General features: G+C 35.3%; 3 protein-coding genes across 4 annotated transcripts; 2 read left to right on the plus strand and 1 right to left on the minus strand.

Moving 5' to 3' along the window:
• The first annotated feature begins 16,671 nt into the window (after nucleotides 1–16,671).
• Nucleotides 16,672–18,272, plus strand: LOC145131915 (Nucleic acid-binding, OB-fold-like protein). Of its 2 annotated transcripts, none has more exons than XM_079066557.1 (3): nucleotides 16,672–16,898; nucleotides 17,410–17,668; nucleotides 18,062–18,272. In XM_079066557.1, exons 2-3 carry the CDS (start codon nucleotides 17,413–17,415, stop codon nucleotides 18,124–18,126), a joined length of 321 nt encoding a protein of 106 aa, XP_078922683.1. In that variant the 5' UTR covers nucleotides 16,672–16,898; nucleotides 17,410–17,412; the 3' UTR covers nucleotides 18,127–18,272. The 2 variants fall into 2 exon arrangements, with proteins under 2 accessions (XP_078922683.1, XP_078922682.1); XM_079066556.1 differs by having other exon boundaries at nucleotides 16,680–16,898; nucleotides 17,401–17,668.
• A 46-nt stretch (nucleotides 18,273–18,318) lies between these two features.
• Nucleotides 18,319–20,518, minus strand: LOC145131914 (F-box/kelch-repeat protein At1g57790-like). The gene is made up of 3 exons (XM_079066555.1): nucleotides 20,355–20,518; nucleotides 18,600–19,709; nucleotides 18,319–18,527 (listed from the first exon to the last, which is right to left on the minus strand). The coding sequence occupies exons 1-2, from the start codon at nucleotides 20,384–20,386 to the stop codon at nucleotides 18,608–18,610; spliced, it is 1,134 nt and encodes a 377-aa protein (XP_078922681.1). The 5' UTR covers nucleotides 20,387–20,518; the 3' UTR covers nucleotides 18,319–18,527; nucleotides 18,600–18,607.
• A 2,479-nt stretch (nucleotides 20,519–22,997) lies between these two features.
• On the plus strand, nucleotides 22,998–23,399 carry LOC145130813 (uncharacterized). The gene has a single exon (XM_079065574.1). The coding sequence runs from the start codon at nucleotides 22,998–23,000 to the stop codon at nucleotides 23,397–23,399; it is 402 nt and encodes a 133-aa protein (XP_078921700.1).
• Nucleotides 23,400–72,089: the final 48,690 nt, after the last annotated feature.

Raw genomic sequence — 72,089 nt, forward strand, 5'->3', positions numbered from 1 at the left:
TATAAAAGGAACATCGTTGCTCGTGGTACAATTCACTTGTCATCAGAAAGACAATTCATTCATGGAGTTCCTCTACAAGATGATTGCTAAAGTTTCCATTGATGAAGTGGTAATAAAACAAGCATTTCTACCCCATAAAACTGGAGAATTCACATTAGTTGAGGATGCATATAAAAGTTTTGTTCCATGGCCAAAATACCTTGTGCAACCCGAGTCAAAGGTTTGTTTAATTATGTTCACTACTTTCTGCATTACACTTTATTTTCTTCATTAAGTAGTATACTAAGGTTTTGATGTACTCAATTTTTTTTGTTTCAATGTTGTTGTTATAGGTACCAGAAATTATATCACATCAAGAACATCAACATCAAAACTCAAAGAAAAGGAAACCAACTTACATCTCATCGGATGCCCTTCTCAAGAAGACAAGGAGCAATACAAATATTAAGAATGCCTAGTTATGTTTAGGTTTTGGTTTATGATGTGTTTGATTTTTTTACCATTATTTAAATTCTTGAAATTAGAACAAATTTTTTTTTGGTATTTTAATTAGGAATTTAATGTATGGATTTGGATTTTAATTATTAGTAATATCAAATTATGAAATTTACTTTTGTTTCATATTGTTGGGTTTGGTTACTTTAATTTAACTTTTTTTGATGTGTCTAAAATTGTATAAAAAGTAACAATAAATATTAAATTAAAGAGGCTTTAATATAAATTTGGCCATGTTTTATTGGTTTTCAATGTCTCTATAATTATACAATGGTTACTTTACATCATTTTTTAACGTGTGGCTAAATGGTTAACAATAGATACCATAATTGATTGTTGTTGTGACGAAATACTAGCAAATCGTCACTTATAAATTTAATTATATGTGTCCATTTACCTAACATGGTAATGTTCACCGTAATATATGTATCTAAAATATACCCAATAGTCTTATTACGATACCGAATAGTCCTTAATTTTAACAAAATGTGTGTCTTTATAATACTTATGATTGTATTTCACTTAATTGTATGTCTCTGTACGATAGGCTATAGTCACAAAAATTGATTGTATTTTGTGACTAATTATTAGCAATTCGCCACTTATGGAATTAATTATATGTGTCCATTTACCAAACATGGTCATGCTCACCGTAATTACATGTTTACAAAAGATACACAATAGTCTTAACAAAATTTAAACTGTGTGACAATATAAAAGAAAACAACTACACTAAAACATCATGAATGTCGCAAGTTGGTGATATACAGTCACCACAGTTACTAAATAAATGTGTCTATTGACGGTTTAACGCTACAATATTGGATATTTATGGAAAACATTTCCGTACAAATTTGCCACACTTTTATAATACGGCCACACGTTTTCATCTCATACGGACACTACATTTTAAAGTGACCATAAGACCCATACGATGACGTCACATTCCGTCACACTTTCAGTGAAAAAATAAAATGTCACTATATGCATACGGTCACACTTTTTTGGTGTGACTGTAAGTCATTTTTCTTGTAGTGCTCCTATAAATAGGATGCGAGTCCAACCGATTTGGTTGCTCATTTCTTTCCTTTCACTCCATTATTCTTCCTTTTTCTTGACAAGTTGTACCCCCGAAGCCCCAGTATCAATCCCGACACCCGAAGTAAGTCCCGAAGCCCCGAAGATCCTGAGAAGTAAAGTTTCTGAGCCGAAACTCTGCCCGCGAGAGGCCCAGTTTTCAAGGAAGCATCCCGGTTTCACCGAAGATTACTACATTTAGAGCCGTACTGATGTCCGATCATCGTTTTATCAAGTGAGTGCATAGTCCCTTTTCATGAACACAATTTTAATACACGTATGGTTTGAATGTGTTAAAATATATGTTTTGTGTGAGTGTGTAGTTACTTTCTTCTAACACATATATATGAAGTGTTTGCCATGAAAAACGTGCTATGTGTTATATATTGTTTGTCTATTTGAGATGGGTGTGGAATTGATGTTTTATACAGGTTTTAAATGATTTAAACTGTATATGTATTTATATCTACGAAAAGGTTGGGTAGAACAGGGGTAGATGAAATAGTTGGTGTGTGATGAAAGAGGATATGAGTAAACCCTGGCGACGATGTGACTTCGTGCCTATTGTATAAACTCTGGCGACTATGAGACGTAGTGCCTATTGAGTAAACCCTGGAGACTATGAGACGTAGTGCCTATTGTATAAACCCTGGCGACTATGAGACGTAGTGCCTGTCGTGTGAACTTTGGTAGCAATGGACCTTGGATAAATTCCTTAGGTCAATCCTTAGGAATGAATGGATGAAGGATAGTTGATTCTTAGGGTAAATCCTTAAGAAATAAAGGAGATATGGGGATGGGTAATTGGATTGATTGTTTGATGATTGAATATAATAATTGTATTATTGTGGGTTGAAAACCCTATGTGCTCACCAGGCTACCAAGCCTAACCCACTCAGTTTTCTTTGTATCACAGGTATCAATACGAAGACGTATTTCACTGAGAGATTAAAGGAGATGTAAATCATTAGTGTAATTGAATATAAGTTCTGTTTATGCTTATGTGTCTGTATTGACCATGACATCCCAAATGTTTTAAAACGAATAAAATGCATTTCTTTGGAAATGCTTTGATAAAGTACTTATCATGTTTTCTGGGAACAAATTCCGCAACACTTTTAATCAAAGGATTACTCTGATTTTATAAAACAAAGCATAAACAAATTGGTCTTTTCTGACCATGAATTTGGGGTTGTCACAGTTGGTATCAGATCATTAGTTTAAGCGAACTAGGAATTTGTAGGATTTCTAGACTTAAACTTAGAATGTTAAGCAATGATTGTGAGATGAGTGTCTACCATATTTTAGACACGTGCACTAGTATATTTTAGGAAAGATGTCTAAAATGATTTTATGTGCTAAATGCTATATGTTTGCTATATATGATATTGTTTGTTCGGATCTATGGTCTATTGCCGACCGGATCTGGAAACCTTATGTGTTTAGGATTCTAAGCGTACGACTACGATATTAGAACTAGCATGTAAACGTTTCAGAGTGATAAGGATGATTTGAATATCTACCGTGAATGAGGATCTAAAATCACCTTATTCGGTGTATAGATCAAAAATGGCAAGAACCAGGAGTGGAGTTGGAAACGTGAACGAAAACAGGAATCAACCACCTGTGATTGAGCAAGTAGTTGTTGCAGCAGCACCACCTGAGCCGATGAGAATGGTTGGAGTACAATTGATGATTCAAACGATGTTTGATCGTCAGATGGAAGAAACTAGACGTCTGCTTCGGCAGAATCGTGAAGAACTTTCAATACAAGATGAAGAGCCCGAAGTGAATGAAGGGCAGTCAGAAGGAGGAAACTTAAGTGGGATTATTGGTCAAGCCGACCCACCGTTAGTTCGACAGAACAACCAGGATGGAGGAAATGATGGGCGTGGGTTCAAGTACAAGGATTTTATGGCATCCAAGCCACCGTTTCTTTCTGGGAGCCCGACACCGGTGCAAGTTATGGACTGGATCTCCGAGATGGAGACAATGTTTGAAAGTTGTGAATGCAACAATAAACAGAAGACCGCGCTCGCGATCCCTCTGTTAAAATATGGTGTACTGAGCTGGTGGAAGTTGCTAGATGATTCGATGCCCAAGGGAGAAGCTAGCAAGATGTCTTGGGAAGACTTCGTGGTGCAACTGAAAATGCAATACTGCTCTGAGCAGGATCTTCTGGAAATCAATAATGAGTTTCAGAATTTGAAGAAGGGAAAAGTGAGCGTCACTGAATACGCTACTAGTTTCACGGAAAAGATGAAGCTTGTTCCTTATCAAATTCCAACTGAACTCTCCAAGGTTAACAAGTTTGCCCACGGATTACCAGCGGAATTTGGCCTGATAGTCAAGCAAGCAACCACTCTGAAAGACGCCATCTGGGCTGCTAAGAATGTCGAGACTCAGATAAGAGAGAAGGGCTTGGAGAGAGCTGAAGTTGGGGAGAAAAGGAAGCATGAGGGATCTTCAATGATCAACAAAGAAAGCAAATTCTCGAAATCTGGAGGAAGAGATGAAGCTAAGTGGTGCGAGAAGTGTAAGAAGAAACACTTCGGGAAGTGTAGCGAGGAGATGACTTGCTACAAATGTAGGAAGACAGGGCATTACGCCAACAAGTGCACATCTAACAAAAAGGTGTGCTATGGATGTAACGAAGAAGGGCATATTTCCAGAGACTGCCCAAAGAAATGACATCAAAAATTATTGTTGACTAATGGAGTACGTGTGGCTAACCGGTGCTTTAAAACGAGATGATAAATGACATCGAGAGTACCAAGCTAATTTGCATGGTTACTCACATCTCGTTTGTGATCCTCGGCATCCCAGTCACAAAAGTGAGAGCATAATCTGAGATTAAACATGCCATTGATTAGATTAAATGAATCTCAAAAGGTCTAGGAGTTTCACAAGATTGCAAGGGGTAAAAGCATTACCTACCTAAAATAGATTCGAATTTGATTACGACATCCCTCTTCAAATTTCGAGTCGGAAATATGGATCCTAGCCTTAATTTAAATTTATGGGTTAATAATTAAGGATTAAAATCAACTAACTTGAATTCTCTTATCTCCTTTTATATATGTCAAGTCAAGACAACAATGGTCTTTCTCATCCTTTTGGAAATGGTTTTCCTCTTCCTTCTGAAGATGATCTTCCACATTCTGATCAAGTTGATAGTATGTTCCCTTATTCGAGTAATGGTGGAAGTGGATATCATGCTTCTCCAACTCTTCCTCCTCCTCCTCCAGTGACTCTCCCCACGTCATGATTCTCTCGAGTTGAAAGATACGAAATTACTCAAGCCATATTGGCATGTAAACATCGAGATGGAAATTCTATATGTGCGCATGTTCTGGAAATGAAATCGTACATTGACAAATTGGATATAATGAGTGTCGTTTTACCAAGGGAGCAAGCCATTGATTGGGTTCTCCTTTCGCTTTATAAGTCATAAAGTTAGTTCATTAATAAATTTTATATGAGGAACATCAACGTGACCTTAATTGATATAACACATATGTTGATTGTTCATGAAGCATAAATGCTTAAGAGCACAAGTGAAGCAAAAGTGTTTAAAGGATCTAATTCCAAAGTTTCCATGGATATTGAAAATGGTGACAATGGTGGTCCTAAAAAGATTTCTCTTCCCAATGGAAAGGGATCGGCCAAGGTCAAACTGTTTGATCGGATGGTAAAGAGAAAGGCTAGTTCTGAGACAGTACCATGTGCTAACCCTAAAAATTCCATATGCTTCTATTGCCAATTGAAGGGACATTGGTTGCGAAGCTGCCCAGACTACCTGAAAGATCTTAGAGATGGTAAAGTCAAGTCGTATGACTCTACATCAGGTATATCCATTATCTAACTCCGTTATTGTAACAAGTTCCTATTCATAGATTCTTAATACATGATGCGATGATCACATTTTGATGTTATTGCATGATCTAAGAGAAAGAAGGAAGCTTAAGAAGAGTGAGCTAATTCTGATCGTGAGATATTGATTTCAATCACATGGTTCGATGATCAGAATTTGGAAGATACTACTTAGGAGTTATGATAATTTAATATATTTCTTAGGAGATGTCTAGAAACATATTTTTCATTTTTGCGTTGTAAGGAAAAGTCCTAATTTTCCGTTTATTATCAATAAAAGTGAGATTTTGGTTCATTTAGTTGGTTTACTTTATATTTTCTTACAATTGCAATTATGAAAGTGTTGGTTGCATTTCTATTATTGGCAATGTTAATTGTGGATTTAATTGGTGTTATATCACTTGTGGTATTGTCATTATTAACCAAGTGAAAAGGGATTTTCATCGCCCAAGTGTCAATTGGATAGACACTTGGAGTCATGCAATTTGAACTGCGTGATGTATAAGAATCTTGATCGTTGGAAGATTATGACTAAATCATTGATCACATGTTTATGTGAGTCAACATAAAGGACTAATGGATCTAGTACATGTTGATATGGACTATTCAGATCCACCACAAAGGATGATAACTCTATTTGTCATAATTTACTGATGTTTCAGTAAATATGGTTGTGTTTATGTGACATCCCCAAGTTCACGGTCATTTTAAAAATTTTATTTATGCTTATTTTAAAATCACAGTATCCTTTTTAAAGAACAATGTTGCGGAATTTTGTTCCCAGAAAACATGATAAAGGTTTTATCAAAGCATTTCCGAAGAAATGTATTTGTTTATATTAAAACATTGGGATGTCATCGTCAATACATAAACGTAAGCATAAACATACCTTACATTCTTTTACACTAGTGATTTACATCTCCTTTAATCTCTCAGTGTAATGTAGCTTCGTATCGACACATATAATACAAATAAGCTGAGTGGTTCAGGTTGGGAAATCTAATGAGTACATAGGGTTTTCAACCCACAATAATAAAGTACATAGCTTCGTATCATCAAACAATAAACCCAATTACCCATCCCTATTATCTTATTTATTCTTAAGTGTCTTCCCTAAGAATCATCTATTCCTCATTATTTATTCCTAAGGATTTTCCTAAGGAATAGGCACGAAGTCCATCGTTGTCAGGGTTTATATAACAGACACTAAGTCCATAGTTGCCAGGGTTCATCTAACAGACGCTAAGTCCATAGCTGTCAGGGTTTATCTCATTTATTGACAGTATTATTTTAGGGAGTCCACCCGCAATACATGTCAATGAGTTTTTAGAGTACACCGGGTGAACACATCGTTCACAACACCTACAGGTTGCGAGCCTGCTAGTGTTCCACTGGACTGTCTAGAATAGTCTGTGGTTGTCATCTATACTCTGCTAGATGACGGGGCCATCGTTTTTCACTATCTTTTACCACTCATATATCATCGCTCATCATTCATCTCATTTTTCATCGCTCATCATTCATCTCATCTTTAATCTACCTATCTTTTACCCATCATAATTTTAGGTATAAAATACATATACAGTTTAAAACAATTAAAACATGTATATTTTTGCTCATCCAACATAAATATTAAGTACACAGATAATATGCACACATAACACGTAATTTATATTAAATACTTCATATCTATGTGTAAGATGAAAGTAACTATGCACTCACTTAAAAAATTGATGATTCTAAATTTGGGCAGCGCTTCGCTTTTAACGATTCTATTTTCCTTCGATGAAACCTAGCATTATTATGGCTAAGTTTTAGTCTAATCTTTATTGCGACTAATTATTAGTCTAGATTCATCATTAACTCAAAGTCTACTTTCATGATCTATCAAGTAAGGAACAACTACGTAGGATCATATCGGAGGTAGGGTCCGTTTGGTATACGAAGTATACTGTTTGGAAATCCCACTTTTTAAACCTCACTAAATCACAACCTATACATCATCCCCGTAAGTAGATTAATCAGTATAATGACTTGGAATCACCGATAAATCTTGTTTATAGGTTCATAATAACGATAATGAACTTAAACATAAGTTATACTTAAAGTACGGTAAGCATAACTCATCTTACAGGGGGTTTAGCGAAGAACCGAGCTCTACGTGGGCAGAACTTCTGAGATGAAAAGCTCTTTTTCTCGGAGCCTTCGGGTGCTTCGGGGCTTTCCTCTAGCACCTTGAGGTTACTAGGGCTTTAAAGGGGTTTTGGGAGGTTTAGAGAGAAGTTAGAATGAGAGAGAAGTGGGTTTTGGTGTGAGAATTATGGAGACCTTCGCATGCTATTTATAGGCTGAAATACAACTCAACTCGTCGAGTTATGACCTCCAACTCGTCGAGTTGGTGCCACATGTCACCCTCCGGTGGCAAGGATTGGGGAGAAAGCAATGTCCCAGATTCAACCACGTCACCCTCTTCGCAGCAACACCCTGCCGACTTCTAAACCCCGTAACTTTCGCATATGAGCTCCGTTTTGATGTTCTTTATATCCACGTGTAGGTATTGACAAGATCTACAACTCTTCTTTTGACTCCATCGACTAATTCTCGACCAATTTTAAATTTAACAGTATGAGAAGATTACAATGTTAAATGACCGTGTAAAATTCATAACTTCTACATACGGACTCCGTTTTCGACTGTCTTTTTATCATTGAGCTCCTATTAATGAGATCTTCATTTCTCATTTAGGTTACGTCGGCCAAAAATCGATCGATCTAAAATTCGAATTCCGAGTTGTGCACTGCTATGCCAAATCTTAGAAAAATCATAACTTCCTCATACGAAGTCAGATTTGGGCGTTCTTTTTATGCACGCTCTTGGTTTAACGTATACTGTGACTTTCGTTTAGATTGCTAAGGCTAAAAAGTAATTTATAAAAAAATCACTTTTTATGTTACGCGGTGTCGTGCCGGTTTAGCTGTAAAACTTCGACAGGTCATAACGCCTTCGTTATAACTCGGATTTTAGTGTTCTTTATATGTACGGAACCCTTGTGACATATTCTATAACTTGGTTAAGATTATTTATTCTAAATAACCTTCTATCAAAAAGTCATTTTTGACGCTTATTGTCTCTAAATTGACTGGCCCGAATCTGCATGCGTTACAGTTTATAAGATTAAACATACTTATGATGATTTGAAAAGGTTTAAATAGTAGCAGAACGAAAAAAATAATCTATTAGGCAGAAAGATAAAAGTTTCTCCAATCTGAAAGGAAAGGAGAATACTTTAATATCGTGTTTTGTGAGCATCTTAATGATTATGGAACTATATCACAATTGATCCATGAAGAACATCTTAGTGCAATTGTTTTACTAAGGAAGAGGAATCGAATATTGTTGAAATGGTTAAATCGAGAGATGAGTCATACTTCGTTTCTAATCAAGTTTTAGAGCTATTCTCTAGTTACTACACATCGTATCTTGAAACTTATTTTATACTAAATAGGTTTATAACACCTCATGAAATGTAGAGTACTGATGTTTTCTTACTCTAGCACATTTGGAATTAGAAGTTGTGATGTTTTTGGTTAAAAAAAGGATAAACTAAGACCAATTCCATGAAGTGTTTTTCTTGTCGGGAATCCACACTAACTTTTGAATATTTGTTTTAGCTCGTCAAGGAATGTTCTTTGAGAAAGAGACTTATATGTCAAGAAGTCAGTAGGAGTCTTATTGATCTTGAGATTTTTAAGAGTCAATCAAGAATAAACCTTTTAGTTATCACTAGCACACGACCTGAGGTTGATAACCTATCTTGTTAAGTTGACACATTCTTGTTTCTGTACACCTTCCAGTTGGGTTCACAATGCTTATGAGTTATATGGTTCTCATTTAACTGCCAAATCATAGCACGTTGGTTAGTGAAAGTACATTGATCAACATGGGTAAGCTACTTAACAACATGGAAGCAATGGTAGGCCCTTGTGCTACCAGAGGGCAAGAAATTTAGAATAAGCAAAGTTCAGTCCATGAAAGCTAAATTTGAATTTGGTTTTGTCATAAACTCTGTCTTATGATTGTAGGTTGGAAAGGATAAATTCGCATGGATGGGAACATGTACACCATAAAAATCTAAGTGGAAAAAAGTTTCGCTCCAATTCATGAGAATGATTACGAGGAAACACTTTCACTAGTAGTTTTTAAAGATCTAATAAATATCGTTATGGTTAGTAGTTGTGATAATTGCATTCTCAAATTCGCAATATGATTACGAAATCCCTTTTCATAGTTCAAATTGTGAGAAATGGCAATGAATTGTTCGAACCTTCAGGACATATGGTTATAAGTTATGAAAGAGTTTGAACGAACATACACAAATGCTATCTAATGAATGTGTATAAGCTTGAGAAGTCTAGTTGAAGACTTATCGAAGCATCGCGTATCAGAAATTTGTACTTTAGTAAGAAAGTCAAGAGTATTGATTTCTAAAAGTCCAATTGATTTCTGGGTACATGTCAAAGCTAGTGGGAGCATAATTGTTACAGACTTATCCAAGTGGGAGACTGTTAGATTGGGTGTCTAAGCTCATAACTATAATTGGTATATACTTGAATTGATAGTAGCACAGTCTTTTGGGTTGCACTCAAAATAAATAGTTTGTTAATATATTATGAGAATAATATATTAATTAGAAATAGTGTTATCTAATTAATAATTAATCAGAAATTAATTGGAATTAATTTTGGGATTAATTGGATTAATTAAAATTAGGAGGACTAAAGGTGAAAATGTTCAATAGTTGAACATTGAGGAAGTCTCGAACCTCCCACAAGGAGGGGACGAAATCTAAAAGCCTCATAGGGTTTCCTTGGGCTTTGAGGGTTCCTTGGATGTCTTAGGGAGGAAGAAAAATGATTAGAGTTATCTTGGAGATACATGCCTTATCCAACATCTTTAAGACTCGTATATAAACCCCTAAGGGTTTGATATTTCGTTCATGCTCTTCCTAGAGGCATAAGGCCAAAATTTCCACCTCTACTCTCTCTCTCTCTCTTCAAGCCCCTTGGTTGCTAGGGTTTGGGTGTGAACCATTAGAAGCGCGACACTTGTGGCGCTTGCTTCCAAGAGTTTTTTCAAGGAGGAATTCAAGATTGTTTGCTATAACAATCTTTAAGGTTAGTTTTCTTATCTTATGAATAGATTTTTCATAGAAAAGTTTTTTAGGATAACCATTTATAGTATGTTGCTATATGTGAAAAACATAGATCTTTATTAGGTTGCATGTTCCCTAATCAATTGAGTTGTTTGATTGTTTTTCTGCTTAGAGCATTGTAGTTGTAACCCTAATAACCCATCAGTAGGCCTTACGAGGCGGTCGAGGCCGAAGTCCCCAAGAGCAGTCTAGATACGCTGTAGGCCCTACGAGGCGGTCCAGTCATGCTGAAGGCTCATGTATGCATATTGTTGTCTGTTTAGTTGTGTGTGGTACTTCGGGGTAACTTACTAAGCTTTGGCTTACAACTTGATATTATGGTTTCAGGTACTTCAAAGGATATCGGCAAGGTGAATGCGTGATCGTACACATCCTTTAGTGATATGTTTTAGAGATTTTATGATACTCTGATTCTGGGATAATTGTATATGATACTTAGTTTTATGACTTGGGTTTTGATTGAAATAATGATTTTACTTTAATTGAAAAATGAAAATTTTATCATGATTTTTGGGATGTTACGTTATTCCATTATTACTTGCACTTATTTGATGTTTGATCTCACTTCTAGCTAAAAAGGAACTCGTTGGAAATCTATTTTGATTTTGAAACCACAAATCATGTTTAATCTATGTTGTTATTTATAAATGTATATGTGACCATTGATAAGTTTAGTTATGTAAATTGTAACAAAGACCGCTTTGATCCTATATAAGTATAATTAATGGACGAGATTGTTTAAAGGTACAAATAATATGATCACATACATTAAAGCGCTAATATGGTTACATGTACATTTAGATATTCATGGTCTAGTGAGAGATTGTTAGATAATTTTGGGACCATTTCATTAATGTACATATATTGTTATCATTTAAATAAAAAACTATTATGGTAAGAATATGAAATTGTTGATGGACCAATTTTATAGGATATTTACTTACCTTTGTGGGTTGAGTTCCCGATTTGACTCAAAATTCTCTATATTCCTTCCATATCTTACATTATGGTATATCTCCATCTATATATACATGTGATGATGAGCATACCAAGAAATACGAAATACACACTGAAATTCATGGGTTTCTATGCTATGGATTTTAAAGAGAGTTTTTCAGATCAACTGGAAAACCAACCATAGTTATCAGATCCGAAAATCACAATAAAATAGGTATGTAATCGTTCTTGTTGTTTACGTTTTCTTTTAATAAGATTCGAGATAAAGATCTAATGTTTATGCATGTGTGTTTATGTTTTGGTTATATAAAAAATAACCAACAATACACTATAGGAATAAAGGACCATCTGCGAGGAAAGTCATACCTAGGGATGTCAAAAACTTCCGTAGGACCCCAATTCCATACAAGATTAATTTTTAAAAAATTTGGGGGCGAGGGTGGGGGCGGGAGTGAGATTAAACCCCGTTTTATTATCGGGACGGGGGCCGAGAGTGGGTATTTCCGTCCCATACTCCCACGGGGGCCCTGTTTGTATATTTATATAAAAATATATATATTTAATATAAATATATATAGACAATACATTATCTAATTTTAGATTTCTTGATTTTTTTCCACTTCACAACATACGACGATACGATAGTGAATTAGTCATATATTTTTGGACATGACATATTTTTTTTGTAATGTTGGATTTGTCATATTTTATATTTGTAAGTTTGTTGGATTTGCCGTTTTGTAATATTGGTTTTTTTAATTTTTTTTAGTTTCCTAAAAAACTTGATTTTAAGCTTTTAAAGTTATGAAAAATAGATTTTTTAGCCCAAAATATAGCAATCTTTTTTTAGCAAAAAATTCAATTTTAAGCCTATAAAACGAGGGAACGGAGGCGAAATCGAGGGCTATGTAAACGGGGGATTCGGGGGCGAGGCTGGGGCATCTATTTCCGCTCCCGTTGACATATGTAGTCTGTCACACCCCCAAACCAGAACGGCGGAAACGTTCGGGGGCGGAGGACGTCATGTTCAGTATCATAACCATAGTGAAGAAAGTAAACACAACCATCATAAATATAATTTAAAAGGTTACATTGCTGCAAAAATACATGTTTCCAAATAAATTACATATGATGTCAAAATATTGCAAAAATCTGCGCCTTAGCGCCTTGCCTTCAAAAATCTTGTAGTTACCTGTATTACTGAATACCTGAGAATACAAGTTGTTTTGAAAGAGTATCAGCATTAAAGCTGGTGAGTTCAGAAGCAATTTATGAATGAAAAATGGATGTTGCTCCTTAAAGCTTGTTACAAGTTTGTTTCTAGAAAATCCAATATTTTCTAAAAGGTTTGTTGTAGTCTTAACTGAACCAAGACTTAGTATATGTAAGTAAATCGTCATACTTATGTGTGGTTTTATATTTAAATAAAACTCCTTTTTGTGAAATCCTTAAATCCCCGTGAACTATGTGTTTTGTTAATTCCCCATGTGAGTTGTTATAACCATGCTAAAACTCGAATGCCTCGTATACGACGTTCTTCAGGTGTCGGAATGTTATGACATTTGTCACCCCAAACCTGCCGGTCTAGCTGTTGCAAGCAGCTTAGGTGCAGGTTTGTCAGACCCAATATAGATCTATACACAACTATCACGCTCTCCCTCCAGGAGATTCTGATTATAACTACATGACTTTTCTATGGTACTTAAGAGTACCCCGAAGGTGAATGTCTCACAAATTTATTCATTAACAAGTTCACGTAGTTTGTAATGACATACTCGTTTTGTAAATCGATTGTTTTACCGTTTCCTTGATAAACAAGGTGTTCAAACTATACCTATTATAGTTTATCAGTAGTGTGTTATGATTTGATGAAACCTTGATATGCATGACTTTGTATTTCAATAAAAATGACATTGAAAATACTAAGTGTAAATCTTACACACCTTGCTCAACATGTTACAAGGTGTGAATAACCCTTAAACTTGTTTTGACAGTTTTACCCTTAACTGTCGCTGTTTTAGAGTATTTATAGAAAAATCATCGTAAGTCGAAAACTAAATCCGTAAATTCAGAGAGTTTGGAAAAAGAGTCTACTGTATTCATAAATTTTCTTATAATTTTTGGTGGTCTCAAACCAGTGTGAAAATGTTCATCTTCACAACCTGGTCCGATTTTGTTGTTGCAGTGATAGGCAGTTTTGTAAAAATCACCATAAATTTTAGAAAAATCGTATGGAGATTTGCAAGTAGTCATTATAAAGGTATAAACCTTAACTATTTGCATGTTAAACAGTTTTGAAAAATATTAAGTTTTAAGTTGGGTAAAACAGTTCGTGAACAGGTCACAACTTTTCCGTTGTAAGCTGTCAAGTTAAGTTTCAAATATGTTTTGGTGTTTTAACTTGTATTCCCACCCCCCTGAAAACTAAAGAAAACTGGAAAATGTAGGGGTATGAACTCACCTTGAGTGATTTCTTGAAGAGTGGAAGGTCGAAGACGAGGAGTATCAAGTCAAGAACACTTGATGAACACGTGAAGTGTTGGATGATCCTAAAGACGATTTTTGATGTTAAAATGTGTGTAGATGATTCAAGGATGTTATGAAAACATGGAATAACACTTGAGTTTAGATGAAATACTTACCAAAAAGTGAAGTAATAGCTCAAGAACTCCTTCAAAAAGTGGTTGGAAGTAGAGAGAAAAAGAGGCTCTTTAGAGTAGGGGTGTCGAACGGGTAAAAATTTTGGGTTTCGGATAGAACGGGTATTTCCTTAAGAAAATAACACCCGATACCCGACCTATATTGTAATTTGTGTTTTCGGGTTTCGGGTATTCGGGTTTGAGGTCGGGTCGGGTAATTATCGGGTATACCCGAAAATTTCTTAAATAACACTTATTGATAATTTTTGTTTATTTTTATTTTTATTTTTACATGCTGGTTGGTTTAATAAATAATTTGGTAGGAAAATACTCCATACAATTAACAAGTACATATATAATAACAATACAAATCATTATAATATGTTATGTACTTTTTTAATTCCATTCCGTGTGATAGTGAGAAACTGAGAATTGTGATGACGGTTCAGGACTTCAGCTTCAGCGTCGTATTTCCTTTGCAAGTTTGCGTCGACTGTTGAGCCGTCATTCATAAGAAGGAAACGAATGGTTTTGTTTTATTTGAAGTGTGCATCGTGACTGCATTGTATATTTGGTATTATTTAAAAAACGAATTCGGGTATACCCGAAAATAAATATCCATACCTAAAACCCGACCTATATTATTATCGGGTTAACCTATTACCCGAATGTTCATACCCGTTACCCGTTCTACCCGACCGATTCTACCCGAATTCGGAATGGGTCGGGTGGGTAGAACGGGTTTCAGGTTTTTTCGACAGGCCTACTCTAGAGAGGTAAGAAAGTGTACAAGTTTTGGAAGTGATCAAAGTGAACCAAGAAATCCTCCAGGGATTTCTTTATATAGATGTTGTTGGAGCAATTTGCAAAGTTGAAATGATGTTTGCCTTGGTTTGTGTGATGTGGATAGGGTTGGACAAATGAGAAGATGACACATGGAGACAAGTGGGCACACTTGACCCACTTGTGGTGTAGAATACTCCTCTTAATGTAAAATAATGATTTATAATTAATAAATCCTTGAGATATGAATAAAATATGAGTTTAGGGAGTTTAAAATGATAAAAAATATGAATTTGGTGAAAAATCCCCGTCAAAAACGTCAAAAACGGGCTTAACAGGCGAAAGTTGTCGAAAACCGGACAATAGGAGCGAACCTGCGAGGGTTCGGTTCCTATAGTTGAGGACCGAGAGAGGGAACAAGGGAACCGAAGGAAGGGCTCGGGCCCGAAGGGAGGAGGGAAGCGAGGCTCGGATCCGAAAGGAGGAAAGAAGCGAAATGGACCGAGGGCTCGGTTCATTTCGGCTGCAAGAGGTTTCGGTTCTATAGTTGACTTCGGTTCGGAAGGGAGGTTCGGTCCTGAGTAGTTCGGTCCTGAAGGGGACCTTCGGTTCTGAGAAGCTTCGGTCCTCTTAAGGTGTTTCGCTTCTAAGAGGTTCGGTTCCATTAGGGTTTCGGTCCTAAAGGGTTATTTTTCAAGTAAACTTCCCGTTTTGAGTGATTTTTGGCCAAGTTAAGGGTCGGGATGACCTGGATGACTATAAAAAGTTGAGAGAGATTTGGGAGAGATTTATTTTTAGTCAATATTATCGTATTGTCTCGCAATGCAAGGTTCGTGAACCCCGTTATGCTTCGTTTATGATTATTTTAAGTCCCCAAAAGGCTCCAAAGTCGTGTTTTGATGCGTTTAACTCGATTCTTAGGGTTTTACATTGCTTAAACACATAAAATGTCTGAGACACTTGGATTCTTGACATACAAATGTACATTTTCTTAGAATAACTTTTAACATAAAATTACTAGTTAAGTTTGACCAGTTTGACTTGTTGACTTTGACTTGAATTTGACTTTGACGGTTGTCACATAGTCATACCTGAAGCTCCGCTGTTTTGTGGTACTTTTCCGACTAAGAACAATTACTTAAGAGTTGCAAATTACTTACCAAGTCACAATATCATAACTTATTTAAATTCACGCCGATAACAGATAGATGGAGAGCTCTTTGTGTGGTTCTCCCGACAACCATTTAGAGACAAGCATGGTGTGTATGTAAGAGAAAGAGAAAGAAGGTACATGTAGTGTGAATAGGCAATTTTCTGTTTGCCCTTTTATTTATTTGAAGGTGTTAAAAGAAGAGAAAAAAAAAATTCAAAAAAAAAATTAAAATGAAAAAACAAACTTTTCAAATCTTCCAAGATTAAAACTACAAGAATTACTTGATTTTGCATGCAAGTGGAATTTTTTTTTTTGGATACTATGTACAATTTTTTCTTTTCAAACATAAGGACCAATTTTGCATTTTTTTTTTTTAATTTTTTTAATGATAAAAAAACAAGGTTCTTGGTATGCACATCTACCCATAACTCCATAAGTCGTAACCTATATTTGGCTAGCCCCAAATATTTCTGTTTGAACTAAAAATCATTTCCATAAATTTTGTAATCTTATCAAAACATAAATCGGGTCCTGTTTATTCGGAAAGCCGACCCACACCAGTTACGGGTTGGCGGGAACTTTTACCGCCTCTTATGGCATTAGGGCTCCAAAAGTATCAGTCCAATTCAAAGAATTTTCAATCTGCGCTTCTGCATCACCGATCGTCTCCCCGAAAATCTTCTCTGATCGACTCAGCTCACGGCAACAGGTTGGTGATGAACTCTTCTATTTTTCTTTGTCCCATTGTGTGTTTGTGTTGTAAAATTCTTTGATTGTAACGTTGTTATGCGCTTTCATCAGTTAACAGTATATGTCTAGTTTTCTACAAATTGGCGATATGTCGATACTGGTAATGGAAACATACCGGTTTTGGCGTATAGGCCGCTTCATCGAGTGATTCACAAGAAAACACTTTAGAAATCCCCTTTCTTTTCTCTCTCTATGTACTTCACATTTTAGTAGGGTTCGGGATATGGATCACTGTTTTACTAATCGTGATTCTGTCGTTTAATAATCCTGAAAAATATACTACACCATGTATCAACTTAATTTGCATGAACACCACATGTTCGATAAAATGCATCTGGGGGTTTCTGCTGTTCTCTTTGAGGTCTCGACTCTATATACCTAGTCGTCTAGCTGCTCGAAAGTTATTTGGTTTCTAAGTTGAGTGAACGAATCAGATCTTGAAAACCTTTTGCTGTTTAAAGTGTTTGTAGGAGATGGATACATCGAACCCAGCTGTCCTTGTCAATGGTGATCTGCTTCGCAGCTATGTGGGCCGAAGAGTACGGACAGTGATTCAGGTAGTAAGACCTGATGGTGGTGGCCTCATTGGGAGATCGACAGATGAAAAGCAAATTTCTGTAAAGGGCCACCCTCCATCTGATCTTAGTACTTTTGTTGAAGTAATTGGTGTTGCTGATAGTGCACAATCTATTCGTGCAGAGATAGTGACCAACTTTGGTGATACTTTCGGTATGGCTTTTCCCCCAATATGAAATGTCCGTTTTATCTTCAAATCCTAATGAATTAGCAAATGTGTGTTTAATTTCTTATTTTAACTGGTGCTTGCTAATTATGTTATACTATGGGTTAAAAGCACTTACATAATTTATGTAAAGGTGATAGTAGCTACAAATGCTATAAACAACTGCCATTTAAGTTCTACTTTTACTTTTTTTTTTATCTGGGAAAATTTTAAAATGTTTAAAGATTCCTGCTTTTGTTAAAAAGAATCACCATTGATGTGGGGAACCATAGTGCATCAAAAAGACACCCACCACAAAGCTTGAAATATTTGAAATACCAATTATGATTTCATTCTCTTTAATTGATTATTTGTTTATCTTATTGATTGATATTTTGCAGATACAAATAACTTCAACCAACTTTGCCAACTTGCTAATGGAGAGTTTAGGCACTTGTTTATCTGAAGAGGACAAAATGGAGTCTTGTCTACTTTGATGAATTTAAATGAACTTGGCTAGTTATCTTTTTCTTATCTTTATATCTTAAATTTTGGTGACATTTGGTAATGGTTGTCTTGTGGCTTTATTGCAAAGTTGAAAGATATTATGCACTCTGTGGTACATCAAAGTATCAAACATATAAATGCATCATGTATCTAGTCAAAACTCAGGTACATTAATGATTAAACAACCATTATCACAAGAAAAAGATAAAGTTATCTCTTTACTTTTACATAATAAACTACATAAATTATGTAACTTTCTAAATCCTACTACTTGGGTTCTAACAGCATCTCCTAATATACATCAATCCTCATGTTACATCAACAACACATTTTTTTCCACTTATTGATCTTTAATCACAACTGCAAATAACAAAAAACGAGTTTAGCCATAACAATGAAACCAATCAGAATCAAGTAAAATCAAGAAATTACCTTCTCCACTAGCTTTCCAATGCTGATACGTCATCAGGCGGGTCGACCCAAATACTTTCAAATGGATCTTGTTCGCCCCAATCATGACACTGTTTCCGAGGGTAATATCGTTTATGATCAAGAGAATAAGATATACACCGTTTCCCATAAAACCGAACTTTAGAGAAATAAACACAATTCCTCATCATACCCAAAAGATCCGTTCTTGCATGTGACGACAAAAAACTAGCGAACAATGTCACACCTTCAAGCGTTTTCATTTCTATCCACTCTTTATTTTCTTGATCTAACTTATAAATAATCGGGTTTTCACTATAACATGTGTAAATAACAAAAATATCACCTTTATTTTCAGCCATAAACTTCCCTTTCCACCAATTTTTCACAAAGAAATTATCAGGGCAACGAGGTGGGGGGACAATCCGGATGCTCCATGTGTGCTCTATCGGGTCATAAACTCCAAGCCATCCGGTTAAACTCAAACAGTAAAACAACCCGTTACAGAAAACAAGTTTGTTCCAAATGCTGCTAACGAATGGCAACCGATTATGGTAATTAACAGTAGTCCATTCGGTTGCATTTGGTGAACAGGTGCTAATGGCGACGACTGTAGGGCTGACGTGTTTGACTGTGAAAAGAATACAGTTTTGGGATTTGGGGGAGTTTGAAAAGGCGACGATTTGGTATGTCATTTCGAATCTTGGTAGTTTAATCATTTCCCTTGTGAAGGGATTAAAGAATAGGACGCGTTGTGTTCTTGGTTTGTAGAGTAATAACCATCCGTCTTTGTTGTAACAGATTCTGCATCCATGGAGTTGTGGTAATTCGAGAGAGTATGTTTTGCGTTTTGATGGGTCGTAGAACTCGAAGAGGTGGCCGAGTTTTGGGAAGTACATTAGCCATGGCGGTTTGTTGACTTTTCTGACTGATAAAGCGACTGAAAGCCATTTTTTGCAGACGGAAGATGTGCGGATGTTGTCTTTTAGAGTTAATCGGGAGATTATGAGTTCGAGAAGTTCAGACGGAAGGATTGACCATGATTCTTGATGATCTTGCTCGTCGTTTTCTTTCGTTGATACTCTTTTATCATCCTTGAATGTTTCAGACAACCTACAAACGGAAAATTTTAAGAATTATTTTGCGAAAAGAGTTGAATTCTATGAAATGCAGACGAAAATCACGTAACCAGGATCTACATTTATGATCTATATAGACTATAGATAGAAGTGAATGATGAAGGAGAAGGGAAGCACAAAATTTCTCTGTTGCCATTAAAAATACCTGATTCATACACTAAACAGAAACGTAAGTTACGTAATCTAGTAAGAAGATAAAATATAATCAACTCAGATCGAACATTGAGAACATAAGTTTTTACTAGAAACCCTAAAACCTAAAAACCTACACCTGCCAAACTTTATAAATTGTCGATGAATGAACCAAAACCACTATTTGTCACATACGTATACAATCCAATCAAGCAATTACAGAAAACGCACCAAATTCCATAAACTCCAGCTGAATTACGACAATATGTAAATTACCAGCAAAACGCACACATGCTTACTATTAATTTGGACCAAATTCACTTGAATTGAACAGAAACTGTAACTGGATTGTAAAATCAAACACGGATCTCATGTGTATAACCCTAAAACCCAAATTCATCAATAAACCCACAAACTCCAAACAAAAAACAGTAAGGAATCCTCAAACCGAATTGGCTTTCACTTGGAGTTGTTGAAGAGGACTTACAATCGGTGTTTCCTTCTCTTCCTTCCTGCCATAATTGCAGCTAGATTAAGCTAAGCTCCTCCCACCACCAGTGTATGTGTGTTTTTGTAGAGAGAAAGATATGTTGAAGAGAGACGATGGGAATGGGAATGGGAATGACTGTTGTTGTCACGTTATGAAAGCACCTAGGCTTTGTTACTACAACACGTGTACACAAAGGACTTATCTGGTGAGACGGGCCGCATGGTACGTGGTAGTGGTAACTAATGGGATTGTTAGGTGAAATATTAAAGGATGAGGTGGCAAGTTTTAATTGGTTGAGGAATGAGGGTGTTTGGAATACATTCGGTGGTCATCTCTGGAACTACCGTCACATGTGGGAATCGACAACCTGGGTGCTGTCTATCCGCTTGTGGGTAAATCTGTAAATGATCCAAGCATGATGTGGCAATCATTTTTTGCACCTTGATAAAAGTCATAACAGAATAAAAAAAATTGAGAAAATTTGCGAAACCAAAAAAAAAAAAAAAAAAATGGAGGTGTTTGTAAAAATGACCAAGAAAATCGATGTTTCAGAAAATGACCACGAGTTTCGTAGAGAGGTAGAACTCCTTCAGCTCTAAGAAATTGAAAAAACTCTAAGGAAGTGACGTGACAGAGATAAATTCGTAAAAACTAAAAACACAAAGAAAACTTAAAAAAATTGAAAGGGTGCTGCGAAAAAATTATGTTTGAAATCGAAAAATTGTGTTTGAACTTACCAAAATCGAATAAATTATGTTTGAAATCGAAAAAACTTACAAAAATCGTTTTTTGGCCATGGTTATGCGAAGAACAATTACTCAGAGGCATGTGTTTGAAGAACAAATCCTCAGAGGGAACCTCCGATGAATTGTTCTTCAAACACATGCCTCTGAGGAATTGTTCTTCGCATAATCATAACCAAAAAAACGATTTTCGTAAGTGTTTTCTTGTTAATTTATCGAGGTCTCACCATTTATCACATACCATTGATTAAATATAACAAATTAAACTATAAAACTACGTTTATATGACAATTTTTTCAGTTTTGTTAAGTTTTTTTGTGTGTTTTTACGAATTTACCCCTGTCACGTCACTTCCTCAGAGTTTTTCAATTCCTCAGAGCTGAAGGAGTTCCGCAGAGACGCTCTCTACGGAACTCGTGGTTATTTTCTAAAATATCCATTTTCTTGGTCAATTTTTTCAATCACCCCCACTTTTTTGGTCATTTATGTTAATTATTTAGATCACTCATATTATATTTCCTTCCACATGATAGTGAGGACGACAAGTTCAAAGTACCAATTATTTTTTGAATAAAAGCCTTCCTTGTGAAAGATCATCAACCAAAGGCAGCACTAAAAATTTATGTTCATATAATTGGGGATCAAAATCACTTACCACTTCAGACATCTTTAACCACCGATGACCGAACAACCAACAAGAAGACGATTATTTGTCTCAGTTTCAAACTCGCATATCGGACAATGAGTACAATTTAACGCCACCCCTTCTTCCAGATTAGCAAGATTGATCAATCCAAGGCGGGTATGGCATATTCGAACCAAGGCCCAACAATTTTGAGGGCCCAAAATCTTTTATGTTTAAATAGCAAGTATCATTATACTCTATCTCATACAATATAGAGACTTTATGAACAACGTTTATTAATTTAATACTAATTTATTATTTATTATTAAATAATAATTTTCTACCATTTTCCCAAGTTATGTCGGAGATAGTGACGTTTCTATAATTCTATATCATCCTTATTATTAAATAATAATGTTCCTATTTAATGTAAACATGTTTAATGGACCATGTGATTGGAGCTGAAAAATGTTCCATGGGTTTTCTAACTGTTTCAAACTACTTTCTACAACCATACATTAAATTTTCATGTACGGTTAGATACACCAAACAATCGAGGGAATTAAATACGCCACAAGATTTGTTTGTGGCTACATGCTGGAGATGTTTTTGGTCCTATAACATTTCCATTGAGTTCATTGAGGCCACAGGTCCCATAAATTATCGTATAGCAAAATATTTAGATATTTAGCTACTAATACTGAATACGAAATACTGAAACAAATTTTGGGTTTTTTTTTCCTTAAACATATTTCATCGATTTACAAGACCTAGAAAAAAGGTTTGTTTACATGTTTCTGGTTAATAGGTTTATCTTCACAAAGCGCTTTCACTTTTTAAATATAATGGATGTTGGTTATATCAATCTAACTGCTTAACTACCTGAGGGTATTTTTGTAATTTAATCATATCTGTTAGTTAGAGTGGTAGTTAGATTTGTGCTTACGTATTCAAGATCTGTATATATGTAGATAGTCTTGTTCTGTATTGATTAAGAAGATTGAATAAAAATTCATTTTCTCTCTCTCTCTCTCACTTCATCTCTCTACATTCTTGTGTTCTTGAACATTACATGGTATCAGAGCAAAACGATATCATTTTTTTTATTTGATTTCTTTTCATCTTTGATCAATCATGGCGGAATCTGAGTTGAATGATTCTACTATTATCAATTCATCAAATCCTTTTTTCATTAGTTCTTCAGATAATCCCAATTCCATTCTCGTTACTTCTGTTTTCAATTGAACTGGATTCAATTCATGGAAACGATCCATGATGATCTCATTGTCCGCCAAGAACAAATTAGGTTTTGTTGATGGAACAATTCCTAAACCTCTGATTACTTCATCGTCTTATTCTAATTGGGACCGAGCTAATTCCATGGTGATTAGCTGGATTTTAAACTCTCTATCGAAGAATATTGCTGAAAGTGTTCTCTTTCTACAAACTGCTTATGAAATTTGGTCAGAACTGAAACAACGATATGAGCAGTCAAATGGAGCCATGCTACATCAAATTCAGCAACAGCTATATTCAATTTCCCAAGGTACTGATGATTTTTCACTGTATTTTACCAAATTGACCAAGATTTGGGACGAATTACGTGTTGTTCAAGACCTACCTCCATGTTCTTGTGCTACTGCAACTGCAATTCATAAGTTTCTTGACGTCTGATTCAACTCTTGATGGGACTGAATGACTCATATAAAATACTCAGAGGACAAGTTCTTATGATGAAACCATTGCCAACTGTTTCCACTGCTTATTCTCTCATTCTTCAAGAAGAACAACAACGTGGAATTAATAATCCATCGATTATTAACAATGAAGTCATCGTGATGCTTGCTTCTTCTGATAATTCTTCCAAGAAACGTCTTGTCTGTACTCATTGTAAGAAAAATGGACACACAAAAGCTCAGTGCTATCGATTAATTGGATTTCCATCCAATTTCAAGTCTACTAAAACAAGGAAAGATGAAAACAAGTCTATGGCTCAGAATGTTGAAGTAATCTCTGCATCATCTCCTTCAATTTCTCCTGAACAATATCAACAACTCATGGATTTGTTCAATTCTCACAAAATTGGTCAAGCATCTACTCAAGCAAATCTTTCTGTGGTCAATGGAGCAATGAATGATGAAGGTAAACAAGATTCCTTTATTCGTTTTGCATTGAATGTTCGCAAATCTTCCTCAATTCTACAAGAACAATTTTCTTGGATTATTGATACTGGTGCTACTGATCATATGTGTTCTAACAAAGCTTTATTTTCTTCTATTTCTAAACTTCATAAGCCTCAATTCATTGGTCTTCCTGATGGTTTTAATACCACTGTTGAATTCATTGGAGAAATGCAGTTACATGATTCTATTGTTCTCAAAGGAGTGTTGTATGTTCCTTGTTTCAAATACAACCTCATTTCCATGCCAAAACTTACTGCACAATTACAAACTTTTGTTATTTTCACTGACAAAGCTTGTATGCTGTAGGACCCTTTATCGAAGAATGAACTTTCTCTTGGCATCTTTGGCACACAAGTCAATGATTTGTATATTTTTTTATCACAGACTCATCAAATCAAATTTGTCATTCTCTTTTTATGTATTGTCTTCTTTGGTTACCAATAAGACTCTTGCAATGCATGCTGATTCAAATGTATTGTTGTGACATAGACGTTTAGGACATGCTCCATTACATATTCTTCAAAATCTTTATGTTGTTTCTTCTCATTGTAAGAACAATCCTTTATTGTATTGTCTTGAATGTTCAAAAGCCAAACAACATGGTTCTTCTTTTTCACAAAGTCAATCCACTTCTGTTTCTTGTTTTGATCTTGTACATATCGATGTTTGGGGCCCTTATAAACATACTTCATATGATGGTTATAAATATTTTATCACTGTGGTTGATGATTACAGTCGACATACTTGGGTTCATATGCTTACACATAAAGGATATGCTTTCAATTTTATCAAATCCTTTGTTAAACTTGTTCAGACACAGTTTTCAAAAACCATCAAAGTCATAAGAACGTATAATGCTTATGAAATGGGGTCTAGCACTGAGGGTATTGATTTCTATAAACTTTATGGCATTTTACATCAGAAATATTTTCCTTATACCCCTCAACAGAACGACATTGTTGAAAGGAAGCATAAGCACATTTTGGAAATCGCAAGAGCTTTGTACTTCCAATCTGGTTTGGGAGTGATTTATTGGACAGAATGTGTCATACATGCAGTATATTTAATGAATCGTCTTCCATCAAAGCTCTTGAAAGATCAAACTCCATTTGAATTGTTGTTCAATCAACCACCCGATTTATCCAAGATTAAAGCTTTTGCATGTCTATGTTATGTAGCAACTTCAAAAGTTGGCAGAGACAAGTTTATGCCAAGGTTTGTTCCATGTGTTTCACTTGGGAATTCATCCATACATAAAGGATACAAAGTGCTCAATCTTTTAACTCAAGAAGTGTTTGACACAAGGGATATTAAATTTTTTGAAGATTTATTCCCATTACACTCTTACAACAATTCTTTATTCTCATCATCTACCCCTTCATATATCCCGGTCAATTTTAATGATAAGCTTCCTAATGATAATTCATCAACTACTCATGTTTCTTCCCCCACTTCACTAAATGAGCCACATGAACCAAATGAACCATCTTTCATGCCCCGACGAAGCAATAGAGTTCGAAATCCACCTTCTCATCTTCAACATTATGTATGCAATCATCTATCCTCACATACATATGATTTTTCTTGTTCTCATACTTTGACTGATCTTTGCATCAATCATTCATCATCAACTCTTAAGCATATTTTATGTTCCACAGTTAACCATGATTTTCCATCTATAACAACACATTTTGAATCCGCTTTTTATCATCAAGCTCAAGGTAAACCTGAATAGGAATAGGCAATGGAAACTGAATTAAAAGCTTTACAACAAAATCATACTTGGGATATTGTTAAATTACCCAAACACAAGAAACCCATTTCCTGTAGATGGGTCTATAAACTCAAATATCGTGCTGATGGTTCAATTGAAAGATTCAAGGCACGCTTAGTTGCCAAAGGGTTCACACAGAAAGAGGGGATCGACTATCATGAGACATTCTCTCTGGTTGTCAAGTTTACAACAGTTCGATGTCTCATTGCTATTACTGTTAAACGAGGATGGCCAATTCAACAATTTGATGTAAACAATGCTTTTTTTCATGGAGATCTCCATGAAGAAGTTTACATGAAGCCTCCTCCTGGTTTTCTTGTTGATTTTCCATCTCATGTATGCAGGATTCGCAAGTCTCTCTATGGCTTAAAGCAAGCCTCTCGACAATGGTACTCTAAATTGTTCAATGCTTTACGTACCCGTGGTTATCATCATAGCATCAATGATTACTCTCTATTTCTCAAACAAACTCAATTAAAAATTGTCATTATTGTTGTATATGTCGACGATATTCTGGTTACATGCAATGATCAAGTTGAAATTTCAAATTTAAAAACTTATTTGGATGATTCATTCAAGATCAAAGATCTAGGAAGTATTGGATACTTTCTTGGATTAGAGTTCAATGCCATTGATGGAGGTTTGGTTGCACATCAACACAAATTTATACATGAATTACTTTAGTTGTATTCTATGCAAGATACTACTTCTGTTTCCACTCCACTTCCACCAAAGATTCATTTAACTGCCTCTATGCCAAATATTCTCACCAATCCTACTTCTTATCGGCACTTAATTGGAAAATTGAACATTCTTGTTCACACAAGACCAGATTTATCATATGCAATACAACATCTAAGTCAGTTCAATCAGCAACCAAGTCAAGCTCATTTTGATGCAGCCTTACATGTTTTACGTTATTTGAAAGGGATAATTTCTCAAGGGATTTTCTTCAATAATCAACCAACTTTCAAACTAGAGGCTTACTGTGATTCCGATTGGGCTGCTTGCCCAATCACTCGTCGATCGGTTAGTGGCTATTTTATATTAATTGGAGGCACACCCATATCTTGGAAATCCAAGAAACAAGCTACAGTTTCTCTCTCTTCCGCTGAAGCTGAGTACAGATCAATGCGACGAGTGTATGTTGAGTTAGCCTGGCTAACAAGGCTTTTCCATGAATTACAAATTTCGAATATTACTCCAATTCCTCTCAAATGTGACAACCAAGCAGCCATTCATATAGCTTGCAATCCAGTTTTTCACGAGCGAACTAAGCACATCGAAACCGACTGTCATTATGTTCGAGAAAAGCTACAAAATGTATTGATTACTTTGTCCCATGTTTCTACCCAGGATCAACACGCTGATGTGTTAACCAAATCATTAAATGGATCTCAACATGCTCGAGCTATTTCCAATCTGGGGTTACAACCTTACCCTCCAGCTTGAGGGGGGGTGTTGGTTATATCAATCTAACTGCTTAACTACCTAAGGGTATTTTTGTAATTTAATCATATCTGTTAGTTAGAGTGGTAGTTAGATTTGTGCTTATGTATTCAAGATCTGTATATATGTAGATAGTCTTGTTCTGTATTGATTAAGAAGATTGAATAAAAAATCATTTTCTCTCTCTCTCTCACTTCATCTCTCTACATTCTTGTGTTCTTGAACATTACAATGGATGAAGGAAGTTGGTTTTTCTCAGCTACCTACAAAGAAAGTTAAGAGGATGTGTTATAAATATATTGGGAAATGAGAGTGCTGGTTGTTGATACTTTTCGATACATACATAAGCCAAAGGAAAAGATAGAGAATATATGTTGTGTGTACCATTAATGTTTCATTTGTAGCAGTTTTGTCCTTAAGTATGGATTATAAGTGAAAAGCAATGTGCAACGACATCACTAGTCTTTTACTATAACCATTTCAAATCATCATCAAAAGAAATTTTTGGGTTGCCCGAACCACCCACTACAACATCTTCAAGGTTCAAGGAACAAGTAGAGAGGGTTCACCTTTGACGATTGGACTAAAGTAGTTTTGAACCCTCCTTGTTGCCTCTGAATTGAAACGTTCAATATATGTTCTGTTGGTGATTTGTTTCACTAATGTGATTTAAGTGTAATGGGATTACTTTGTTGACCAAAAATGATCTTGATAAATATAAAACAAGTAATGAAGGTGTGGAGTGCACACTTGTTTAAGTTTATTCAAGATTAAAAGTAGACTGTCATTTAGGGGCGAAGCCCCTAAACGAACAGGGGTCCGGGGGCAGCGCCCCTGGCAGCGGGGTCCAAGGGGCGGCAGCCCCTGGCGGGGTCCAAGGGGAAGAGTATTTGACCCGTTATATTGCTGTATTGAAAATGCATCACAAATCCAAATTTAGAATATATGACCCGTTTTTGACTTGGTATTAATCCTTATAGAAAACCCAGATTTATGACGGTTTTTTGACTGTTGCCAAACTGTTTTATGACAGTTTTGACAGTTTTCAGACAAAGAAGGTATTTAACCAATTTTGGTCAGTTTTTTCTGGTACTTACGATATTCATATATCTCATTCTTTGTTCTTTTTTCTTCTGAGTCTTATCCAATCAAAGATTAGGGAGTACCACCCAATACTTTGATTTGATAGTGAAATCACAATTCTCAGAATTTCCAAGGCTATTTTATCCCGATTCTCTTACAAAAATCAAAGTATTATGTGATCATGGCAAGTGGTGATTCTATGACGGAAATGACAAGTAAGTTTGAAAAACTAAACAAGTTTGAAGGGCAAGATTTTCGTAGATGGCAGAAGAAGATGAAGTTTCTCCTTACCACTCTGAAAGCGGTGTATGTTCTGAGTACACCCATGCCAGTCTTACCAGAATATGTTGAAGATGAACCTTTGGAGGCAACAAGAAGAAGATCAAAGTGGGAAAATGATGATTATATATGTCGTGGTCATATTCTCAATGGTATGTCTGACTCTCTTTTTGATATTTATCAAAATTTCGAATCTGCAAAAGAACTGTGGGATTCTCTTGAATCCAAGTACATGGCTGAAGATGCTTCTAGTAAGAAGTTTCTTGTTAGTAACTTTATGGGTTACAAGATGATTGACTCCAAGCCTGTTATGGAACAATTCCATGAAATGTTAAGGATTCTGGGACAGTTTCTCAACACAATTTAAAAATGGATGAAGCCATTTCTGTGGCTGTGATAATTGACAAACTGCCCCCTTTCTGGAAGGATTTTAAACACAATCTGAAACATAACAAAGAGGAATTGACTTCGACTCAACTTGGAAGCCATTTAAGGATTGAAGAGTCCATAAGGACTCAAGAACATGATAACAATCCTAAAGGCAAGAACCAAGTTGGTTCCTCTACTGTGAACATGGTGGAAGGAGAAAGTTCAAAGAATCCCAAGAAGTCTAATGGAAAAAGGAAGTTTAAAGGAAAGGAAGACAAGTCTTCCAACAAGAAGGCTAAGTTGGTTTGTTGGAATTGTAACAAACCGGGTCACTTCAAGAAAGATTGTCGTCTTCGCAAAGTGAACAAGGATGGTGCCGGACCAAGTGGATCCAAGGATCCAGAAAAGCAACAAGGTCAGATTTCTGTTTTCATGCATAATTCTAAATATATTCAGAATTATATTTCTGTGATTTCTGAAGCATTTTATGTGCAGGATGATAAAGTTGCATGGTGGGTTGATTCGGGAGCAACAAGTCATGTTTGCAAAGATCTATATTGGTTCAAGGACTTTCAACCAATTGAAGATGGATCTGTTGTGAAGATGGGAAATGTTGCAACTGAACCAATCAAGGGCATAGGATCTGTTTTACTTACTTTTACTTCTGGGAAATGTTTGTGTTTGAACAATGTTTTATATGTTCCAAGGATTCATAAGAATCTCGTGTCTGAAATTGTGTTAAATAATTGTGGTTACAAACAAGTGTTAGAAAGTGACAAGTATATCTTGTCAAGACATGGTTCTTTTATGGGATTTGGCTATATATGTAATGGAATGATTAGGCTTAATATTAATTATCCTTTTAGTGATAATTCTGTTTGCATGGCTTCTAGTAGTACTAGCAATAATTTTCATAAATCTAAATTATGGCATGCTAGACTAGGACACATACATTACAAGAGATTAAAAGACATGTCTAAAATGAGTTTAATTCCTGCTTTTGATATGCAAAATAATGAAAAATGTAAAACATGCATGCTAACTAAAATCACTAGACAACCTTTCAAAGATGTTGTTAGGGAAAGCAAGGTGTTGGATCTTATACATAGTGATTTATGTGATTTCCATGCAACAGCTTCCCTTGGAAACAAGAAGTATGTTGTTACTTTTATTGATGATGCATATAGATATTGTTATATCTATTTGCTACATTCTAAGGATGAAGCACTTGATAAATTTAAAATTTATAAACAACAAGTTGAGCTTCATAAAAATGAATTAATAAAAGTATTGCGTACTGATAGAGGTGGTGAGTATTATGATCCAGTTTATTTTAAATCAACTGGAATAATACATCAAACCACAGCTCCATATACACCACAACAAAATGGTGTAGCTGAAAGGAAGAATAGGACTTTGAAAGAAATGGATAATTCCATGTTGTCATATTCTGGTTTAAGTGAAGGGTTTTGGGGTGAGGCAATGTTAACTGCATGTTACATCTTGAATAGAACTCCAAATAAAAGGTGTAAGAATACTCCTTATGAAATTTGGTGTAAAAAGGTACCAAATTTGAGTTATATCAAAGTTTGGGGTTGTAGAGCAGTTGTAAGGCTCACTGAACCCAAAAGGAAAACATTGGGTGGGAGAGGTATAGATTGTATCTTTGTTGGATATGCTGAGCATTCCAAAGCATATAGATTCTATGTTTTAGAATCTAATGACTCTGTGTATGTAAACAGAGTGATAGAGTCAAGAGATGCTATCTTAGATGAAGAAAGATTTACATCTATACCTAGACCAAGGGACATGATTCATCAATCTTCCAACAAGAGTACTACTCAAGTTGAAGATGTTTCTGGTGGTGCAAGTTCTGTACCTGAACCTAGGAAAAGCACCAGAGCTAGAAAAGCTAAGTCTTTTGGATCTGATTTTCAACTATATTTAGTTGAAGGAACAAGGAATGAGACTATTTCTCAACATCAATATTGTTTTAATATTGAAGAGGATTCAAAGACTTTTAGTGAAGCTATGGCTTCTAGGGATGTTTATTTTTGGAAAGAGGCAATTTCATGATGAGATTGATTATATCATGCATAACAATACTTGGGTATTGGCTGATTTACCTCCTGGTTGCAAGGCATTAGGATGTAAATGGATCCTCAAAAGAAAAATGAAGGTGGATGGCACAATTGATAAGTATAAAGCCAGATTGGTTATCCAAGGCTTTAGACAAAAGGAAGGCATTGATTTCTTTGATACTTATGCTCATGTTGCCAGAATTTCTACTATTAGATTATTATTATCTCTTGCAGCTATACATAATCTTGTGATTCACCAAATGGATGTGAAAACTGCATTCTTGAATGGTGACTTGGATGAGGAAATATACATGAAACAACCTGAAGGGTTTGTGATGCCTGGAAATGAACACAAAGTGTGCAAGTTGAAGAAATCATTATATGGTTTGAAACAAGCACCACAACAATGGCATCAAAAGTTTGATGATGTTGTCTTTTCTAATGGTTTTGCATTAAACCAAGTTGACAAGTGTGTATATAGCAAATTTGATACTTCTGGTAAAGGAGTCATGATTTGCTTATATGTAGATGATATGTTGATTTTTGGTACTGATTTAGAAGAAGTTGATAAAACCAAGAAATTCTTATCATCTAGTTTTGATATGAAAGACATGGGGGAGGCTGAGGTAATTCTTGGTATAAGAATTAGAAAAGGAAACAATGGGATTTTAATTTCTCAATCTCATTATATTGAGAAGATATTGAAAAAGTTTAACTTTGAGAATTGTTCTCCTGTTAGCACTCCTATAGATCCTAGTCTTAAGTTTCTACCTAATAAAGGATCTCCAGTGTCTCAACTTGAATACTCAAGGGCTATTGGTTGTCTAATGTATGACATGATTAGTATTAGGCCTGATATAGCATATGCTGTGGGAAGGCTTAGTAGATATACTAGTACTCCTAGTTCACATCATTGGCAAGCTGTGAGTAGAGTATTTAAGTACTTGAAAGGGACCATGAATTATGGTTTAACTTATAGTGGATATCCTTCTGTTTTGGAAGGTTATTCAGATGCCAGCTGGATTAACAACTTAGAGGATCACTCCTCTACAAGTGTTTGGGTGTTTCTTCTTGGAGGAGGTGCCATTTCTTGGGCATCTAAGAAACAGACTTGTATTACTAACTCAACCATGGAGTCTGAGTTTGTTGCATTGTCTGCTGCTGGTAAAGAAGCTGAGTGGCTAAGGAATTTGATTTATGAAATTCCATTATGGCCCAAACCGATATCTACCATTTCTATCAGATGTGCTAGTGCTGCAACCTTGGCTAAGGCGTATAGTCAAGTGTACAATGGAAAGTCTAGACATTTAGCTGTTAGACATAGCATGATTCGTGAGCTCATCATGACTGGTGTGATATCTTTGGAGTTTGTAAGTACTCAGTTGAATTTAGCCGATCATCTAAAACCAAAGGGTTAGCAAGAGATCTTGTGCACAAGGTGGCTGTAGGTATGGGTTTAAAGTCCACTTAAATCTTTTATATTGAGATACCCAATTCCCATCTAATGCAATATTAGATGCCGAATTCAATATGGAAAGCTTGATATTTGAAGATTGGAACACATTTTATTATCATCCCAAGGTATGTGTTCAGTACTGCAAGTTAAGGAGGTTGAAATTTTATTTCTTAATAGTTCTTTGAAAAATTGCATTTGCAGGTGCAAGAACAAAAGAACTACTTATTTAAGCATGAAGTTTAGCTGCTTCAAGAAGTTGGGACTTGAATTTGATATGCTTATTGAAGGATGGGACACAAGCTAGTAAAATATAGTGTCAAGTTAGAACTTTGAGAATCTAAATTGTTGTGTATATTATCTTCATGTATTCACTTAGAATAGAAATGGTTCAATCCTTAGTGACACCCTGATATTCGAATATTTGGAATGAATAATATACTAATGTGAAATTCAATCGTCACAATATTTCATTTATGCATCAGTTTGTTGTTATGTTTTTGTTTTAAATTAATCAAGATTACACTTAAATGGGGGAGGTTTGTTGGTGATTTGTTTCACTAATGTGATTTAAGTGTAATGGGATTACTTTGTTGACCAAAAGTGATCTTGATAAATATTAAACAAGTAAGGAAGGTGTGGAGTGCACACTTGTTTAAGTTTATTCAAGATTAAAAGTAGACTGTCATTTAGGGGCAAAGCCCCTGAACGAACGGGGGTCCGGGGGCAGCGCCCCTGGGAGCTGGGTCCAAGGGGCGGTAGCCCCTGGCTGGGTCCAAGGGGCAGAGCCCCTGCCCGGATTTATGACAGTTTTTTGACTGTTGCCAAACTGTTTTATGACAGTTTTGACAGTTTTCAGACAAAGAAGGTATTTAACCAATTTTGGTCAGTTTTTTCTGGTACTTACGAAATTCATATATCTCATTCTCTGTTCTTTTCTCTTCTGAGTCTTATCCAATCAAAGATTAGGGAGTACCACCCAATACTTTGATTTGATAGTGAAATCACAATTCTTAGAATTTCCAAGGCTATTTTATCCCGATTCTCTTACAAAAATCAAAGTATTATGTGATCATGGCAAGTGGTGATTCTGTGACGGAAATGACAAGTAAGTTTGAAAAACTGAACAAGTTTGAAGGGCAAGATTTTCGTAGATGGCAGAAGAAGATGAAGTTTCTGTTGGGTTTTAGTATACTACAACATCCTATGGTGCACATACAACCCTAAATACCTTGGATCTATGTTTTCTGTATTATACATGCAAATATGAAGTTTCCAAGATATTACCCTATACTAGCATACAAATATCATATACTTGGGGTAATAAAATAGATAGAATACATACCTTTTTTTGATGTAACTTGTCTTCATGAAGCTTGAGTGCCTAGTGCCCCAAGTGTGACACCTCAAGTGGTTCACACAACACCATGAACACTTGGAATAACCTTGAGAATAAGGATACTTTGGTTCTCTCTAGTGAAATCAGCCTTGCCCTTTTGTGTACACACACTAGTCCCATTTCACCAACCAAGGACATCTTTATATAGTGTGGAGATTAGGGTTAAACCCTAATACCCATGACCTTTCATTTCATATGATCCATGGGTTAAACACTCCATGGACTATCCATGAAAGCTTAGCCCAACCTAAATGAACTTGGCCCATCACACACATATATCTTAGAGTCCATATTTAATTAGTTCCTTTTGATCACTTAATTAATTATAAATTAATTCTTGATCAATACTAATTAAATAATATGATTATATATTAATATATTAGAACTTATAATATATTAATATAAATCACTAGTATCCTTTTTTCCTCATCTTGTCTATCCAATTGTCCCGATGCCATGCAACCCAAATGGACCATGCCGGGTCGGGTCAAGTCTTACCAATTATAGTTATGGACTTAGACATTAATCCAACAGTCTCCCACTTGGATAAGTCTAAAACTATTATTGAGTATGACTTCAAACCCTGACTAGCAACCGTAGCTCTCAAAAGCTTCTGTCGAACTCTGACCTTGCCGATGAACTCTGACCTTTGTCAATGACTTGTCCATTCGATAAGGGATCATATATTCCTCCATTTTAGATATCATATGGACTGACATGGATTATAAATCATTCTCTCTGTCTATTTGTTGTTTCCCGATTTCCGATTCATGATGACTGACTGATTGAACAAATCAAATCAGTCCTGGCTTGGCCAAGCACTCACATGTCTCATCACTAAATCATCGAGGGGCCCACAGATATCGCTTTTATCCCGAAGGTAAAAGGAATGGATAAACTTCGACTCATATGGCTTGTTCTACTACTTGTTGAATCATACACAAAGGCACGCTTTATAACATCGAGTTACCAATGCGTTTTCATGCAATCAATGTATAACCAACTCATAGTAACAACTCATATCTCTAGGTTTGAAGAATATAAGATATCGTCTCATGATCACTCGTGATAAAATCCATGAAGTGATTCAAATGAGCGTGGGTTGAATCCAATACTCAGAACTTATGAGCACTTATGAGTGTTGTAGCACCACTTTGTCCAACATCTTAGACCTCTACAAGCCAACCCATGACAGTCTTGATTCATATCTACTTCCAACATATGACCGACTGTGGATAGTTTGAATAACTTAGTCATTCAGGAAGATTGACCTAGTTTATTCTGGAAGTCAAAACATGCAAAATGAAACACAAGAATAAATGAATCAAATATGGTATCAAACCCTATGAATATAAATAGACCACTTTTATTTATCACCATACTGATTACTCATTATTTCATTGTTTCGGTTTTATCAACTTTATACCTGAATTAAAAACACTAGTTGTCCCATGCTCCAAGCATGTACACTATGTTTTTCTAAACAATAGCTTTGGCATACACCAAGTATGCACTCTATGTTTGTCTATGATCCTTACTTTGTGAAATAAACCAATTGAACATAATTTCAATGATTCTAATTTCACACTCCCAAATCCTTATCGAAAAATGTGAGAATTTCAAATTCCTATCATTTATCGAAATCTGTTTAGATTTTAAACTTATATGCACTGACCCTCCTGTAATGAATATGTACAAAGTCACAAAGACTTGTCAACAGTCATTATAAGGTATTCCAATGGAGATCAACTCCATGGAAACTAAGTCTCATATTCAAAGTACATTGCTTTGGACATGCTTCTTGCATTAAGTTTTCTAATCTTACACAGATAACTTCCACCTATGGAGACAACTCCATATTCTCATTTTGACTATCACTTCTGAATAAGAGATGCCTCTTTTCAGAATATGTCAATATGGTCCTTCCAAAATTAGCACTATACTTCCAACTGTCCCTGAGCAACCAATCTTTGGTAAACCTCAGATTGTCCTCGACAATTGCTTAATCATTTTAGTCATATCCAATTCTAGACCTTTTCCCTTCTTAATGCCTCTGGGCATTTGGAAAAATTTAGAAATGACAAATATTATAGCACATGCAATCGATCCTGTACCCAAAGCAAATGGTACACGATTCATGATGTCTCACATAAAGACATGATTCTAGACCAGTCTTTTGCTACAATATTTTTATTTGCCATGTTTTCAAAATTTGACTATGAAGAGGGATGCCGTAATCATAATCGAATTTTGAGAACGCAATATATAGAATTTCCTTAAGTTGAACCAATCCAACATGAAATTCATATATATATTCTTGACTAAAGAGGATTAAGGTCTCAATCTAAGCCTTTAGAACTGAAATGAAGTATATCCTCTCCCTTAATTATAGCAAAACAACTTTTTCAATCCCTGCAGCCTCACGAATTGAAACTTTTGTTTTCTATAATTAACATTGCTAACTTGAAACACTAACAATAATTATCATGCTCCCACTAACATGATGATTATTAGCATAACACTTATGCTCCCACTAGCTTTGACATGTACTCAGAAATTAGCTGGACTTCTAGAAATCAATACTTTATTGACTTTCTTACCAAAGTTCAGATTTCTGATACGAGATGCTTTGATAAAACTTTATCAAAATCATACACCTTTCCTTAGATAGCATGCATGTGTGTCTAAACAATTTCAGAACTATGAAAAGGGATGCCGTAATCATAGTCTCAATTGTTTAGACCTTTTGCCATCTGCTTCAAATCTACTTGGTGGAAGTGTTTCCTCACCATCATTTTCATGAATCGGAGAGAAACCTTATGACCCTTAGATTTTATGGTGTATGTGTTCTTATCCATGTGAATCGTCAAAACCATAGTCATAAGACAAGGATAATGACAAATCCAAACTCATATGGACTGAACTTATGCAATCTTAACTTCTTGCCACCTGGCAGTACAGGGCCTGCCATTGCTTCCAAGTTGTTATGCAACCAATTGAGAACTTTCAGAACTCCTATGCAAAGCCAACTTTAACTGGAATGGGCACAGAATATGTCAACACGATAGGTTATAAACCTCAAGTCGTGTGCTAGTGAAGAACCTCAGGTTTTATTCTTGATTAGTTCTTGAAATTCTTTTTAGGATCTTTAAGACTCCCACTATCCTCTTGACATATAAGACTATCTTGCCAAATATTCAAGAGATAGTGCGGATTCTTTATCAAGACAAACACTTCACACAATTGGCCTTAGTTGGTCTTTGTTTTATCCAAAACATCACAACTTACCAATTTCAAATGTACAAGAGTAGGACACTTTTACTCTTACATTTGACAAGTGTTTTAAACCTTTCTTTAAGATATGTCACTCAAGTTACAATCTTGGAGTATGACTCTAAGAATTTTTTTGGAACGAAGTATGACTCATCTTCCTCATCTAACCATTTCAACAATTCATGACTCCTCTTCTTAGTCATAAGAATGCACTAAGATGACCTTTAGAGGACTAATTGTGATATGATTTCTAAATCATTAAGATGATCACAAACATGATACTAAAGTACTCTCCCATCTTTTCAGATTTGAGAAACTTTTATCTTTCTGCCTAATTTGATTCTTCCCATTCGTTCTGCCATACATTGAGACTTTTCCAATGTTTCAGAATTATACTTAAACTTGTAAGTATAACCATATTTACTAAACTTTAGTAAATCAAATAGTCTTAACGAGCTTTGTGGTGGACATGACCAGTGCACAAGAATGTGTACTCGATCCCTTTAGTCCTTCACTTGACTCACACATCCATGTGAACAAGTAATTAGTCTTGATTTTCCAATGCTTGAAAGTTCTCATTCATCATACTATTCAACTTGCATGATTCCAAGTTTCGGTCCAATTGAAACTTGGGCGATGAGGAACTTTCCTGATTTGGTAAATTTAGACACTACCACAAATGAAAGAATCAAATCCATTTTCCAATATTGTTGTCAGTGGAATCATATAAGCAACAATTTTCCACAAATGCCATTGTAAGGATACTTCAAATAAACAAAATTAAACAATTTTCTTTTATTTTAAAACTTTGCGGAAAAACTTATCCTTACAATCCACATGGAAAATTGTTGTTATCTATTCCTTAGCAATATATCATAACTTCTTAAGCAACTGCTCAAAATTCTGATGCGATCGAAATCCACCTTCGCGATCAGAATCAGCATATACTTCCTTTAAGATTTCTCTCTATTCTTTGATTTTTAAAACATCAACATGTGACCCAGTCACATCATGTAATGAGGATCTCAGAATAGAACTTAACAGAGTTAGATAATGTGCTCTACCTGATGTAGAGTCAAACTTATTGACTTTAACATCCTTAGGTAAATTTGGCAGCTTTGCAATCAACGCCCCTTCCTTTGGCAAAATAAACATATGGACCCTTTGGTAATGAGACTATCTCAGACTTAGCCTTTCTCTTTACCATTTGGTCAACCGGGTTGACTATGGCCAATCCCTTTCCATTGGGAAGAGAATGCTTTTTCTGGATTTTCAGTGTCACCATTGTCACTGTCCATAAATTTTTTGGGAAGTTGATCTTCTAATCAAATTTGCTTTACTATCGGTCCAAATCATTGCTGATTCAGCAGCACCAAGCAAATAGATATGATCATTAAGGTTCATGTCATAATCTGTTTCATAGTAGTCCCAAAGGAACTCACTATGTGACTTAGAAAGTGATTGAACATCCAACTTTCTCAAGACTTTGACACCCAAATCTCCCGGCTTGTCAATATGTGACTTCATCTCTAAGATGTGATCACACATAGACCTTGCTTGCCATTAGGGCTTGAGTGACCTTGAACTTGTGGGTTAGGGAGAATAATTGGAGGAGGTGGAGGAAGAGAAGTATGACTTCCATGAGCCAAACTCGGGAAGTCATATTCATTAGGAAAGCTTGGTTTGGGAAGATCATTGTTGTCTAAACCAGACATCAACAATGGGAGAAATTCACGTAAAGTTGATTTAAGTCCTTAATATAACACCCAATATGATATATTAAGGCTTGGACCCAACAAACTATTTTATAACTTGGAAGAGGGATGCCGTAATCCAAGCTATAAAATATTTGAAGGTAGGTGAATGACGATTCACCAATTTCCACCAAGATAAACGAAATAATTTAATTAGGTTTTTTACTTGGATTTGAAACTCCTAGATCTTTTGAGATTCATTGAACTTTTCAATGGCATGTTTCAATCTCGAGTGTGCCCTTCAGGTTTTGTGACTGGGATGCCGAGGATCACAAAACAAGGTGTGAAGTAACCATGCAAATATACTTGGTACCCTTAATATTTACCCCTCAATCGATGTGCCGGTTAACCACACGAGCTCCACCGATACTATGATAAATATTAAGTTACCCTTTGCCTACTTTGTTAAATCCAGGTTAGTGTGCCGGTTAACCACACACGCTCCACTAACGGTTTAAACAAAGTATAAAGTGTAATTTCATGGATTAGCACCTTATTCACATTTTCCTAAGTAACTAAGATTGGGAAGTAATAAAAGGTTTAGTTACTTAGTATTTATCATTAATACTTTTAATGAAGGGAGAATTATAGTCCTTGTCCTACCTGTTCGGCTAATGACCCTCAACCAGTCAAGGAAGCGGTGGGTGAGAGTGGACACCCATTAAGCTGCCATTTTATAGGCAACAACCTTATACCCCCCTTATAGACCGGTTTCGTGAATGAGGCCTACTAATGGTAAGACGACTTGCTCTTATACATATAATATATTAAACTTTTAATATTATAATAGTATAAGGGTGTATTTTAGACATTTAAAATACTTGGTGGTTTAATCTATTAATTAAACTAGACTTTTAATTTAATTAAACTCAAACCATATATTTATGGATTAATAATACTCTTTTAATTAAACGCTTTAATTAACTATTAATAAAGTCCATAAGAGTTAATTTGAACTATTCAACAAAACATCATAATTCCAATTATTAAACTCAAAATTAAAACCATTTAATTAATTGTTTAAGTTATGAACCCAAGAGTTTTAGAATTCAATTCTTTTTTTCATAAAAAACTTTTCTCAAATTCCAAAACTTGAGGGCAAGTTTTGTAATTCTTGAAAACCTTTGGATTCCATAACTTATGGAATTAATGATGTTTTATGATGAAACTTTCCATGTTCCATAACTTTAGAACAAGTTATGAAATTCTTTAAAACATTAACACCAAATTTTGTAACTCCATAAAAACTTTGAATCAAATTTTTTTTTAAAAAAAAAAACTTTCATATCCATAATTTATGGAAGTTTCAAAAACCCTTAAGATCACAACTTTAAAAAAACTTTTGAGCTCCAAAATTTTATGACAAAATTTGTAACTCCTTAAAACATTTAGATCAAACTTTTAAAACTAATAAAATAATCATATCATTTTATCTTTTACTAAATTTGACCTAATTCAACTCATATAACAAATGATTCAAATTTTACAAATAATTCATTTTTCACAAAACAAGTAATTATCTTAAAATTTGACAAACGTCATGTTTTTTTTCCTTTTTTTCCAACTTGAAAATAAAACATTTGCATCAATACAACAGAAAACAACCCATGGCTCTGATACCACTGATGGGTTTTGAGCATTCTAACACTCCTATGGTGTACATGCAACCCTATAAACCTTGGATCTATGTTTTCTCTATTATACATGCAAATGTTAACTATTCCAAGGTTTCATCCTAACTAGCATATTATGAAGCACCTATACTACAAAGTTCTAGTTAGATGACATACCTTTTGATGTAGCTTGATGTCTTCAAGCTTTAAGAGCTTAGCCCCAATAGTGTGGAAGCCTCAAATGAAATCACAAATCACCAAAACACCTTGGAAGAACTTGAGAGAATATGTATGCACACTAAAATCGGCCCACTCTTATTTTCACACACTTGTGCCAATTTTGTGAGCCAAGGACCCCTTTATATATTATGGAGGATTAGGGTTACATCCATGTAAACCCTAATACCCATGACCTTTCATGTCACACCCCGATCCTTGTCGGAATCGATCAAGGCGTGATATATTGTTCAAAGTCTCATAACAACTATGTTATATTATGATTAGATTCAATTAAGTACTAAGTATGCAAACAAGATCCACAACATACAAATACAAATCCAAATACGAACAACATTTATTACATCAAATTTAAATAGTCTTGTGGATTTCTAAGGCACAACCTATTTTTCATCAACTTCATTCTTCAAATCTGCATCATGGGTAAAAACAGGTCAACTACGAGAGTTGGTGAGTAATCTAATTTTAGTAGAGAAAATTTGTGAAGTTGAAACATTTATAATTTGAAATTTGTTTTCTTTTGAAGTCGGCAAACAATTGTATTTGAGATAACGGTTTATAAATCCAAAATTGATTAACAAATGATAACAACAACAATAAGTCCTCACCCTATATATACATATGTATATATATATAAATATATATAGGATGGAGCATCTAATCATCAAACACACTCAACCACGTGCGATCAATCACCTTAGCGTCCCAAGGCGGGGTGGTCAACCCAATAGCGCTATTATTTTCCATAACGTACCTCAAGAATACGGGCATAGTCATGGAGATTAGACTAAAAATGGTAATGCACTACAAGTACATGTAGCGTAAACAAACAATAGTTATACAATTAATGACTCACGTATAAATGTCCCAACAATGTCTCAATTGTGATAAAACAATAAAATAAAGTTGGAACATATTAGAACCACATGATACACCCCAAAAGTATTGAAAATTATAAAATATGGGGTAGATTACTCACATTAGTCCCAAAACGAAATGCGTGTGTCGTACGATAGACGGTTCGGGTCAAAATGGCGTAGAACCTAATATAATTAATAGTTTTGATTTAGGAACTGCTAAACGAGAATAGAGTATTAATACAAATTATAGTTTGTTATGTAAATGTATCATAAACTATACCTATTATAGTTTATCCCAACAAGGGTAGTAGTAGTGTTCATAAACTATAATTGTCATAGTTTACCAAATGTTTGTGTATAACGGATGTAAACTTTGTTTATAAAAATTAATTATTTACCATACTTGTGAAGGTAAAAATCCATTTGTTTTCTGATGTATGTCTAATTACCAAGACAAAATGACATATAATGTAATAATATATGATTACATAATGATATACACCTTGCTCAACGAGTTACAAGGCGTAAATGAAATTGATGGTATTTTTTTCTAGTAATAACGTTTCTGTTACTGTTCTTAGAAAATTTATAGAAAAATCATCAAAGGTCTAAATCAAAAACCGCAAATTCTGAGAGTTTATAAAGTGTGTCTAGTTTGTTCATAAATTTTCTCATGATTTTTAGTGATTCCAACTTGTGTGAAAATATTCATATTCACAGACTGGTCCGGTTTTGTTTCTGAAATGATAGACAGTTTTGTAAAAATCACCATAAATTGTAGAAAAATCATATGGTGATGTGCAAGTAGTCATCTTAAAGGTATGAACCTGAACTATATGCTTCGGAAACAGTTTTGAAAACTAAAATGTTTAAGTTGACCAAAACAGTCCGTGAATGGAGTTAAACGTTTCTGTTGAAGACTGTTAAATGAGTTTAGTTGTGTTTTTGGTGTTTTAACTTGTATTCCCCCCCCTTAAAACTTAAGAAAAACATGAAAATATAGGGGTATGAACTCACCTTATGTGTTATTAGAGGATGGATGTTGGAGAAGAGAAGTGTTCAACCCAAGAACACTTAGAAGATGCCTTGACGAATCGAGAACCTAACATGAAGGTGACGATGTTTGTGTAAGATTCTTATGATTTTGAGTAGAAGGATGTGTAATAATCATAAGAAGAATGAATTATACTTACCAAGAGTGGAAGAAAGCTTGATAATCAGCCTTGGAAGTCTTGGAATTGAGAGAGAATGGTGAGAGAATTTGGAGTGTGATCCTTGGAGGAAAATGAGAGAATGAAAGAAGTATGAAGGGATGGGTTTTTATACTTAGACAAGGAGTGGGGCTGGTCATGTAGTGGGTATGAGTTGGTCATGTAGTGGGAAAGAGTTGGCCATGTAGTGGGTGTGAGTGGTGGCATGTGACATAAAGTAAAGTAAAGTCATCTTTCCACCTCAAGCACCTCCCCCACTAATTATTAGTATGAATGGCCCTAAAAACGTGGGGATTACTGAAATATAGAGTTCTAACTGTAAAAATAAAGTTTTTGGTGAAAATCCCGCGTTAAAATGATGAAAAACGGGCCTAAAACAAAGTCGTAGTCGAAAAACCGGAAAAATTATGACACGCAAAAATGCATGTCGTCTTCTTTTATGACAGGGGCTTCCTTGATACTCATTGCGTGTCATCAACACGCGCGTCGTAAGGTTACGACAGACAAATGTGTGTCGTCTTCCTTTATGACAGGGACTTCGGTCTTGAAGCTTCAGTTTTGGGTCCTTAAGCCTATTTTACCCGTTTTTACCCCGTTTCAAGTGGTTTTTGACCCAGTTAAGGGTCGGGATGGCCCGAATGATTAAAAATTTTAAAGGAACTTTTGAGAGAGATTTGGGAGAGATTTTAATAGAGAGAGGTTGAGTGAAAGAGATTGTGAGAGGTTTCGTTTGTGATCTTTTTGAGTGTCCGGCTTCGCAACGAAAGGTCCATAAACCCCGTTAAGCCATGATTTAGTGTCTTACACAATCCCGATGATTGTGGAATAGTGTTTTATCGCTTTGGTTCGTTGTTTAGCACTGTTAAGGCTAAGGAAAATCAAACACATGAATTTTTCAAATGATGTTTTCTCATTGAAATAGCGAATTGTATAATGTAAACCGTAACATACAAGGGTTAATGGAGTTGACCGGTTTGACTTGTTGACTTTGTTTGACTTTGACTTGACCGAAATTTGACGGTTGTCACATCATCCCCCCGTTAGAGGGAATTTCGTCCCGAAATTTGCATTTTGACTGGGACTTCAAGAGTTTGGAAAAAGATGTGGAAAACTTCTCGTAGTACAAGAAATTGATTATGGTGAGGAACAACCCGCCTGATGTCACATGACGACCTTGGAATTTTCTTATTGTAACTTGAGCTGAGTCAATTTAAAAGGAGTTTATTGTTTTAGGATGATAGAGTATTCTATGTGTGCTTTTATACTCCCTGTTTTATCCTTGGTATTACCACTATGAATATTTTATAGTTAGCGAGTTCCATCATTACGAATGTTTCAACAAATTTTGACGAAATTTGCATTATAAGTCCTACCAGTTCTTTTATAGTCGCTTGGCGTAAACTAGTCGTATATCATTAAGATTACAAGGGCATTCGTCGTCACCACAGGTTTAATCTATTACGATGACTTGTTGTTGCTATAGGTTTTTAACAAGAGCCAACGACATACCTATAGCGACACACAAGTCATAATTTGCATGTGTGAAGACTTGGAGTACTTTCTAATTGGTTCATGTGTAAAGACTTGGAGTATTTTCTAATGAAAAGTGTGCTACTGGGGAAATTGGAAACTGATACGTAGCTTCAAAGTCAAGAATATGCAGTAGGCATGTGATGCATTAAATGCATGAGGCACACAAGTCATAATTTGCAGCAACAGATACGTATATGTGTGTGAATTGAAGAAGAAGGTTACGGCTCAAAGAATATATATATATATATATATATTCATTTTCTCTTCATTTGTTAGATACACAATAACCATAACATCATAGACTATATATATTCAATTTCGTTTGTAATTTTCACTAGTTTATATTCCGCGAGTGTTACCGAAATCATTTATCAATTTTTCAGAAGTGCTTAACTTGTTTTGTTGCATTCCCAACAATTTGCTATTAATTACTTCTCCCACTTCACTTATATAAATCATCACATTCTTACCGCGACTTTTAACTTCTCCCTCACAAATGGATCCACTGCAGATCGTCAAAACCCCATAGATGACCTCGATTGATTTCAGTACTTTGATCATCAAGATCTTTTCAGGTATATATAAACGTCACTCATTACACCATCTTTCGCACAGAAAAGTGATTTTGTCGACATTGATCAAAACATGGTTTGGATTTGTAGGGATCAAAAAGAGTCTTTCATCGTGTTGGTTTTGATTATCTTGAGTTTTTTTGGATTTTTGCAGTGGTGACATGCTCGACCATCAAGATTACGAGTTGTCGGAAAAATTGCATGAAGTGCTCGATCAAAACGTTTCCACAGTACTTAACAAAGATCAAAACATCATTTCTAGAAATGAGTTTCACGATTTTGATCCCCCTGAAGACATAAGCTTATGGGATTGTTGGGAGGATGGTAATTTACCATTGGTTAGTTTCAGTGAAGACTGTAAATCTGGTGGTGAGGCTACATGTAGTTCTAGTGCTGCCACCACTGATCACGGTGGCCGGAAGATGGCAAAGAGATTGAGACCATTGGAGTTTGAAGAGATAGAGAAGTACTTTGAGATGCCGATAATCATGGCAGCAAAGGAACTAGGGATAGGTTTAACAGTGTTGAAGAAAAGATGCAGAGAGCTAAACATAAACAGATGGCCTCATAGAAAACTTAAGAGCCTTCAATCCCTCATTCAAAATGTCAAGGTAAACTACGATAATAACCTTCTATACATTACTCATGCATGTATGCATGCACTTGGTAACCAAAGTAGTTTTGGTATTTTCTAAAATTTTAATTATTAGTTTCTTTATAACATAAACATAGGCCCTAGGCATATGCCACATCAAATCACTTGATTTACTACGATTTCCTGATTTATATTTATATAAACTTAACTCATTGTAAATTTTTTTTTTTTGAACTCACACGAAAAAATATATTACATCTACCTTTAAAAAAACTAGGAGTTGGGATTAAAGGAGGAGATAGAGACGTTAGAAGGGCACAAGAAGATGATGGAGAAATTGCCAGATATGGAATTGACAGAAGGAACAAAGAAGCTTAGGCAAACTTGCTTCAAAGCTATTTATAAGAAGAGAGGACTTAACAATCCTTAGTCCTTACCTTTTCTTTTAGCCATTTTGTTATAATTAGTGGATTTTAATCTACATTGTATGTGTTTTTCTCTTGATAGTTTGATACCCTTTTCAGTTTCATTGTGTTTATCTATTGATTTTTAATGCAGAAAATTTTGTATAATTTGGGTATTATAGTTTGTATTATGTATTTAACTATATTCTAGATTGCCGACACGACTACGCCGACGACTCTATACCAGAGGTCTTTATAAATAGACTTATGAATTTAGTAGGAATAATTTGATTATAATCTTGTGATTTGTTCCATGTCTGATCCACTCCTAAGATTCACTCGACATGCCCCCAGTTATGTGTAATTAAAATTTTATTAGACTGTTGATCCTAATGAGTCTACCCTAAGTCCACAACCAAACAAGGAACAAGAAGTAGAGCAATAGTCATAGATTCTGAGTCTATAATATCTTTAATTATGTATAACCTTGGCGTATGCACTCAGTTATCATATGCCTACTAATAGAGGTCTTTAGTTTTCACATAAGTTGGTTATAGTATCACCAAATACTCCTATAATATTTTTAGGTGTTTAGATTCGATTCTTAAAGTATTCCCTGTAGGATGTAGTTAGGTTGTTAGATTTGTTGCCCATTATGACTATCCCCCAGTATATGCAAGTCACTCCTCGGACAGATATAGTTGATCAGGCTATATCCTTCCCAGACTTGATTCACATATACCAAGACATACAGCCTCTCCCTTTGCCCGTTTTTCTAGGTTCCACCATGTGAGAGCATGACCTTGGAGGCACCCTGTAGCATGACGGACCATCAGGTCCTCAGGACACTCGCTATGGATGAAAGTACTCTCCATTTCTTCAATCCATGTGAGGAGTGCGGTGGCACCCTCGATGCCTTTGAAGTAAGGCGGATTGCAGTTACGAAAGTGCTTGAACGAGCAACGAGGAGTGGTTGCTGGAGCTTGTGGCTGAAGAGAATGAAGTTGGGTTGCAATTGTTGGGATGACGTTTGCTACCTCCTTGGCGATAAGGGCAGCTAGCCTTCGGTTGTTGCGAGCAGCGTATGGGGGTCGTAATGCTATCTACGAGAAACACGCATATGGACTTGTGAGTTATTTGTAAATTGATTATGGAAATAAAGTTTTTAGACATTGTTGGGTAAAATAATTGTAAAACACTTGTTGGGCCATGGTTAGGAGTGTTGGGCACCTTTTGGGCTTTCCATGGTTACTAAATGTGAAACATGTAGCACTTGCGTGGGCCCCCACAAAACTAAGTTTTCACATGTCTTTCCCACTTCTAGGCCCATTAGGGAACTTAATAGTCCAATGAGTTGGCCATTTTGGAGTGTATCCTTTTGGATACGTTTGATAAGGTCGGGTATTTTGATGGCTCAAAAGTAATGTGAATGACGCGCTTTGGCCTATAGGTTTGGGAACTCTCGCCTTTGGTCCCCAGGTAAGCAAACTGGTCCCTCAGTTGATTGGGATGTATACGAATGCTTGCCTAGTCAGGACTTTCGGGCTACCGGCACCTCCCCCTTCCAGTTACTACGCGTCCATTACTATGATCCTACCCAACTAGAGTGGATGACTTTGAATTTCCTATGAGCTCTAAGGAATATATATGTATATACATTTTTTTTAAACCACTTGAATATGTGTGTGATTTTCAGAGAAAGAGGAGAATATTCACCAGTGTATGCACACATATAAGCGTCAGGAGTAATACGTATGCACTTAAGGGAGCAATTAACACATAAAGGTATTCCTAGGACTTTCTAAGTGTGAATTGCATGCAGTTGTGTGTGCATTTTATAAACTAGCATACGAGAGGACCCTAGAGGCTATAGACTAGGTCAAGGCAATTAACCTAATTCCCTATAGTCAAGGGCTCTGATACCAATCTGTCACACCCCGATCCTTGTCGGAATCGATCAAGGCGTGATATATTGTTCAAAGTCTCATGACAACTATGTTATAATATGATTAGATTCAATTAAGTACTAAGTATGCAAACAAGATCCACAACATACAAATACAAATCCAAATACGAACAACATTTATTACATCAAATTTAAATAGTCTTGTGGATTTCTAAGGCACAACCTATTTTTCATCAACTTCATTCTTCAAATCTGCATCATGGGTAAAAACAGGTCAACTACGAGAGTTGGTGAGTAATCTAATTTTAGTAGAGAAAATTTGTGAAGTTGAAACATTTATAATTTGAAATTTGTTTTCTTTTGAAGTCGGCAAACAATTGTATTTGAGATAACGGTTTATAAATCCAAAATTGATTAACAAATGATAACAACAACAATAAGTCCTCACCCTATATATACATATGTATATATATATATATATATAAATATATATAGGATGAAGCATCTAATCATCAAACACACTCAACCACGTGCGATCAATCACCTTAGCGTCCCAAGGCGGGGTGGTCAACCCAATAGCGCTATTATTGTCCATAACGTACCTCAAGAATACGGGCATAGTCATGGAGATTAGACTAAAAATGGTAATGCACTACAAGTACATGTAGCGTAAACAAACAATAGTTATACAATTAATGACTCACGTATAAATGTCCCAACAATGTCTCAATTGTGATAAAACAATAAAATGAAGTTGGAACATATTAGAACCACATGATACACCCCAAAAGTATTGAAAATTATAAAATATGGGGTAGATTACTCACATTAGTCCCAAAACGAAATGCGTGTGTCGTACGATAGACGGTTCGGGTCAAAATGGCGTAGAACCTAATATAATTAATAGTTTTGATTTAGGAACTGCTAAACGAGAATAGAGTATTAATACAAATTATAGTTTGTTATGTAAATGTATCATAAACTATACCTATTATAGTTTATCCCAACAAGGGTAGTAGTAGTGTTCATAAACTATAATTGTCATAGTTTACCAAATGTTTGTGTATAACGGATGTAAACTTTGTTTATAAAAATTAATTATTTACCATACTTGTGAAGGTAAAAATCCATTTGTTTTCTGATGTATGTCTAATTACCAAGACAAAATGACATATAATGTAATAATATATGATTACATAATGATATACACCTTGCTCAACGAGTTACAAGGCGTAAATGAAATTAATGGTATTTTTTTATAGTAATAACGTTTCTGTTACTGTTCTTAGAAAATTTATAGAACAATCATCAAAGGTCTAAATCAAAAACCGCAAATTCTGAGAGTTTATAAAGTGTGTCTAGTTTGTTCATAAATTTTCTCATGATTTTTAGTGATTCCAACTTGTGTGAAAATATTCATATTCACAGACTGGTCCGGTTTTGTTTCTGAAATGATAGACAGTTTTGTAAAAATCACCATAAATTGTAGAAAAATCATATGGTGATGTGCAAGTAGTCATTTTAAAGGCATGAACCTGAACTATATGCTTCGGAAACAGTTTTGAAAACTAAAATGTTTAAGTTGACCAAAACAGTCCGTGAATGGAGTTAAACGTTTCTGTTGAAGACTGTTAAATGAGTTTAGTTGTGTTTTTGGTGTTTTAACTTGTATTCCCCCCTTAAAACTTAAGAAAAACATGAAAATATAGGGGTATGAACTCACCTTATGTGTTATTAGAGGATGGATGTTGGAGAAGAGAAGTGTTCAACCCAAGAACACTTAGAAGATGCCTTGACGAATCGAGAACCTAACATGAAGGTGACGATGTTTGTGTAAGATTCTTATGATTTTGAGTAGAAGGATGTGTAATAATCATAAGAAGAATGAATTATACTTACCAAGAGTGGAAGAAAGCTTGATAATCAGCCTTGGAAGTCTTGGAATTGAGAGAGAATGGTGAGAGAATTTGGAGTGTGATCCTTGGAGGAAAATGAGAGAATGAAAGAAGTATGAAGGGATGGGTTTTTATACTTAGACAAGGAGTGGGGCTGGTCATGTAGTGGGTATGAGTTGGTCATGTAGTGGGAAAGAGTTGGCCATGTAGTGGGTGTGAGTGGTGGCATGTGACATAAAGTAAAGTAAAGTCATCTTTCCACCTCAAGCACCTCCCCCACTAATTATTAGTATGAATGGCCCTAAAAACGCGGGGATTACTGAAATATAGAGTTCTAACTGTAAAAATAAAGTTTTTGGTGAAAATCCCGCGTTAAAATGATGAAAAACGGGCCTAAAACAAAGTCGTAGTCGAAAAACCGGAAAAATTATGACACGCAAAAATGCATGTCGTCTTCTTTTATGACAGGGGCTTCCTTGATACTCATTGCGTGTCATCAACACGCGCGTCGTAAGGTTACGACAGACAAATGTGTGTCGTCTTCCTTTATGACAGGGACTTCGGTCCTGAAGCTTCAGTTTTGGGTCCTTAAGCCTATTTTACCCGTTTTTATCCCGTTTCAAGTGGTTTTTGACCCAGTTAAGGGTCGGGATGGCCCGAATGATTAAAAAATTTAAAGGAACTTTTGAGAGAGATTTGGGAGAGATTTTAATAGAGAGAGGTTGAGTGAAAGAGATTGTGAGAGGTTTCATTTGTGATCTTTTTGAGTGTCCGGCTTCGCAACGAAAGGTCCATAAACCCCGTTAAGCCAAGATTTAGTGTCTTACACAATCCCGATGATTGTGCAATAGTGTTTTATCGCTTTGGTTCGTTGTTTAGCACTGTTAAGGCTAAGGAAAATCAAACACATGAATTTTTCAAATGATGTTTTCTCATTGAAATAGCGAATTGTATAATGTAAACCCTAACATACAAGGGTTAATGGAGTTGACTGGTTTGACTTGTTGACTTTGTTTGAATTTGACTTGACCGAAATTTGACGGTTGTCACATTTCATTTACATAGGATCCATGGGTTAAAAGCTCCATGGACCATCCATGAAAGCTTAGCCCAACCTAAATGAACTTGGCCCATTCTATATATATAAGAGTCCATATTTAATTAGTTATTTTTGATCACTTAATTAATTCTAAATTAATTCTTGATCAATACTAATTAAATAATATGATTCCATATTAATATATTAGAACTTATAATATATTAATATAAATCATAAATATACTATTCTCAAAAGACTATCCATATAAATTGTGCCGGTGAAGTGCAACCCAAATGGACCATGCCGGGTCGGGTCAAGTACATACCAAATATAGTTATGGACTTAGACATTAATCCAACATATATACATATATATATATATATATATATATATATATATATATATATATATATATATATATATATATATATATATGAAGTCTTCATCCTTGAATCCTCACGTTGTTTTCTGCTTCATCAAGGATCATGTGGAATGCCTTTGGCTTTGTCGGTGCTTCTAGCCTTGCTGCTTCATTTTTCTTTGGGCAGTCTCTAGACATGTTCCCCTTGCCTCCGCATCCGTAGCACACCTTATCTTTGTGTGTATAGTTCTTGGAATAGTGGCCGATCCTTCCACATTTGTAACAGGTTACTTCTTCGTTGCATGTTCCAAAGTACTTCTTCTTGCACTTTTCACACCACTTGGGTCCATACCTTTGGTCATCTAGGTTAGACTTTGCGAACTTTCCCTTATTATCAGGTCTTGAGGATCCTTCAAACTTCCTCTTTTCTCCAACTTCAACCTTATCTAGACCTTTCTCTTTTATCTGAGTCTCGATAGTCTTAGTAGCTCTAACGGCTGCCTTCAACGTACTTGCCATTTTGACCGTTGGGCCAAAGTCTGATGGCAATCCATAACTTATGGAGGTTTTAATACTCTTAAGATCATAACTTTTAAAAAAAACTTTTGAGCTCCAAAATTTTATGACAAAATTTGTAACTCCATAAAAACATTTAGATCGAACTTTTAAAACAAATAAAATAATCACATCATTCTATCTTTTAATAAATTGACCTAATTCAACTCTTGTAGTAAAGTGACTCAAATTTTACAAATAATTAGTTTTTCATAAAATCAAGTAATTATCTTAAAATTTGACAAACTTCACGTTTTTTTTCTTTTTTTTTTCAACTTTGAAAAAAAATACATTTGCATCAAATATAATAGAAAACAACGTGGCTCTGATACCACTGTTGGGTTTTAGTATACTACAACATCCTATGGTGCACATACAACCCTAAATACCTTAGATCTATGTTTTCTCTATTATACATGCAAATATGAAGTTTCCAAGATATTACCCTATACTAGCATACAAATATCATATACTTGGGGTAGTAAAATAGATAGAATACATACCTTTTTTTGATGTAACTTGTCTTCATGAAGCTTGAGTGCCTAGTGCCCCAAGTGTGACACCTCAAATGGTTCACACAACACCATGAACACTTGGAATAACCTTGAGAATAAGGATACTTTGGTTCTCTCTAGTGAAATCGGCCTTGCCCTTTTGTGTACACACACTAGTCCCATTTCACCAACCAAGGACATCTTTATATAGTGTGGAGATTAGGGTTAAACCCTAATACCCATGACCTTTCATTTCATATGATCCATGGGTTAAACACTCCATGGACTATCCATGAAAGCTTAGCCCAACCTAAATGAACTTGGCCCATCACACACATATATCTTAGAGTCCATATTTAATTAGTTCCTTTTGATCACTTAATTAATTATAAATTAATTCTTGATCAATACTAATTAAATAATATGATTATATATTAATATATTAGAACTTATAATATATTAATATAAATCACTAGTATCCTTTTTTCCTCATCTTGTCTATCCAATTGTCCCGATGCCATGCAACCCAAATGGACCATGTCGGGCCGGGTCAAGTCTTACCAATTATAGTTATGGACTTAGACATTAATCCAACAGTTTCTCCTTACCACTCTGAAAGTGGTGTATGTTCTGAGTACACCCATGCCGGTCTTACCAGAATCTGTTGAAGATGAACCTTTGGAGGCAACAAGAAGAAGATCAAAGTGGGAAAATGATGATTATATATGTCATGGTCATATTCTCAATGGTATGTCTGACTCTCTTTTTGATATTTATCAAAATTTCGAATCTGCAAAAGAACTATGGGATTCTCTTGAATCCAAGTACATGGCTGAAGATGCTTATAGTAAGAAGTTTCTTGTTAGTAACTTTATGGGTTACAAGATGATTGACTCCGGGCCTGTTATGGAACAATTCCATGAAATGTTAAGGATGATGGGTTTTGAGTAATACATCAATCCTATGGTGTACATACAAACCCTAATAGCTTTGGATCTAGTTTGTCTAATGAACATGCAATTGATAATCCAAATCCATAAACCCTAGATCTAATAAACTATAACTGAAATTAGGGTTTAGATCTTACCTTTGATTGTTATATAGCAATAACAATCAATCCTTAGCTTCAGAAAGCTTAGTGCCTCAAGTGTTGCACCTCTAATGGAGTCACAAACACCAGTAAGCAACTTGGATGAAGAGGAAGGAGAGAGGAGGCACCAAAAACGGCTGGAAACCCTAAAGGATTAGTTCACCACGTTTTTAGGGCATAGGGGTCCTTTATATACATGTAGGCTATTAGGGTTTTCAACTAGGAAACCCTAATCTGACTGCTTAGGCCTTAAGCAGTCCAATGGACCATTCCAGAAGGCCCTTGGACGATTTCTTTATGGACCTCCATATAGAATTCGTCCATTGCCATCTAATGGATCCTAAGCCCAACTTTGTAACTATCTTATAATTACAATATCAGTCCCCTTAATTTAATTAATCTCTTTTAGCCACAAAATTAATTCTTAATTAATTCTTGACTAATATTAATTAAACAATATGATTTCTCCTTTAATATATTATTCTTATAATATATTAATAAATCATAATTAAACCTTTCTCTCCTTTATTCATCCTACATATTGCTATGGTGAAGGCAACCCAAAGGACCATGCTCATAATCGGGTCAAGTACATACCAAAATAGTTATGGACTTAGACACTAATCCAACAGTCTCCCACTTGGATAAGTCTAATAACTATTCTGCATAACTTCAGAACCTGATCAGCAATCATAGCTTTCAAAAGCCGCTATCAACTCTGATCTTATCAGATACACGTGTCCTTTAGATAAGTGATCATATATTCCTCCATTCTACAAGATATCGTATAGACATGAGACATGGATTTAAATCATTCTCTCTGTCTATGTATTGTTTCCCGACATCTGATTTATGACGACTGCCAACAGACTACAATTGAACACAACAACTAAGTCCCGGCTTGGCCAAGCGCTTAGGGTGTCATCACTAAATCATCGAGGGGCCCACATATATCGCTTTTATCCCACTTTGGGTAAAAGGAATGGATAAACTTCGACTCAAATGCTTGCTTGCACCTACTAATCAAATCACACACAACAATAAGTTTTATAACACCAAGTTACTGGTGCGTTTACTTATCATCAATGTGCAATCGACCAGCAAATAACAACTCACACGTCTCGGTTTCAAGAATATACAATGTTATCGTCTCACTAATCACCCGTGATAAATCCATGAAGTGATTCAAGTGAGCGTGGGTTTAATCCAATACTTTAATCTTATTAAAGCACTCATGAACTCTGCAGCAAACTTGTGCTATGTCTAAACACTTTAGACAATCCACAGACAAATTCATGACAGTCTTGCTTCATACCTACTTCCAACGTATGACCGACTGTGGAGGTTTGAATAACCCAGTTATTCTGGAAGTCAAAACATGCAAAGTGAAACGCAATAATAATATTAATCCTATATGGCCCCAAAACTTTTGAGCGTAAATAAAAAAAACACTTTTATTTAAACACCATATTGATTACTCATTATTCATTGCTTACTGTTTCAGAAAATCAATTTATTACTCGAATTATAACCACAATTGTCCCATGCTCCAAGCATGCACACTTTGGTTTCCTATGGTCCATACTTTGTGAAATAGATCAATTGAAAAACTTTTCCAATGAAACTCATTTCACAATCCCTAATCCTTATCATTAGTGTAAGAATACAAGGTTCTTGCCACTATTAGAATATGTTAGATTCTAACATTTTATGCAACGACCCTTTCGTAAAGTCATAGCACAAAGGTCACCAGGACTTGGCTAATGAAATTACTAAGTTCTCTATCAGAAATTGTTACAAAACAATTCTATAGATGTGATGTCTCTCACTCAAAGTACATTCCTTCGAACATCCTTTTGCATAAAAGTTTCTAATCTACATAGATTCTTAATTTCCAACTCCCATTTATGGAAACATTTCCATATTTGCTATATGACAACTCATTCTTAAAAGAATCTTATCTATTCATAATAATGTCAATATAGTCCATCCAATACCATACTTCCAACTACTCACAAGCGACAGATCCTCAGTGAACCTCAGATCGTCCTTTGATAGTTGTTTAATTATTTTAGTCAAAACCGATTCTAGTTCCTTTTCCCTCTTAATGCCCTAGGCATTTGGAAAATTTTAGAATGGTCAAATATTATAGCATATGCAATTGATCCTATACCCGAAGCGTATTGGACACGATGCATAATGTCTCACATAAAGACATGATACTTTATCAGTCTTTTGCCATAATATTTTGTTATCCATGTTCTCACAATTCGAACTATGAAGAGGGATGCCGTAATCATAATCGAATTTTGAGAACGTGCTATGTATCCTTGACTAAATTTATTAACATTTCTTGATCTAAGCTTTAGAATTTTGAAACGAAGTAGAATATTCTCTCCCTTAATTATAGCAAAACAACTTTTCAACTATTGCAACTATGCAAAGTGAATCTTTGTTTTCTATAATTAATATTGCTAACTTGCAATACTTACCATAATAATCATGCTCCCACTAACATGATGATTATTTTCTTACCAACATAACACTTATGCTCCCACTAGCTTTGACATGTATTCAGAAAACAATTGAACTTCCAGAAAACAATGCTTATTGAATTCCTTAAGCTCATATTTCTAATACCTAATGCTTTGATAAGCCTTTATCTAAGCTTTTTAAGCTCATACACCTTTGCCTTAGATAGCTCACATGTGTGTCTAAACAATTCAGAATTTATGTTACTAAGTCCCAGATGTTCAGACTAATTGCCAAATCTCACAATTCGAACTATGAAGAGGGATGCCGTAATCATAATCGAATTTGAGAATACAATTTTCACAATTGCTATCTTCTTAAAATCTCTCTTAGTGAAAGCATTTCCTCCTCACAATCATTTGCATGAAGGATGGAAAACTTATGACACTTAGATTTTATGATGTATGTGTTCCTATCCATGTGAATTTATCAAAACGAAGGTTTGCGACAAATCCAAAACCATATGGACTGAACTTGTTCAATCTTGATTTCTTGCCTCATGGTAACATGAATGCCCACCATGTCTTCCAAGCAACTCACCCTTTCATATCAATGTACTTTCCATTGATCAAGGTGCTTTGTCTTTATGCATTCAAATGAGAACTCATAGAACTCACATGCATAATTAACTCAATAGGAATGGCACAGAAAAAGAGTATGTCATCCACGATAGGCTTTAAACGTCAAGTCGTGTGCTAGTGATGATCAACTAGGTTTAACTCTTGATTTGTTCTTGAAACCTTTCAAGACCATTAAGACTCCCACTGACTCCTTGACATATAAGATTCTCTTGTCAAGAAACATTCCTTGACAAAACAAATATTCAAGAGTTAGTGTAGTTTTTATCAAGACTATCACTTCACATAATTGGTTCTAGTTGGTCTTTGTCTTATCCAAGACATCACAACTTACCAATCTCAAAAGTGCAGGAATAAGAAGACTTTTTCCAATTCCACATTTGTTGAGTGTTATAAACCTACTTAAGACTTGTCACTCAATTCACAATCTTGGAATATAACTCAAAGACTTGATGTTGGAACGAAGTATGATTGACTTCTTGATTTTAACCATTTCTACAATTCTCGATTCCTCTTCTTAGACATACAAATGCACTAAGATTCACTTGGAGGATCAATTGAGATATGGTTCTTAATCATTAAGACTTATCATAAAACACAATAAAAGGTACTCTCTCTTCTTCTTAGAATAGAGAAACTTTTATCAATCTGCCTACTTGATTCTTCTTATTCGTTCTGCTATTGATTGAAACTCTTTCAATTAACTCAGAATCATACTTAATCTTATAAGTATAACCATATTTACTAAACTTTAGTAAATCATGACGAATATCTTTATCACTCTTGTGGGGGACTTGATCAACGCACAACCTAGTGTACTCGATCTCCTAGTCCTTTTCTTGACACTTTGTCAAACAATTAGTCTAATTTCCAAATATGAAGTTTCTCATTCATCACGCAACCAAGTTGTATGATTCCAAGTTTCTGTCCAATTGAAACTTGAGCGATGAGAATCTTCCTTTATTTGGAAAATTCTCGACATTTCCACAAATAACATAATTAAGAATCAAATCCATTATTGCTAATAATAGAAAAAATTAAACATCAATTTTTCATACACACCATTGCAAGGATAAATAAATAAGATAAAATCAAAATTTATTTTATTGCGGAAAAATCTGTCCTTACAATTCAATTCAACTGAAAAACTATGCTATTACATATTTCTTATCAATCCATCCTAACTCTAGAGTAGCAGCTCAAAAATCTGATCTTCGAATCCATGCGATCGAAATCCATTTATTCATGATCAGATTCAGCACGCTTCTTCCTTAAGCTTCTTCTCTTTTCTTCGATCCTGCAAAACTTCAAAATGTAATCTTATCACATCACATATTAAGAATCAAAGAATAGGAACTTATAGAGTTAGTTAATGGATTTTACCTGAAGTAGAGCCATACATCTTGACTCTCCCATCTCTCAGATCTCTCAGGTAAATAGGGCAGCTTCGTCTCCAATGCCCCTTCTCTTGACAGTAGAAGCTAATGGACTCTTTTGGAATGGCATAAGGAACTATCTCAGAATTTACCTTTTCTGGATTTCCAATGTCACCATTTTCAATGTCCATTGAAGTTTGGGAGTTTGATTTGCCAGACAAATTTGCTTGATCAGCATGCCAAATCATTGCTGATTCAGCAGCTATAAGTAAATAGGTGAGATCAATGAGGGTCACGTCGTGTTCCATCATATAGTACTCTCTTACGAACTCACTATATGATTCAGGAAGCGACTGAAGAACCCAGTCAACAGCCAACTCACCTGAAATCTCGACACCCAACATCCTTAACCTGTCAATGTGTGACTTCATCTCCAAGACATGTGCACACACAGGTTTCCCATCTTCGTGTTTACTTGCCAATATGGCTTGAGTGAGCTTGAAATTTTCAAGCCTTTGAGCTTGTGGGTTAGGGAGAATAATTGGAGGAGGTGGATGAAGTGAAGCATGACTCTCATTTCCTTGATCGTATCGTGTAACGTCATCTTCATTTGGAAAGCTTGTTCCAAGGGACTTGGGAAGACCATTGTAAGATTTAGACATCTACAAAACGGGAGAAAATTCAAGTTAGTTGATAAGAATCCTTGATGTAACACCCAAATGAAACATCAAGGCTAGGATCCAACACAATACTCTACAACCTAGAAGAGGGATGCCGTAATCTAGTTGCAGAATATTTGAAGGTAGGTAAATGACGATTTACCAATTTCCACCATGAAAAACGAAAAAAAATTTAAGTTTTAAATGAATTGAAACTCCTAGATCTTTTGAGATTCATTGAACCTTTCAATGGCATGTTTAATCTCGATTATGCCCTTCTATTTGTGACTGGGATGCCGAGGATCACAAATAAGGTGTGAATAACCATACGAATCTACGTGATGCACTCAATGATACTATCACCTAATCAATGTGCCGGTTAACCACATACGCTCCATTGATCTATGATAAACATCGAGCCACCCTTCGCCACCAATGTCAATCCCAAATTAGTGTGTCGGTTAACCACACACGCTCCACTAACGTTTGACAAGGGTACAAAGTGTAATTCCATGGATTAGCATACAATTTCACATTTTGCCTAAAGTAACTATGATTTGGGAATTTGTAAAAGCATTTAGTTACTTTGCACTTAATTATACTTATAATGGAAGGTTTCGTCCTATCCTACCCGTTCGGCTAACGACCCTCCACTAGTCAAGAGTGCGGTGGGTAAGAGTGGATACCCATTCAATCGCCATTTTATAGGCAATTTCCTTAAACACCCCTTATAGACCAGCTTCGTGAATGAGGCCTACTAACGGTAAGACTGACTGTTTACTCATACATATATATAATATTATACTTTTAATGTTATACATAGTATAGGGTGTATTTTATACTTTTAAAATTACTAGGTGGTCTAATTTAATAAATTATACTTTTAATTTAGTTAAATGTAAACCAAAACTTTATTGAATTACTAACTCTCTTTTAATTATACACTTTAATTAATTAATAAAACCATAAGGGTGTAATTTGAACTTTTCAAAATACGAGGGTTTTTAGAATTTAACATTTTCAAAATTAAACTTTTAATCAACTTTTAAATTCCAAAACTTGAGGGCAAGTTTTGAAACTTTTCAAAACATTAGGGTTTAGAATTTAAATATTTCAAAATTAAACTTTTAATCAAAAATTTAAATTCCAAAACTTGAGGGCAAGTTTTTGAAACTTTTCAAAACATTAGGGTTTAACTATTTAAATTTCAAAAACAAAACTTTTAAGTTCAAATTTAAACTATAAAACCTAAAGGGGAAAATTGAAACTTTTTCACAAGATAATTCAAATCTAAATTACAAATAATCAAACTTTATCTAATAAAACAAATGATTATCTAAATTTTGACAATTATCTTCTATTTTGGCCAGGATAATCACCATATATACATAAAATCCGGATTTTATTGATAAAAACTGTTTTGGTAATTATCCCACAGCAAAATAGGCAAGAAAATCGAAAAAACAGGTTGCCAGATCCATGGACTCGCCGAGTCAGGGACTAGACTCGCCGAGTCGGCCTGACTCGCCGAGTTCATCCACTGACTCGCCGAGTCGGAAGGCTGAGGGCAAAAAAACTTCGTTTTTCATGCAATTTTCGATCAAGTAAGCATGAAATTCACTAACAAATAGCCCTAGGCTCTGATACCACTGATGGGTTTTGAGCAATACATCAATCCTATGGTGTACATGCAAACCCTAATAGCTTTGGATCTAGTTTGTCTAATGAACATGCAATTGATAATCCAAAGCCATAAACCTTAGATCTAATAAACTATAACTGAAATTAGGGTTTAGATCTTACCTTTGATTGTTATATAGCAATAACAATCAATCCTTGGCTTCAGAAAGCTTAGTACCTCAAGTGTTGCACCTCTAATGGAGTCACAAACACCAGTAAGCAACTTGGATGAAGAGGGAGGAGAGAGGAGGCACCAAAAACGGCTGGAAACCCTAAAGGATTAGTTCACCACGTTTTTGGGGCATAGGGGTCCTTTATATACGTGTAGGCTATTAGGGTTTTCAACTAGGAAACCCTAATCTGACTGCTTAGGCCTTAAGCAGTCCAATGGACCATTCCAGAAGGCCCTTGGACGATTTCTTTATGGACCTCCATATAGAATTCGTCCATTGCCATCTAATGGATCCTAAGCCCAACTTTGTAACTATCTTATAATTACAATATTAGTCCCCTTAATTTAATTAATCTCTTTTAGCCATAAAATTAATTCTTAATTAATTCTTGACTAATATTAATTAAACAATATGATTTCTCCTTTAATATATTATTCTTATAATATATTAATAAATCATAATTAAACCTTTCTCTCCTTAATTCATCCTACATATTGCTATGGTGAAGGCAACCCAAAAGGACCATGCTCATAATCGGGTCAAGTACATACCAAAATAGTTATGGACTTAGACACTAATCCAACAAAGGATTCTGGGACAGTTTGCTCAACACAATTTAAAAATGGATGAAGCCATTTTTGTGGCTGTGATAATTGACAAACTACCCCCTTCCTGGAAGGATTTTAAACACAATCTGAAACATAACAAAGAGGAATTGACTTCGACTCAACTTGGAAGCCATTTAAGGATTGAAGAGTCCATAAGGACTCAAGAACTTGATAACAATCCTAAAGGCAAGAACCAAGTTGGTTCCTCTTCTGTGAACATGGTGGAAGGAGAAAGTTCAAAGAATCCCAAGAAGTCTAATGGAAAAAGGAAGTTTAAAGGAAAGGAAGACAAGTCTTCCAACAAGAAGGCTAAGTTGGTTTGTTGGAATTGTAACAAACTGGGTCACTTCAAGAAAGATTGTCGTCTTCGCAAAGTGAACAAGGATGGTGCCGGACCAAGTGGATCCAAGGATCCAGAAAAGCAACAAGGTCAGATTTCTGTTTTCATGCAGAATTCTAAATATATTCAGAATTATATTTCTGTGATTTCTGAAGCATTTTATGTGCAGGATGATAAAGTTGCATGGTGGGTTGATTCGGGAGCAACAAGTCATGTTTGCAAAGATCTATATTGGTTCAAGGACTTTCAACCAATTGAAGATGGACCTGTTGTGAAGATGGGAAATGTTGCAACTGAACCAATCAAGGGCATAGGATCTGTTTTACTTACTTTTACTTCTGGGAAATGTTTGTGTTTGAACAATGTTTTATATGTTCCAGGGATTCATAAGAATCTCGTGTCTGAAATTGTGTTAAATAATTGTGGTTACAAACAAGTGTTAAAAAGTGACAAGTATATCTTGTCAAGCCATGGTTCTTTTATGGGATTTGGCTATATATGTAATGGAATGATTAGGCTTAATATTAATTATCATTCTAGTGATAATTCTGTTTGCATGGCTTCTAGTAGTACTAGCAATAATTTTCATAAATCTAAATTATGGCATGCTAGACTAGGACACATACATTACAAGAGATTAAAAGACATGTCTAAAATGAGTTTAATTCCTGCTTTTGATATGCAAAATAATGAAAAATGTAAAACATGCATGCTAACTAAAATCACTAGACAACCTTTCAAAGATGTTGTTAGGGAAAGCAAGGTGTTGGATCTTATACATAGTGATTTATGTGATTTCCATGCAACATATTCCCTTGGAAACAAGAAGTATGTTGTTACTTTTATTGATGATGCATATAGATATTGTTATATCAATTTGCTACATTCTAAGGATGAAGCACTTGATAAATTTAAAATTTATAAACAACAAGTTAAGCTTCATAAAAATGAATTAATAAAAGTATTGCGTACTGATAGAGGTGGTGAGTATTATGATCCAGTTTATTTTAAATCAACTGGAATAATACATCAAACCACAGCTCCATATACACCACAACAAAATGGTGTAGCTGAAAGGAAGAATAGGACTTTGAAAGAAATGGATAATTCCATGTTGTCATATGCTGGTTTAAGTGAAGGGTTTTGGGGTGAGGCAATGTTAACTGCATGTTACATCTTGAATAGAACTCCAAATAAAAGGAGTAAGAATACTCCTTATGAACGTTGGTGTAAAAAGGTACCAAATTTGAGTTATATCAAAGTTTGGGGTTGTAGAGCAGTTGTAAGGCTCACTGAACCCAAAAGGAAAACATTGGGTGGGAGAGGTATAGATTGTATCTTTGTTAGATATGTTGAGCATTCCAAAGCATATAGATTCTATGTTTTAGAATCTAATGACTCTGTGTATGTAAACACAGTGATAGAGTCAAGAGATGCTATCTTTGATGAAGAAAGATTTACATCTATACCTAGACCAAGGGACATGATTCATCAATCTTCCAGCAAGAGTACTACTCAAGTTGAAGATGTTTCTGGTGGTGCAAGTTCTATACCTGAACCTAGGAAAAGCACCAGAGATAGAAAAGCTAAGTCTTTTGGATCTGATTTTCAACTATATTTAGTTGAAGGAACAAGGAATGAGACTATTTCTCAACATCAATATTGTTTTAATATTGAAGAGGATCCAAAGACTTTCAGTGAAGCTATGGCTTATAGGGATGTTCATTTTTGGAAAGAGGCAATTTCATGATGAGATTGATTATATCATGCATAACAATACTTGGGTATTGGCTGATTTACCTCCTGGTTGCAAGGCATTAGGATGTAAATGGATCCTCAAAAGAAAAATGAAGGTGGATGGCACAATTGATAAGTATAAAGCCAGATTGGTTATCCAAGGCTTTAGACAAAAGGAAGGCATTGATTTCTTTGATACTTATGCTCCTGTTGCCAGAATTTCTACTATTAGATTATTATTAGCTCTTGCAGCTATAAATAATCTTGTGATTCACCAAATGGATGTGAAAACTGCATTCTTGAATGGTGACTTGGATGAGGAAATATACATGAAACAACCTGAAGGGTTTGTGATGCCTGGAAATGAACACAAAGTGTGCAAGTTGAAGAAATCATTATATGGTTTGAAACAAGCACCACAACAATGGCATCAAAAGTTTGATGATGTTGTCTTTTCTAATGGTTTTGCATTAAACCAAGCTGACAAGTGTGTATATAGCAAATTTGATACTTCTGGTAAAGGAGTCATGATTTGCTTATATGTAGATGATATGTTGATTTTTGGTACTGATTTAGAAGAAGTTGATAAAACCAAGAAATTCTTATCATCTAGTTTTGATATGAAAGACATGGGGGAGGCTGAGGTAATTCTTGGTATAAGAATTAGAAAAGGAAACAATGGGATTTCAATTTCTCAATCTCATTATATTGAGAAGATATTGAAAAAGTTTAACTTTGAGAATTGTTCTCCTGTTAGCACTCCTATAGATCCTAGTCTTAAGCTTCTACCTAATAAAGGATCTCCAGTGTCTCAACTTGAATACTCAAGGGCTATTGGTTGTCTAATGTATGCCATGATTAGTATTAGGCCTGATATAGCATATGCTGTGGGAAGGCTTAGTAGATATACTAGTACTCCTAGTTCACATCATTGGCAAGCTGTGAGTAGAGTATTTAAGTACTTGAAAGGGACCATGAATTATGGTTTAACTTATAGTGGATATCCTTCTGTTTTGGAAGGTTATTCAGATGCCAGCTGGATTAACAACTTAGAGGATCACTCCTCTACAAGTGGTTGGGTGTTTCTTCTTGGAGGATGTGCCATTTCTTGGGCATCTAAGAAACAGACTTGTATTACTAACTCAACCATGGAGTCTGAGTTTGTTGCATTGTCTGCTGCTGGTAAAGAAGCTGAGTGGCTAAGGAATTTGATTTATGAAATTCCATTATGGCCCAAACCGATATCTACCATTTCTATCAGATGTGCTAGTGCTGCAACCTTGGCTAAGGCGTATAGTCAAGTGTACAATGGAAAGTCTAGACATTTAGCTGTTAGACATAGCATGATTCGTGAGCTCATCATGACTGGTGTGATATCTTTGGAGTTTGTAAGTACTCAGTTGAATTTAGCCGATCATCTAAAACCAAAGGGTTAGCAAGAGATCTTGTGCACAAGGTGGCTGTAGGTATGGGTTTAAAGTCCACTTAAATCTTTTATATTGAGATACCCAATTCCCATCTAATGCAATATTAGATGCTGAATTCAATGTGGAAAGCTTGATATTTGAAGATTGGAACACATTTTATTATCATCCCAAGGTATGTGTTCAGTACTGCAAGTTAAGGAGGTTGAAATTTTATTTCTTAATAGTTCTTTGAAAAATTGCATTTGCAGGTGCAAGAACAAAAGAACTACCTATATAAGCATGAAGTTTAGCTGCTTCAAGAAGTTGGGACTTGAATTTGATATGCTTATTGAAGGATGGGACACAAGCTAGTAAAATATAGTGTCAAGTTAGAACTTTGAGAATCTAAATTGTTGTGTATATTATCTTCATGTATTCACTTAGAATAGAAAGGGTTCAATCCTTAGTGACACCCTGATATTCGAATATTTGGAATGAATAATATACTAATGTGAAATTCAATCGTCACAATATTTCATTTATGCATCAGTTTGTTGTTATGTTTTTGTTTTAAATTAATCAAGATTACACTTAAATGGGGGAGGTTTGTTGGTGATTTGTTTCACTAATGTGATTTAAGTGTAATGTGATTACTTTGTTGACCAAAAGTGATCTTGATAAATATTAAACAAGTAAGGAATGTGTGGAGTGCACACTTGTTTAAGTTTATTCAAGATTAAAAGTAGACTGTCATTTAGGGGCAAAGCCCCTGAACGACCGGGGGTCCGGGGGCAGCGCCCCTGGGAGCGGGGTCCAAGGGGCAGAGCCCCTGCCCGGATTTATGACAATTTTTTGACTGTTGCCAAACTGTTTTATGACAGTTTTGACAGTTTTCAGACAAAGAAGGTATTTAACCAATTTTGGTCAGTTTTTTCTGGTACTTACGAAATTCATATATCTCATTCTCTGTTATTTTCTCTTCTGAGTCTTATCCAATCAAAGATTAGGGAGTACCACTCAATACTTTGATTTGATAGTAAAATAACAATTCTCAGAATTTCCAAGGCTATTTTATCCCGATTCTCTTACATGTTCAAATCCAATACATTCTTTATTGGGAGTTTATCCTTTGTTTCTCAACCACTTAACAGCTATGATGGTGGTTATTTGAAAAAGAAAGGGCCCATGAAGTTGTAGGCAATTTTTTATTTGAAAGATTATGTCATTTCAAGATTGAAACATACGGGATTCAAATCTAGATCAATTCTATTTTAGATTGTTTTTATACTAAACGATGGAGGTATAGCCTTTATGTATAATCATCATTCTAAGACATCGTGATCTATCGTTTTCTATTTAAATTTTCTCGATTGAAGCAATTTACCGTCAAATAGGCCATTATATTATTGTAATAAAATACTAAATGAGCAAAACATAATTTTAATTTTGATGTCGACTTCTAACTTACATTAATTAAATATAGAAATAGCTTTGTCTAGCCATTTTGATTTTTATTGGCAAACAAAAATCACTTATAGTAAATCATATCCAATTAAATTTACCATGATGAGAATATTGGAGGAATTAGGGCTTATGTTGGAGATCTGGATATCCCTTGGATCGTGTGAACACTTTCCGAACTGATATGTCTACCTTATGCCCGGGTTACAAGAAATTCAGTCTAGAATGATGACTAGGTTGTAAAAAACGTTCGACGTTACCTAGTCGGTGGACTGAGGTCAAGGGATAAATCGACTAGGCGGAGATTAATCGGAGACCATTAATTGCTAATTTGTTGAATTTAAAAAATTTAAATATGACTAATATCATATCAAAGTTCGTAAATACCTTTAATATGATAACAAAATAGGTTAATATGATTAATACAACACTAATCATGCCTAAATAGTTTCCATTGATATAAAACTTCTTCAAAATGTTAAAATTTCATTGTTTTATAATGTTTCACTCATTATGTATGCAGGGATTAATCGCTATGCGCACTCTAATCGGTCAAGTAGCGCCTAGGGATTAATCAGAGATTAATCGGGACCTAGTCGGGATTTTTACAACAGTGGGATAATCCAAGAGGAAACTTACGAATCTAGGTATAGAAATCGTAAGCCAAATTGGTAGAAAGATTCTATGTTCGTTTGAAGAAAATAGATCTAATGATCGTGTGTCTATTCTCAAAGAGAATAGCCGTTTATATAATAAACAAGATTAGGGTTTGCCTCTTAGGGTTGTCCGTCATGGGTTGCTTTGGAAGCAAGTCAGGGAAATTAGAAATTTAATGAGGATTTAGGGTTTCCAAAATTAACGAATTTCGTTCGTTTACCATAATCACCCTCAAGAATTCGATTTTCCCACTATATTCCTATATGTAAATTTCGGAGAGTTTTTGGGGCGTTGACCCCAGCCAGGGGCTCTTCCCCTTGGACCCCGCTAGGGGCGCGACCCCTAGACCCCGCCAAAGGGGCGTTGCCCTTTTGGAAACCCCAAACCCAGGGGCGCTGCCCTCGGACCCCCGACTTGTCGTTGAACCGACTTCTAGTTCGATCTTATACATGCGTGCACTCCGCACAAACTCGTACATATATTAGAGTACAAATTATCAAAGCCCCTTAGCTCATATGTTAGTTCCAATTACATAAAATGACATTGTGACACTAAAATCACCAACAGAGAAAACAATGTCCACTTACGAAAAACTTATATATTTAAGTAGAAAAACATATTGTAACTAACACAAGATAATTATAAGTTGTATTTTGAGTTTCTTTAACAAAATAGATTTTAATAAATAAGTAATAAGGCGCCACAAAGAACAAAATTACAAAACTGAAATAACTAAACTACTATTGTGTAACCAACCAATACAACTCTTATCATTTTGCCAAGAACCCGACAAAACTTAATTGCAAACAATACTCAAAGTCATGCTTAGACTTTGGAAGTCAATTGGAAATTTCAATCAGTGTATTATTTTCTGCACCATATTGAGAATTATATACAATTTTTGAAAAATAACTTCTTATCTAAGTATTCTCACTATTTTTGCCCATAAAACCTAACGCAAATCCGCAATCAACCAAATATTCTAGTTGTTTTATACTATATCGTCCTTGATTTGATCGTGCTTCATGCAATAATGGTTGAGTGAACGCGTCTTTTCCATCTCTTGCATCCCTCTAACTATAACAGTGGAAATGATTATCTTTTTCATTCATCCTATCTCACATTTTTCTATTAAACTATTTTAAAAAATTGAAACTAATATAAATTAAAAAAATAAAACTAATAATTAAAACGATATTCTTTTAGTAAAAATAAACAAATCTAAATGAAGAACATAAAAAGCTAGTTGTCGAGGTTGGGTATGTATATGTATGGAATATCTTCAATGAGATTTGGTTGCAAGTTGTTGCGAGTTTCTTTGAACTTATAAAGTGTTCATGGTTTTGAATAGTGGGAGCGAAATTTTATTGTGAAAAAAATATGTAGATTAAAATAATATCTATCGAGTGTTTTTTTAAATAATTGAAAATTAGAAAAAGTAACGCTCGAGGGAACCCGTAGGCAACGGTTGAAAATCGAAAATAAACCCCAAACCGGGTTCAAAAATCGTAGTACTATGAGTCTGGGGCGGTGTATCTGCCGGTTTCACTCTTGTTGTTTGTCGCTCGATTTTGTCTAGCCTTATAACGGGAAAGACTAAGTTTGTGGTGATTGTTTGAAGAGCATGAACATGGTTGGTCCAAATATATAGTTGGCCCAGTGCGAAAAGAAAAAAAAAAGGTCCCCAAAATCATAAATATAATAAAAATTAAATCGAAATAGACATACCGTTATAAAATTCAATATTATATATATATAATAAAAGCACAACATGTTTATGAATGGTACCCGAGTTGGGTGCTGTTCAAACTCAGTTGGTCAGCTTCTGGATTCCACCGGGGTTCATCTATCCACTGACTCCACCGCACATACCTTCTTGCCGCCCAATTTTTTTCCCTTCGCAGAGTCGCATCTCCCCCATACAGGCATTCAAACATCAAGCATTCAAACATGAGGGCTTCTCTCACATCTACCCTACACAAGGTAATTGTGGCTTTCCTTTTTCGCTCTTCTACTACCAGCGACTTTCACAATCGATCGTCTCCACTGCTTACATTTCTCCATTTTCAGTTATTGATCGAGTAGCGGAAGAAGAAAAGGGACCAAAAAGACACCCATTTCGACTCTAATGTCAAGCTTCGTAGGAGTCAATTCGGAAGAACTTACTACCATCATCGATTCTCTGTTTCTGACTGTCGCCACCATCAAAAGCAAGTGCCCAACTGGTCCGCTTTCTTCTATTACTATGTTGCGCACACCAACTGCTCGCTGTATTGCTCCAAACAGTAATCATCTTTTTTACTTTTTTTTGTATTTACTAGAAGTTACAATCGTATTAACTGGTTCATTGCATAATTTGGGTTTATTATTATGTGATTGCATATTTTTTTATTGAAATCGAAAACCACATGTGATGAATGGTTACCTTTTTGTAACATCCCGAAAAAAAGGTAAAAATTTCATTTTTATTATAATCAAAACACTATTGTAACTTTATCAGAATTCATTCCCAAAGATCACATATTGCGGAAAACACGGTTGTATATGTTGCAATCAAGTCGGACCCTTCCCTTTCGAACCGGAAGTACCTGAAACCATAAACCACAAACTGTAAGCACAAAGCTTAGTGAGTTCCCCAAATACCACATACCAAACATATCAAACGATCCATATATATCATACATAACCAATTAATCAATAAAAGTGTTATGTGCCAACCATAATCTTGCCATTATGCCACGAGCCGCATCGTGGTCTTCTTGCTAGGTCGGGGACCAAAACCCTGGGTCTTACAAACAAGTGTTAGGAGCCACCTCTTGGTCTTCCATGCAAGATCACAAAGACAACTATCATACAATCTACAACTAATTAACCAATTATCTGTCAGAGTTAAAACCCTGGTCTTGCATACAGTTTGTCAGGAGCCGTCTCCTGGTTTTTCATACAAAATGCCAGGGGTTACCCCCGGGTCTTCCTATAATACATAAACCAGATGGGCCGTCATTGGTGCCTTCGACCCATAGAATAGTGAGGAGACTCGCCTTGAATGCAGAAGCTCCATGAAAGAAATCCCTTGTTGTTGTTCTAACGACTTCCCGAACTATCAATACCAAAATAACACCCAATTACCAATTGGGTTCCAAACTATGATCCATAATCCATACTTGGGGTAAAGTAACCATTTTACCCCTAGCCAGGCATGAACCAAAACTGATGCCCAAGCCGAAAATCAAAAGGCCCAAAACTATAAGATCCATAAGCGCACTAATGGCCCAATTTTCCAAATTGGGCCCAACCTGTATGGGCCTTATCCTAAAGCCCAATAATCCCTTATCAAATAATAAATATCAGATGACCCAAAGGCCCAAACAACAAGTCCAAAATGAAACAAACCCAAAACAAGCCCATGACCAAAAGCCCAAAAAAACCCACTGATGAACCAAACGCTTTGCGTTTCATGGTGAAGCGCAGGGCGTTTGTTGCCAGACCACAAATCAGGACCCCTTGCCTGAACGCGCCGCATTCCCGAGATGAACGCACGATGTTCCCGGCCATTTACCAAAAATAACACCAAACGTTTTAATACCTTAAGTCCAACATCCAAATCCACAAAATGGCTTCATATCAGTGACTTAATCCATAAAGTGGAAGGCTTTAAGCCTTTGCATGGCTTAATGAAACCCAACACCAAAGGTGAACTCCAAAGGTCAAAATCACTTTAAAATGTCTTAAAAACTTCTTAATACCTTAAGACCTCAATCCAAACTTCTAGATCAGATTTCAAGGGACTTCTTAAGTCATAAAGTTTCCAACTTTATGACTTAGCATAACCCAATGGGACCCAAATCAAAACCCTAAGTCCCAAAACGTCATCAAATGACTACCAAATCATACATGGAAGGTTTTTACCTATCAAGATCCAAACTTTATGACTCCATAACCTCAATAAGCACCAAATATGAAGCTCAAAGGTTCTAGAGTAACTTCTACTCACAAGAACCACCTCAAAGGGACCAAATTCATAACAAAATACCACTTAGCTAGATCTACATGTGTAACAATCTGCTATTTCCAGTCAAAATTAGGTCAAAAATAATCCCCACATATATAACAAACACACATTATAATAAATATTTAATGATATTCTCATTCAACACTACAAGTCTACACAATTCCAAAAATATATAGAACGTCTAAAACTAACTTCGCATGAAGAAGCTATGATAAATTCTATCACCATAGCCTTTGTAACAAGAGGAATTAAAAAAAGACTTTGATTTAGCTATTAGAGCCTAAAATAAAGTTGTAGTACTCATAAATACCTACGCGTGGATATAAAGAACGTCAAAAACGGAGCTCGTATGCAAAAGTTATGACCTTCCGAAGATACAGCTCTCTGAGAGCATGACACGTGTCAGAAATCCTGATCTGACTGGACTCACGACGTGAGCATGATTTCTCACGACGTAAGGAGTCAACAGATACTAATCGGGGCTAGAAAACATGCGTTAAGTCTACGGGATGACTCATGGAAGTTCACGACGTGAACCTATCATGTTCACGCCGTGAATGGGCCCAGAACAGCTTATAAATAGCCATCGAGGCTCATTCAATCGTTACATCATTCCTGTTCAATCTCTCTCATTTTTCGAAGTCCGTTTCCCTTCCCGAGCACTGGCAATGATGAACAGCTGACCGTTTCTAGCTAGATTCTAACCGCAATCACATTCAAGGTGAGTTCATACCCCTACACTTTTTATAACTTTTTCTATGTTTTAGGGGGGAATACAAGTTAAACACAAGGAAACTTGTGTAAATATACAAACCATTATTTATGCTTTCTTATCTTTTATAAGCATTTTACGTCAAATTTCTGAATATGAGAAACAACGTTATTATCAACTTTACAAATATTTACATGCAAACTATGTTAAAACGCAACGGTTTTCATTCTCAACTAAACATATATTTTAAACTATAATAGGTATAGTTTGGGAAATATTCACATTATTCTACCCTTTCGGGGCAAATAAACGATTATATAAAAATACGATCATTTTTATATTTTATAAACATAACAAAAAGGGTAAAAATTACACACACGAACACTTTCAGTTCAAAAACACGTAAACTCGTTGGTAAAGGTGTGAGTCAATGTGTTCGTTGTACCTACCAAGGTATACAAGCAAGTCATGTATTATAACCCGAGTCTCATTCCGGAGAGCGTGATACTTGTGTATATATCTATACAGGATTGATGACCCCGCACCCTGGCTACTAGCTATAGCCCGACCGACAGGTTATGGGTGACAATTATCAAACAGTGCGATGCGTGAAGAACGTCGAGGCAGGAAAATCATTCGTTAGCAGGGTTATGAAAACTCACATGGGGAAAACGACTATACGTTATTTTTACACATAAACACATCTCTTCGAACTGTTTTATTCACGAATAAAACTACCTATCATTAATTTAAGTATGGTAAAATACTTCTACACTTTACGGTCTTGGATCAATTAAGACTACAGTTCAGATTTATGGAAAATATAAGATTTTCCGGGATAAACACAATTACTTTACAAGCAAACAGTTTACAATTCAGCTTTATAGAAAATATAGGATTTTCTGGAAACAAATACGCTTACTTACAGCTCGGTTAGGCGTTCCCAAACACAATTACTTTACAAGCAAGGC

The sequence above is a fragment of the Lactuca virosa genome, chromosome 8 (assembly GCF_052849685.1).
Source record: "Lactuca virosa cultivar CGN04683 chromosome 8, Lactuca_virosa_CGN04683_v6, whole genome shotgun sequence".
In the NCBI taxonomy this organism is placed as follows: Eukaryota; Viridiplantae; Streptophyta; class Magnoliopsida; order Asterales; family Asteraceae; genus Lactuca; species Lactuca virosa.

What these genes read in the sequence shown, in the direction of transcription:
- LOC145131914 (XM_079066555.1), bottom strand. Translation starts at nt 20,386, where the DNA reads ATGGCAGGAAGGAAGAGAAGGAAACACCGATT. An exon ending in AAGAGAAGGAAACACCGATT is followed by an intron (nt 19,710 to 20,354) that starts GTAAGTCCTCTT and finishes TTCCGTTTGTAG; the next exon opens with GTTGTCTGAAACATTCAAGG.
- LOC145131915 (XM_079066557.1), top strand. Translation starts at nt 17,413, where the DNA reads ATGGATACATCGAACCCAGCTGTCCTTGTCAATGGTGATCTGCTTCGC. An exon ending in CAACTTTGGTGATACTTTCG is followed by an intron (nt 17,669 to 18,061) that starts GTATGGCTTTTC and finishes GATATTTTGCAG; the next exon opens with ATACAAATAACTTCAACCAA.
- LOC145130813 (XM_079065574.1), top strand. Translation starts at nt 22,998, where the DNA reads ATGATGATCTCATTGTCCGCCAAGAACAAATTAGGTTTTGTTGATGGA.